This window comes from Phaenicophaeus curvirostris, chromosome 1, assembly GCF_032191515.1.
Source record: "Phaenicophaeus curvirostris isolate KB17595 chromosome 1, BPBGC_Pcur_1.0, whole genome shotgun sequence".
Taxonomy (NCBI): domain Eukaryota; kingdom Metazoa; phylum Chordata; class Aves; order Cuculiformes; family Cuculidae; genus Phaenicophaeus; species Phaenicophaeus curvirostris.
In genome coordinates, this window is record NC_091392.1 from 108,587,396 (window position 1) to 108,659,484 (window position 72,089).

Consider the following 72,089-nt stretch of genomic DNA (forward strand, 5'->3'; position numbering starts at 1 on the left):
AGGATCCTGACTATATTTGCCTGTCCCATATCCCTCAGGATCTTAAACTCCACCAGTGCATGATCACTGCAGCCGGAGCTGCCCGTGATGTTAATGTCGCTGATGAGAACACTTGCATCGGTGGCAATCAGGTCCAGTATTTCACCCCCTCAGGTAGGGATGTCTGTTACCCAGGTTAAGAAATTACCTTCAATGCACTCCAGGAGTCTCCTGGATTGCCTACAACTTGTTGTGCTACTTTTCCAGCAGTTGTCAGGGTGTTTGAGGTCCCCCAGTAGGACTAGAATTTCTGAGAGTGAAGCCTCCTATAGCAGGAGGAAGAAATCTTCATCAGTAGGCTCTCCTTGATCAGGTGGTCTATGGTATGCACCAACCACAAAGCTCCTTTGCTGCCTCGGTCTTTTATTCTCAGCCACAAGCTTTCAACACGTTTGTGGCTACTCTCCCAGGACAGCTCTTCACATCCTATCCATTTCCTGATACACAGGGCAACACCTCTACCCCGGGGTTCCCAGTCTGTTCCTTCTGAACAGCCTTTAACTATCAATAGCCACACTCCAGTCATGGGATTCATCTCACCAAGTTTCATTAATTACAACCAGATCATAGCTTTCTAGTAGCATGGTAGCTTCCAGCTCCTCCTGTTTGTTGCCCAGGCTGCATGCGTTTGTGTAGAGGTACTTCATCTGGGCTGCTGGCTGTAATGCCTCGTTTAAAATGTACATTTGAATGAAACTTGCACGATTCCTAAGTACCATATTCTGAATCTCTTGTACATCTTTGGCTGTCAGCTATAAGCAAATTAATCAAACAGTAAACTCTATGGCAGTTCTTAAACAGTACTCAGGCTAATAGCCATGCTTCTGAGGGAGGATCATAGTTAGCCACCAAGAAAAGAGAAAATGAATTTTGCTTTCCTTTGTAACCGGAAATATAAATATTGATCAAATTTGTGTTTGACCTGATTATTTACTAGTGCAAAACCTTTTTTTTCCAACTTTTTTAACAAAACATTTTATAAAGTCCAAAATCAAAACCAGTGAGCATAAACTGGTTTTATGACAGGAGAGGATGTCTCTTTCAACCATTTCCCATGAAGCAGGATGACAAATGTGTTGGAATAAAAACTCTCAAGGAAAGAATTTTAGTCCTATGCACAAAGCATTGCGATGTACTTGTAAAGAAAAACTGACATAAGCAAGTAGACATAGGAGTAAATTTCCAGTTTTATAATTCCTTGCTATATGCCATTGAGGAACTCTGCTTACTGTCTTCAAATGCATATCTGTGTCAGCGAGTTGGTGAAAATGGACCAAAGCTGTCAATACACTAATTCAAAAGCAAGTGAAGAAATCAGAATTTATTTCACCAGAAGAGAAAGATTCAAGTAGGATAGTCCAGAAGTTCGTGAACTGGATAGTAAAAGACCTGCTTTCAGGCAAAGGAAAAGTCGGCATAGAAGCTATGGACAGATGAACATCTGAAATCCGCTTTGGGGGCATACATAGAATTAATCTGTTGAGGACTTAGGAATGTATAACTGAAAAGCCCATGTCACAACCTGGGAACCTTTAAACTGATTTGAAAAAATATGATCGAGTGGAATATTAATCTATTCAAAGAGCTCAAAACAGGTTATGCTGTGGATCGGAAAGTGATATATAAGCATTCTTCTTGATGGAAGAATGAAGACACGGCCATGATATCTCCCTAGGCAGACAGCAGTCTTGATAGGGATACATTTTCTGCAACTAAATTTCAGTAAAGGCAATGGTAAAGGGATGAAATTCATGCCCTATTTTTTAAAAAGATGGTGATTAATCACTTAACACATAGCTTATTATCTAGCTGATTTTCTCCCTCTTCTTTTCATGAAGCAGTACAAAGACAGTGAGAAAACTCAAGTCCTTCTCAAAGACCATAATATATAAATTAATAACAAAAATTTAACTCAGGTACTTTCTCAAAAGAAAGAAATAAATTTAGGCAATAAATATTTAAGATCCATTACAATTATTTTTTTAAATATTTTTATAAGAGCTAAAATCAGGTTAGGCAATCATTTACTCATTTTAGCTACACACTGACAGAGTCTGGTAATCATGGCCTAACAAATGAATGCAATAAGACTACAATCTCTCATATAGTTCATTAGAATAGTCTCTTTCACTGAAAATTTCCTCTGTTCCACAAAATAGCAGCAGGAGGGTTTGTTGCTTAGTGGAAAGATACTGCATTTTATTAGAGAAATTCGTCCTTAAGGCTGTAACTATTTTAATGAGTCAGCTTATAAAATATTACATCATTTGAACAGAAATTCATTTTTTTCTAGTCTTCCTCAGTTTGAAGCACTTTAGTAGGCAGTTTATGTGTCCCAGTTCCTCCCTCTGAAAGAAGAAAAAGTCTGGATTTATTTTTCCATGTTTTTCGTTCTCTGTTTTGCTTTTGTTTAGTAGTAAATATTGCAAAGCAAACACTTTCAGTTTTTGTAGACTGCTGATTATGAGATTTTTAAATTGAATTGGAATAATTATTGTGTATTGAATTTTCTTACGTAAATTTCTATTTTCCTTTTCCATTACACATCATTGATGATGCAGTCCTTATATTTCTACTGTTGACCAAATATGCACAATTGAAGTAGATGAAAATGGTTCAGTTTCAGCTATACGTCTCAATAACTCCAAGACTAACTTTAAGAGTTGAGTCTGCATGCAGTGTTAGGGAGCAATAAGATCACATTTACACTAATAACAGAGGTAGTTTTAATATTTTTTTAACCAAGTTTTAATCCTATGGAATTTGAAGTTATGTGTGTGCATATTTTTACTGACAGACTAGGAAATGCAGTTTTCAGTTTTACCCCTTCTTTTTATTTTATTTGGATAAATATGAATTTAGCCTATATCACATTAATTCTCTAATTACTGGTATGCAAAATAGTATTTCATTAGATAGAAAGTAATGTCTAGTCAAGAGGATAAGTAAAATGTTTCCTGAGATTATTTCAAGTGTAATTAATAACCTAATTCTAAAAATAATAAACCCATGTGTTCACAAGGACTCATCAATCATCCAACATGTTTGTTAGAAAAAACGTTTTAGAAAGCTGTTGTTTCAAACAACTTGGGGATCTATCATCCAGAGTATCCATTAAAATGCCGAATTTTTGACAAATATTCAGAACCTGGCAGTCATCAGAATGATTGTCTCATAGAAGTAAATATAGCATTTGGGAACTCTTTAAATATCCTGATATTTTACACTTTTTTTAAAAAAGAATTATTTTCCTATAAAGCCCTATCCCACTCATTGTTTTCCCAGTACTGATAGTCACCAGATCTTTGAGTGCCAATAGTGCACAGCATGTGCTTGTGTTCTTTCATGTCTAATATTTCAATTTGAAAGTATGGATTCAGTTTGAATGTGCATTACATGAGGGATAATTCTCTGATATTCAACAAGAAGGAGGTGTCCACATTGTAAGAAGGCATTTATGGTATACAACTAGGCTGGGATCTTCTGCATTGCCATTTTCAGTGTGCTGTCCAATACATGCAAGAGAAGGCATCACAAAACTGTCTCTCAGCTTCCCTATAATTGAAGTTTTTTTTTCATATTTAACCATAAAAGATTGTATTTTACTTCCAATTGGAATAGACTAAACAGTCTATAGCAGAAAGAAACAGCTTCATTCTCTCCCTAGATATTTTCACTTGTTTTTTTTTCTTAGTCATTCTTTGAAAGTAAAAAACCATAACATTCCCCCTTCACCCAGAGAGAACCTGCTGAGAAGATCTGGACACCCTAATACACTTCCTCAAGTAGGGACTTGAACCTTTCTATGTGGACCAAACAGATTGCAAGTAAGCTTAATATAGTTGTTTTTTGTTTTTTTGGTTTTTTTTTTTAATCTGATGAATTCTACATTTCAGTTCAGTCATAGATTGAGAATTAAAAGACCAGACAGGCTTGGGTTAATTATAGACATATATAGTAACACATGAAAAAACTGTAAGGCAAAGAAAGCAATAAAATGGCACAATATACTGACTTCAATATTCTTAGATGAGACTGCAGAGATTATTGTTCTCCAAACATAGATTTCTGGAAATTTTGACTAGGATGCTGTATGTATATAAACTAGTTTGCACAGAAAGAATCTAAAGTAAAAAAAAGGGAAAAAAAAAGTGTTTCAGAAAAAACCCATGAGAATAACTTACTTTGCATTGAAAAGGATCTATACACTGAAAGAAAAAAAAATTCTGTATTTGGCTGCTATGCTGGAGATACATATTATTATTTGTAGCAATGATTGCATTTGTGTTCATCTTAAGACAGTAAACAGCCTCTCTTGTCCATACGGTCCCTATTTTTAATACAGTTCTTTGTAGTACGCTTGAAAAGTATCCAGCATCTGATTATATACACTGTAATTACAGCATTATCTTGAAGACTGCTTCTAACTTCTCTCAGAGCTCACTTTTCCACTGAAGCTAAATCCAACTCTGTGGGACTAATCAATACTGGGAAGATTTATGGTATTACAGTAGATAATAACTGAGAACAACTTAAAGCCCTTTGTTATCATTCAGAATAAAACTTTCAGCTAGGATAAAGAGAGCTAAAATTCTTCTCACTTCAATAAAAGACAAACAGATACTTTTTGAAAGATATCTCTTTCTAGAACATAGATATCCACATCAGTGTCATGAATAGATTAGTAAATTCATTTACTAGGGTATATTGATCTTTACTGCTGACAAATTAGTCTTTGAAAATACTAGAAAGTAAAAGAGAAACAAATGCTTCAACTAATCTATTTTCTTAGACCACACACAAAGCCTGTTGTGAGATTGTTGGCCTTTTTTCCTTTAATTAAATGATCTTAATTCTCATTTTATATTCGGCATGGGCAATTCTAATTTTATATTTATCATGGACACAAGTCAGAGCAAAGGAAAAACAATAAACTTGACATATCCTCGTTTACTTTCAGGTTCAATATTATACTAGATGCAAAATTGCTGAGAGAGAGACAACTGATGCTGTTAGATTTGATATGCATTCCAAATTAGAAAACAGAAAAAATGAAGGAGTAGCTATAAAATTTATTTTACAGTTAAGTGTATTCTTAATAATTTCATATAGACATGAAAGAATGTGTAGGAGGAGAAAGAGTCACAAAATCTTGTAGGAAGATTTGCAGATCTGTTTTGTTTTGGGGATTTGTTTGTTTGTTTGTTCTTCCCTCTACAAAAAAAGAACTCTGCAAAGACTTGACTGTGTAGCCCTGCCTCCTCATATCACAGATCATTACTTCATGCAATAACTTTTTTAAGTGGTTCACCTGTAAGCTAAGTATTTGTCCTAATCCTGTTCCCCTTGTCTCCACTTCTTCCAAACCCCTAGTGAAGTTATAATGCCCCAGTGTTTCAAGGCAAAGATGTATGGCAGGCATATCAACAGCCTGCATTTGCTGACACCATCAGTCATGAAATGACAGCATGAAGAGCTGAGCCTAAGCTTTCTTCAGAACTGGTAAATGAATCAAGCTCTTTATTAGGAGAGTACAAAAAGCAACCTGAGGGAAAAGGAAAGAACTTTCCATGGAAGGGTAAGAAAAGAACTGTGGAAATGCTAAGGCAGGCAGCATCAGGATGAGCAAAACAGAGAGCTTCTTCTACTGTTATATGAGAACAATGACTGATTTAAGGAGTATCTACGTAGATAGAGGTGATGCCTGAAGTCCTGAAGTATCTGAAGATGCCCTGGAGGGTTAAAGTTTCTTTTTTGGGGACAGAAATCAGAACGTATGTGTTTGAAGTGCTAATAAAAGGAAGATCATTGTCCTTTGAAACTCAGTGTTCAGAGTACTTTACCACATCAGCTAGTCAGATTATGTCAGAAATAAGTTGATCAAAGTATGGCTATGCATTTTTAACAAAGTTAATAAAGTCTTCCCAGGTTAATAAAGCTTAAATTATCTCTTATTCAAGTTGAAGGCAGTAAGACACTGGATAGCCCATAAGTACATAGTACCAATGAATTGTCAAGCCCACCAAGAATGTACGTGCTGAGGCATTAGGTAGGAGGGAGGAATTGGCTTATTATATGTGACTCTGTCCCTACACGGTTGTGAGAGAGACATAGGTCTCTAACTCTGAAGCTGTTGCAGAAATTCTGTCATGGATTTCAGCCCTGAATGTATCAATAACCAATGTTTACCCATTTGGTTTTGTGCCTTTTGCCTTTTATGAGATATGACCCATTTCTCTCTTTTATGTTAACCCCTCAGACTGACATGGGTTATATCATTTACATCTTCATATTATTTGGCTTAGCATGCAGAATTTCTCACAAAAGTCTTTACAGCAAAGTTCCCTAATGTATCCGCAAGCATTTTGAACCTGGGATGGGCTCCCAAGGTAAGTTTCTGAAACATTGTTGGGTCTGGACAGCCACAGTGTGGTGCATTGGGAATCCAAGGGGTGCCTTGGCTATGGCTGCAGCCAGCTCTACTTTTATGTTACATAGGCTTGATAAACGCCTGTCATAAGGTAATGCCTCTGCCTCTTTTTGTTCTTCCTAGTACGCCTTTTCTGTTACTTGCAAAAAGTAGAAAAATCTGTTAAAAGATTCATTGTATCTACTCTACAATACAAGTTTTGAACCAGACAGGTTTTAATAAATAGATCTTCAAGACAGGTTCAACATTTTGAATGGACATATTCAATGCCTCTTACGAATGCATAAGAAAATAAATTTGCTAGTAAAATTTACTAGCATACTCTGCATCACTTTGTGTTTTACTTAAACTTTGCTATAATTACAGATAACTTCTTTTCAGGACCAGTGGGCTTATTTGCATTTTTATAAACCCGTGGAAATGGATTCACGAACTTCCCCATTTGACATGCCACTGTCTGAAGCTGGCTTTTGATCCAGTCCATGGAAGACACTGCACATAGTATGGAACCTTCATTGTTTCTCTGTTTTCTCAAAGTTACACAGAAGCATACCAGTTTTTGACAAGTAACACATGTGAAATAATCCTCACTGTTTTCTGAAGCTGGCTTTTATTTCTGTGAAAGAGTCAGAGTGCTCATATACACATCTATAAAAATTTTATGTGCCTCCCAGATAATGTTTGCTGCAGAAGGTATTTGCCTCTCTATTTCAGAGCATGAAGATTCTTAAATTCCTTGTTTAGCAGGAACCTGGACAGGAACCAACACATTTCAAAAGTAGGAGGGGCAACTGATGAATGACAAGAAAAATTTTAGTAGAAAACAATGATGGGAAATCAAGTTGAATGCTTCAAAAATCAGAAATACAAAACCTGTTGCACAGAACCAGATTTACTATGAATCTAGAGGAAATAAAAAGTCTTCCTTCTGTATTTTTTGTCATGATCAGTTCTATAATAAGTACTGAATAGAAGCAGTACCTAGTTTTTGCAGTGTATAAAAACCTAATTAACTTGAGTGTCTCAAAAAAACCTGCAGATTTTTTAAATTATTAATTGCATAGATTAAAGCAGTGTTCTGACTAGCTCTGCTTTTATAAACATTTTAGATAGCATGATGAGATCAGATGTAGTAATTCTTGAATGATATCTGCTCTGCTTAGTTAGACAGAATATATTTTCTACTATTCTGTGCATCCCTGAAAACTAAAATACCATTTAAAAAATTAATAGAATACAAGTTACAGGAAGAATTATGTTGCTCTCAGTTTGGAAAGCTTTTTGCTCTGTTCCCGACCTTTCTAAAAGCATTCATCTAAAGACAGTGCAGCTTTTGTCTCTCCAAAGTGGTGCCTCTGAAGAGAGAAAGAGATCTGTCCAAATGCACATTTTAAAGCTATCCTAGGTGGTTGTGATATTAACCACATTCCATACAGCTGATTGTGATATATCAACATCTGGGCATATGACTATGCAAATTTTATTTGCCTCACTTTTACAACTACACTATATTTTTAAAGTATTTTTTCCAATTTTATCCTATTGAACATGAAATAGATTTTTAGGTGAGAGTGCTAGTGTTTTTTCAGATAAGTTTATTTTCCCATTGATATTAATTTCTAATGTTTGAAGGCCATGTCATTTGAAATTGTACAATCTTTGTAAAGAAATATGAACATGCAATCTCCTTTATATATATTTATTACATTACCTGGTATATGACAACATATACCTATGGATAGAAATGTTTTTTGAATAGACAATCTCTGTAAGTAATTGTATAAGGAAATGTGCATATGTAAATCTGGGTACCTGGAAATACGCTGTTGCACATTCATTGCCAAAACAGATTACTCATTATTCATCAAGACACTAATTCCACAGATATCTTATATTGTTTTCTTTTCTCGTAGTGACTATGCCTGCTGGATTGGATTTGCATGGCAAGGTTTGGTGGTAGGGGAAGCTACAGGAGTGACAACTGTAAGAAGCTGCTAGAAGCTTCCCCTGCATCCAATGAAGCCAAGGCTAGCCAGCTCCAAGACGGACTTCCCGCTGACCAAGGCAGAGCCAATCAATCAGAAATTATGGTAGTGCCTCTGTAATAATATGTTTAAGAAGGGGAAAAAGTCTGCAGCAGAACAACAGAAGCCAGAGACAGGAATGAGGACATATGACAGAAACAACTTTGCAGGCAAATAGGTCAGTGAAAAAGGAAGTAGAGGACATTCTCCAGATGCTGGAGCAGAGATTATCCTGAAGCCTGTGGTGAAGACTGTCACAGTCCACTTTAAAAAAGGGTGAGCTCTTTATCCCAGCACAGTGCCAGAGTAATCCAAATACATTCAGAGGAAGGGTGTAAATGTTACTGTTTACTAAACAAGTTTCATGTCCTTAAAACACTGGATTCAAACAAAGGCTTGTAGTGATAGGACTAGGGGCAATGGCTATAAACTGGAGAGGGGCAGATTTAGACTAGACATAAGGAGGAATTTCTTCATGGTGAGGGTGGTGAGGCAATGGAACATGTTGCCCAGGGAAGTTGTGGATGAGCCCTCGCTGAAATTGTCCAAGGCCGGGTTGGATATGGCCTTGGGCAGCCTGTTCTGGTGGGAGATGTCCCTGCCCGTGGCAGGGAGGCTGGAACTAGATTAACTTTATTGTCTCTTCCAACTCAAACCATTCTATGATTCAAACGATCAAACAACCTATATGTGAAAGAGCACCAACAGAACAAAATGCAGCAGCCAGTAACCAGAACAGCCCTCACTCAGCAACAATTGGCAACATCTTAACAATCTGCTTAACCAAACTCCAAAACAAGCATGGAAAGCCCTAATGCTGCAGGAGTCAAATTGAAATCAAAGCAAAACTGCCAACTATAGCCCACTGCAGCTGCATATGTTGCAAAGAGGATAGGAAGAGAAAGAGAGAAAAGGGAGAAAAGAAAAAGGGAGAGGAAAGGAGAAAAGAACAGCCCGTGGAAGTTAATGCTGGAGCAGATATCCACCTGAAGCCTTTGGAGGACCCCATGCTGGAGCAGGTGGATGCCAAAATGTTAGGGCCCAGCCTGCACCTACCTGCTCATCAGGAGAGGAATAGAGTTAATTTTCTTTTTCTATGCTTGCATGGTGATTTTGAGCAATGAGAAATCATTCCCAGGGTATGCTCACATCTAATGCTTACTCTGAACAGACCCAAAGTTGCAAAACAAATCTCAGTCTGCACTTTACCACAATAAGAACTCAGATATGATCAAATCCACCTGTGTGTGCCAAGTAAAAGAAAAAAAAGAAATGCAGTAGAATAAGAAGAGAATAAGGCAGAGAGAGATCGAAAGAAGAGAAGTAGCAAGGACCCACACCCATGAAGTCTGACAGCGGTTTCTCAGGAATTGTGGTCCATGCAGTAGAGGACATGTGCACGTGCAGTTCTTGGCAGGGATTATTTATAGAGAGGTCTGTTCCCTATTAACATGAGAGGAATGGTCTCCCTGCACCTGCACTTCTTCTCTTTGTGGAAAGTTCTTGAACTGGTATAGAAGTGCCTTTAGGAAAGTTCTTGAATGGGGCTGGGGCTCCAGGGGTCACTGGCAGCTCAACGGACCCTTCCCAGGAACAACCTCTGTGTGAAACTTTTGGGCACACATGTGAATTCAGGAGTGCTTCTGCCTCAGCACCAGGAGCCAGCTCCATAGGTGTGTGTGGCAGGGAGGTAAGACAGCACCTGCTCTCACACCTCCCCTTTTCTTCTCTGCAGCTGCCAAGCTGCACAAAGCCCTCAGGCACACACAACCTTGCACCCTAACAATGTTTAAGACATACAAAATACAAATGAAGAACTTGATATTCACACCAAAGTAGGCTATGACACAGTGGGAAGCCTGTGCTGGATCAGGTTTGCTGGCAGGACTCTTGACTCTGTGGGAGATCCAGGCTGGAGTAGTTTATGGAGAACTGCAGCCCATGGGAAGGACACAAACTGATGAAGTTCATGGAGGACAGTCTCCCATGGAAAGGACACAACACTGGAGCAGAGGAAGGATATGAGGAAGGTATGGAAGAGACAACATGCTATGAACTAACCACAACCTGCATTCCTTGTGCCCCTGTACTACCTAAGGGGAAGAGGTAAAGAAATTTTGAGCACAGTTGAGCCCAGGAACAAGGGAGAGGTAGAGGGAAGGGATTTGAAAATTTAGTTTTTATTTCTCAATACTCTACTTTGCTCTGATTGGTAATAAATTAAATTATTTTTTCTGGGCTGAGTCTGTTTTACCTTGATGGTAATAGGTGAGTGATACCTCTCTCTCCTTATCTTGCCCCACAAGACTTTTACTGTATTTTTCTCTGCCCAGTCCGGATGAGAATGGGAGTGATAGAGCAGTGATAGAGCAGCTTTGGTTGGCATCTTGTATCCATCCAAGTTCAACACCTGTAAATGTTTGCACATATGACATTATTACAGAAATAAAAGGTAAGATTTTTCTGGTGATACTACCCTTGCCTTATTCTAGGTACTGACTAGAATGAAGCAAGGGTAATCTCATGATAATTTCATTTTCCTCAGGAAACCTGCAACTCACAGGTGGGTCAGCTGTCACGGTTTAGCCCCCTTCTGGTTTGATTAACACGTAAATGCAAACACTGTGCTCTCAATTCCCACTCCCCTCCCCTGAGGAAAAAAGAGGAATAGAAAATGAGAGAAAGAGGTTTGTGGGTTGGAAACCATAACTAAAACAGCTTTAATGAAACAATCATAATAAAAAAGAACCAGGAACTTGGACACTGTGGAGCTCAGCCCTTGCTTACTGTCTGGAGCGGCTCTGAACAGCACCCAGACAGAGCGGGAAATGCAAGTGGGAGACTGCAGCACTCGGGCATTGCTACTAAGCATGAGAGCATGACTGTAAACTGCTGCTTTTTTCCTCTGCTTGCCAGTGGAGAGCCAAGTCTTTTGATGTCTCTACCTCCAGAGCTGGAATCTCGACACATTATAAGGCCTCAAATTTCACAGGCCTGCACTTGAAACACACAAGGCTAAACTGCAGTTAGTATGACCTATGCGTAATTCTACTTTCCAGTTACAAAGTCACTTGAACCTATCTATAGTTACTCCTTGCCAATCTTCATTTATATTACCATAGTAAGTTTTGAGTTACCTGCTTTGTCTGCTCTTCCCTGCAGCTGTGACCTTTTTTTCCCCTTCGACTTGCAGCATCTCACCTACTCAATGATGGCTTTGCCTCCATAGAAACAAATATGGATAATAGCCTTCCTGCATACCACTTCCCTGTTACTTTCGTAATAATCAGAAATTTTAAGCATTATCATTTCTAGAGACAGACACTTTCTGAAAAACATGCAGTTAACTTTCAGAAAATGAAGTTACTTAGATCAGGCTTAGCTAAAAAAGTTAGAAAATTAACCTTGCTTTAGCTCAAACTGGAAAACTATCCTTTCTGCCTCCAGTGAGGCACCATATTCATCACTATCCAATACTCTGGTGAGCAAAAAAACTCCGAAGCGTGGAGCAGCTGCAGCTTATTATTTTACCTAGTCCTTTAACACAGTACTTGCAAATATAACCAAAAAAACCACTACTTCACACCTGTGAATATTCATTTGATTTCTGTACATGCCCGAAGGTGTTAATTATGTTTCAGTTCTATTGAACTTAAAATAACACACAGTTCAAACACAGTTTTATTCTTACTTTGCAGAACAGCCCCAATCCCAGGGTCCCCACTGCCACAAACAGCCCAAGTTATCACTCCTATCTGCACCCCCCAAAGAAGGAATGTCTTAGATAGCTAAGCAGGGGAGATGGGGGGACTGTAAAAAGACTCAGAAATGCTCATTTCTGATCTGATCTTGGTAGTCGGTTTCTGCTCATCACTGTTTCTGCTCATCTTTGAACTGCTCAGTCTCAAACATGGAAATGATGGCAAAAAGAAAACTGAGAGGAGAAGACTCACACACACTTATCCTGCTTCTAGACCACTTGTTAATTAAAGAATAATGCAGTTTTCTGTACTTGCTGAGGCATTTATATGCCTCATTATTTGGCAGCTATACTCAAAACACTGATGGGTACCGCACTTTTTCTCCCAAGCACGTGAAGAATAGCTCTATTCTGTACAAATAACCACATTGATACACAAATGAAGTTATTTGCTGTTCATAAATACTTATTTTGAAATGTTTTATCAAATTGTCAAGTATAAACAGGACTACATGATTTTGACAAACCAAACACAAAAGAAATGAAGTAATAACTAATAAACAGACGGTCTGTGTTCAAAAGTAGTTTTATTAAAGGTGTTAGGGACAGTAGTTACATTCATAGGAATCAGTTTGATCAAAAAGAAAAAAATGGATAAGACTGGTTAAAAACTATTTCTTCATAATAGTTTAGCTAGCTCTAGCTTACAGGAAAGATTGAATTGATTTTTGTTAAAACTTTGATCCTATTAGCTGAAAAGGATTTCATGTAATTTACACTTGACTGCTTGACTCCTAAGGACAACAACCACCTCTGAGCTACCTTAAAATATTTTTTACTGATTTGGTTAACTATGATAAACTTTAAAAATCATCCCTTAAAATCATGTTTCTATCATAGAACTGTGAAAACATTTGTAATCTATACTCCTACTGAAGTTCTTATACTATTGTTTTCTTTGCTTTATGTAGCACAGTATGCACAAATTCTTCAGAACCATTTATTTGATTAAATTTTATCATCTGTCCAAACTATTAACTTTCTGAAATTTAGAAGACATGAATTATAAATAATTCTCTGAAATAGTATTTTTAACTTTCCATCATTTTACCTCTAGCGTAATTTTTCCTTCTTAATTCACTAGCAAGATACATTTTGAACACTCATAGTTTTTTCATGCAGATATAAACTTGTCTATCAATAAGTCAGTTTGTGAGCTCATCTATCTATTTAAGAACTATTCAGTTATTAAATTGTATTTTGTCTTGTTGCTGTATACAATTTATAACTATTTTCAGAAACTGATCATTAAGAGACTTTTTTTAAATACCCTAGCAGTTTTAATGCAATAGATGGGAACAACTTCCTTGGCTGCAGCAGGATTCTTTGTGCCCTGTGGCTTTTTCATGCCACACTCTAGCACAAATATTCTAATGTAAATTGGATGATAATCTTTCTTTCAGACTTAAATATTATATTCATAATAAAATGTGGAGTTACAAGGGTCACTGAAGATTTTAACACTGTTAAAGCTTTGAAGAATATGTTAGAAGGCCTTCTGCATGGATGCTGGGAAAGCAGTGTTTGTATAGTGGAGCAAAATGGAGGTTAATGACTGATGGCTACCTATAGACACCTAAAGTGGTCACAAAATTGATGGAGCCAAATGCTCTTCATGTGGTATTTGACATAACAAGGAGAAACAGACACAAATTGGAATGGGAGAGGTGAAGATGAGATTAGGCAAAGCCTCTGCTTCCGGAGGGTGGTGCTGCAATGGAACAGGTTGCATCAACAGACTGAGGAATCTTCATTTCTGCTGTTTTCCACACACAACTAGACAAAGTTGTAACTGACCCAATCTAGTGTTGGCAAGACTCTTTCTTTGGACAGGATGTCAAACTAAGCAGCCCTTTCAACCAAGACTTATATGACTGTGGCTTTCCAAGACCATTACAACCTACATTGGCTAAACATTGTAATGAAATATGTTTCACCGTAGCTTCTGTATTTCAAGGATGATTGAGGACGCAGACATGAGAAATAGTTGAGGAACTATTGAGGAAGACTTCCTTGCATCTGGTAATTTTGCAACAGAATAACATCAATGAGACTTTTCCTTAATGCACTGCAAGACCAGAACAGTCTCTAGGGTGTCATAGAATAAACTTCACATACAAATTAGATTAATATATTATAAATTCACTTATTTATGCAGAAAAATTATAATTTATACATCAGAACACTTAAATGGATAGAATCATAAAATCATACGATGACCTGCGTTGAAAGGGTCAGACAAGGATCATTGAGTCCAACTCCTATCCCTGCATAGGACAACCCTAAAGTTTATACTATGTGTCTAAGAGCATTTTCAAAATGCTTCAGGAATATTGTCAGACTTAGCACCATGACTGCTTCCCTGGAGAGCCTGTTGCAGTGATCCACCACCCTCTGAGTGAAGAATCTTTTCCTAATATCCAACCTAACCCTCCCCTGGCACATCTTCCTGCCATTGCCTTGAGTCCAATCATTTGTCACAGAGAGAGGAGATCAGTGCCTGTTCCTCCTCCTTCCCTTGTGAGGACACAGTAAACTGCGAGGAGGTCTCTCAGTTTCCTCTTCTCCAGCCTGGAGAGATCAAGTGATATTAGCTGTTCCTCACATGACTTCCCCTCTAAATCATCTTTGTGGCCCTCCTCTGGACACTCTCCAGTAGCCTGATATCTTTTTTACACTGTGGAGCCCCAAAACTGCACCCAGTACTCAAGGTAGGGCTGCACCAGTGCAGATTAGAGCGAGATATTAACCTCCCTCGACTGGCTAACAATGCTGTGCTTGATGCATCCCAGGAAATGGTTGGCCCCCTTGGATGCCAGGGCATTGCCATGACATCACCATGACATCAGACAGATCTTCAAGTACCCTTGGATGAATTTGAACAGGCCCCATGAATTTATAGGGATCCAGTTAGAGCACCAAATCCTGCACAAATTCAGGGTTGATTGGGATTTTAGCATTTGCAATTTTGGTCCTCTAGCCCATAGAGTTATGGAATTTCAGTAATATTTCAAAACACAGATTAAAACTTGAGTTTACATACTACTTAACTTGTCTCTCTGAAACCTTAACTATTTCATCTCAAACTAAATATAAATGAGGTCAGATATCTTAATGAAATGTCACCAAGTGAGTGTTAATTTGCGGTCAAGAACTGAAAAATTACTGTGTTATCTCATTCGATTTCTAATGTCTGGTGCTGCACTGCAGTGAAGCAGTTAATTTTCTCTGAGAACTTAGCCTAAGACTAAACTAAATCTTGACATACAGCATTTACTGTAACTGAAATTCACCATGTGTGTTTCTTTGTGTATGTCATTGGAAGTGCTTGTTAGCTTTTGAAATCTCAGTGTGATTGTTTGAAGGAAATGAGTGTAATTTCTCTTTAAAACAGATTGAAGCATATGGTATCTGATTCATCGGTCCTAAACTGCCAGGTGTTTTCTTTTTTTCTTTTCTTTCACAGAGAGAAGTCCCACCAGAATGTCCCAAATCAACGTAATATCAAAGTAACTTGGCACATGAATTTACAAATACACAGACATGTCCATGTTGAGACATATCCCTAATGGTTTCACATGCGAGGCATCTGCTAACTATGATGTTATTACGACTTAGAATTGGAATATTTTACCATCTACTGTATCCATCATTTAAATTAAGAATGTGAATGGGAAAATATAATTCAGGAAGAAAATGCACTCTGCTTTAAAATTATCTATCAAGCTTAATGTGAGAGATATGCAAAAAGGCATAAACCAATATCTAGTGAATGACATTTTTCAAAATTACAGAAATGTTCATAAGAAATATATACAAATCCCTCTAAATGAATGCTTGGGAGCTGTTAGTGTTTCATGTGATGGAATAATTGAGGATAGATAAAATATTTATCTTTTAATGGCTGCTGGACAGAGCTCTAAACATCTCTCAGAGAAAATGCATTCAAGTCAGAAAGAACACTTTAGATGTCTCTTCTGGTGCCTCATTCTGCTATATTTGAGGAAACAGTGTAGGGAGTAGTTCGGGGTATTCCTTACCTACATTGTTGTAAACTGTAGAAGCTAAAACAAAAATAATGAAAAAAATTCTTCATTGTCAGGTTCATGTGGAAGATGGGATTCTGAAGGCAAAAAAACTTTTTCTGAGTCTTGCTGCATAAGTTCCAAGCTTTTAAGTTCATAACGTAGACATTGTTACTCAAACTCACAGGGAGAATATTAGTACAAGTGAGAAAACAGAAAAACTGAGAAGGATCCATAAAAAGGAAGGAGAACACTCTGAACTAGAAGAGTCTTGAATTGGTTCTTGGAACAACTGTTGAGATTATCAGGAACAAGTCATACAAAAAAAAAGTAAAGAACTGAAACCCCCAAAGCAAGATACAGACAGCTGCAAGGCATAGAAGAGAAACTTTACAGATAAAATAGTTTGAAAAAAGTGTGTTGAGCTTACTTAAATAAAAATACCAGAATGACCATTTGATAAAATATTTAGATTCACATGCATATCAGAAAATAAAAAAAAAAAGAATGACGCTATTTTAAAATCTACGGAATGTTAGTAAATTCTTCCATGATCAGGCCAAAAATCAATCTATTATCAGTGTACCAAGCTCCTGCAGATTTTTATTTTTATTTCACTCCTATACTTGATGGAAAGTCTGACCTTTTGCTTTTTCTGTCATTATGTATACAAAGTGGTAATTCTAAAAGAATTCTAGTGTTACAGAAAGTTCACAATCTGATATTCTGACTCATGTATGTTTGGGATTGACAATTCGGTAGCCAATGTATATTGTAATCTGCTCACTGTACCTGTCCACTATGCCAAGACAGTTTTTCTTGGTCAATGTTTTAAGAAGATCCAAAAGCATTGTACAGTGATAAGAATAGCTAGCTGGGGAAAGAAAAAGTTACATATACTTTAAAATTAATATCATTTTTTATGTATATATAAATAAGTCAACGACAAAAAAAAATACCTGGAAAAATATAGCACTTAAAATTGTTTATAACATTGTCATTGTGATGGTATAAAAAATAATAGTCCTGGAGGGAAGATTCAATTTACCTGATTCCTATGATTATCAAAAGTATTGTTCAGACATAAGTGACAATATATCTGTTCCTATATGCAGCAGGGGTAACACTCATTACCTATTTTTTTAAGTTCTCAATGGAAAGTCAAAGAAATGTTACTCATATGAAGACATCTGAGCATCTGGTTTTATTGAAATAATTACACAAAAATTATACAGACAGAAAAGAAAGAAGGCTAGTGGTCAATATCTAAATGATTACTAATGCTCCCATGTTCAGATACCTTGAATTGTTGTGCCTGCAGATGAAGTTCTGAAAGAATTGTTTTGTCCCTTAAAACTGTAAACAGCAGAGCTTATAAAACGTGCATTAACCATCAATAAACTAATGTTTAAGTTAAATAAGTATTTGATTATTATTATTTATTAATTCATTAGATGGTGGGAAAGCCTGTATAATAAAGGGCAAAACACTGCCCAGGAGAGAGGGAAAAAGTGTGAGTATCATCTCCGTGAGCTCCGTGATCATCTCTGTGGGGGTGTTGATTGACAGATGTCTGAACATGAGCCAGCAGTGTGCCCAGGTGGCCAAGAAGGTCAATGGCATCTTGGCTTGTATCAAAAATGGTGTGGCCAGCAGGTCCAGGGAGATTATTCTCCCTCCGTACTTGGCACTGGTGAGATCTCTCCTTGAATACTGTGTTCAGTTCTGGGCCCCTCACCACAAGAAGGATGTTGAGGCTCTGGAGTGAGTCCAGAGAAGAGCAACAAAGCTGGTGAAGGGGCTGGAGAACAGGCCTTATGAGGAGCAGCAGAGGGAACAGGGGTTGTTTAGCCTGGAGAAGATAAGGCTGAGGACAGACCTTATTGCTTTCTACAACTACCTGAAAGGAGGTTGTAGAGAGGAGGATGCTGGCCTCTTCTCCCAAGTGACAGGGGACAGGACAAGAGGGAATGGTCTCAAGCTCTGCTAGGGGAGGTTCAGGCTGGACATCAGAAAAAAATGTTTCACAGAAAGGGTCATTGGACATTGAAACAGGCTGCCCAGGGAGGTGGTTGAGTCACCTTCCCTGGAGGTGTTTAAAAGATGGGTGTTTGAGGTGCTGAGGTGCATGGTTTAGTAATTGATAGGAATGGTTGGACTTGATGATCCTGTGGGTCTTTTCCAACCTGGTGATTCTTTGATTCTGTGATTCTATGAAGGCAATAGTAGGAGGAGGTGTTCCAAGCACCTAGGCAAAGATACCCCTGTAGGCCCTGGAAAGACCACACTAGAGACAGTATTTCCTTGCAGCCCATGGAACAGCCCAAGCTTCAGCCCCACATCAAAGCAGGCGACTATTCCTTGAAGGAAGCTGCAGCCCTTGGAGAGAAACCCATGCTGAAGGAGTTCTTGAGAAACTGCAGCCCCTGGGAAGTACCCAAAATAGAGTAAACATATCCTGACGTACTGAAGCCCGTGGAAGGAACACTGAAGGAACAGAGGAAAGGTATAAAGAAGTAGTGGCAACGAGGAAGTGACGTGGACTGACCACAATTCCCATTCCCCATCATCCTGCGCTACTCGGGGCAGAGTGAGGAGGTAGAGGATTCAGGAATGAATTTTACCCTGGGAAAAAAGGAGGAGAGTGGGTGGAAGGGCACAGGTGATTTCAGTTTTGTGTTTGTTTCTCACCACTCTAGTCTATTTTTAATTGGAAAAAAAAAAAAGTAATCTTCCCCAAGTTGAGTGTGTTTTGCCTGTTATGGTAATAAGTAAACATGACATTTTCCAGCTTATTTTCTCCTCCTGTGCTGTTGAGAGGTGGGAGTGAGAGAGCAGCTTGGTGGGCATCTGATTAAGATTAAATCCACTACACTTTTTAAAGAAGAGACTGGAGAAATATCGGAGAAGATGACTGAGATAATAACAGAAGATTTTTGACATTATAAGATGAGGTGTAAAACAATTTTATTTTCTCAAATTAAGCATTAAACAAAGTAAACTCAGCAGCTGTCTCTAGAGAGCAAAACTATATCAGGTATGCCTCATATCACAGTATACTTAGACTATTTAGATATTAAATGAAGACATTGCTGAAATTGCAGGCTTGTTAATGCATCTTATACCTTTAACAACACTTGTTTAAATGCACAAAGCTTGAACCTACAAACAACTTTAAACTGAATTAAAAGTATACCAAACAAATACATTATGCTGTCACCACTCTGCATTTTACAGGTGTATTACCCACCTCTGTGAGCCCTCAAAAGAAATCTGAAAATGCTCAGAAGTCCTTGTTAATACAAAACACATTCAATGTCCTCCATTCTGCAGAGCAACAGGTGTTCTGTTCTTCTAGAAATACACCCAGAAAGCAGCACTGTGGGTAACTATGCTTTTTGATAACATTCAATGGACATTGCCTACGTGCAGTGAAGGTAAGCAAAGGGCTTTTGCAATTTATTTGGCTGTTTTACTCTGTCGTGTTCCTGTTAGTACATGGACACATTGCTGGATAACAGGGTACAAGTCTGCCCCAACAGAAAATTTGTCTAGACCACGCTAAAGTTATTTTCAGGGTAAGATATTTTCACTCACACTATATAGGTATATACCCTTTTGTTAAACCAGCTCATTGAATGCTCATGTACTCCAGATTTGAAACCATCACCTAATAAGGTGTAGGAGCATCTCTTTCCATCTTCCTGCAAGGGCCTCAGATGTCTGGGTTGCTTGGAACAATGTCTCAGTTGGGGAGACACTTTAGTGATTCCCTTTTCCTCAGTAGTTCTTAGGGTGTTTCTGCAGCCCAGAGGGTGCCCTGGTGCTGCCACAAAATGCAATATCACTGTCACGATATCTTCTCCCTCTCAACTGAGTAAAACCTACAGTAAATTCAAATATATATTCAGTTCTCAACTGAAAGCTTCTTTTCTCTGCTTCATGCTTTGGCATTTGGCTTTTGTGTGTTGTTAACTTTGATAGCTGTACTACTTAAGAGTGCCAAAGTGTAAAGGTACATGTTTTGTGTGAAATGTAGTGCATAAAATTGCTATAGCTGTCTGTTTAACACGGAAAACCTACTTTATTTCTGTCTTATAGGTAAGAGACTTATTTGAATTAATTGATTACTAATTTAATATTTCACTGTCAAAACACATTTTACAGGTTTTCTTAAAATATGAAAGAAGCTTACACGTGCAATTTAAACACCTTGTCATAAGAAATGGGTCATCTGTTTTGAGTTTTGCCACAGATCAGATGCCTTAAGAGCATGAAAGTGTAACAAAATGTCTCTCATTTAGTCATTAACTGAAACTAAGAGCAAGAAATAGGATTCATGCACTGAACAGACCTAAGGTTCTATGCTGCCACAAAAAATCAAAACCCAGATAAGCAGCAACAGAATTTACAATTGATTGCAGTGAAAATTGACAAATCAAAAACGGAGAAAAAAAAGAAAACAGGTTGTAACATGCAAAACAGGTAAAATTAATTAATAGAAATATAAGTCAGTCAGTTGTCTATTTTTTTTTACAGGGAAAGAAGTCAAACCTTTAAAAATATTTTCATATTTTTCATTCAAGATTCTGAGAAAAGGACACACTTTAAAAAGCCAGAGAGTGTAAAGATTTTACAGCAGAACTAGTAACAATGTGTCAAAACTGACTTCTATATTAAAGTACCTTATTGAAATATTGTCTTTAATGGGCTGAGTGTTTCCTGCAAAACTGAAAGCCTTAGAAATCAAATTGATAGAACTACAAAAGAAAAGGAAAAAAAAGAATGGTGTTGATATACTGTTAGAGACACAAAAGAGTGACTACATAAAATCAGGAATCTCAATGATAAGAGAGCAGCAACACTAGATCAGTTTAAAAAATATATTCAGTTTTTCATAGTTCAATACTAACAACCTGATTAGACAGAAGAAAGCAAAACAAACCTGATGCAGACATATAATATATATAGAGACCTTAAATCATTACAAACTTGCTTTCAGAAATGACAAAATCCAAATATTTCACTCATTCCCCAAATCTGCTCCCTACTCTGGCATATTAGAAAATATGTTACAATGAAATAGAACTTCATTTATGATCAACAATATGAATGTCAGGGAATATTCCTTATACTGCTAGCTGTCCTTGGAAATAGATGAATGTGCTGTCTACCTTGCTTCCTTAATACTTGGTGAATTACAAGAATAATTATCTCTATTTTTATCCTTTTTCTGAGAAATTTGCACACCCTGAGAATCCAATCTGCATTCACATAGCACAGATTCCTTCTTTCAATATTTTCTGCTTGTTAACGTGACCTTTTCCTCTAGTAATAAAGGAAACAAAAAGCTCCAGATGTTTCTTTTTTTCCCATAACCATAGGAATATCTACAAGAATATACTTGGGTTTTTTTTTTTTACCTATTTTTTTCCATTTGCTTTCCTGCATTTGCCCCATTCCTCCCTCTTTCTCACATGTACATCCTAGACCCGGTAGCTGACCGGAGGCCATTGGGTAATGTAAAATGAGGAGTAACCAAGGTTACCTTATGACAACTGTTTGGGACATTTAACTTTCATGAAGGGGGCACCAAGAACAAAAAAATGAGGAAATTCTTAAAAGGCTTCTTAAATAGCTTAATTGTAAATATCTTTCTTCCCATCCCCTCCTCTTGTTTAAGTTGAGCATGTATTCTTAACTTCCATAAACTCCAGTGTTTTCCTAAGGACTAGCTATGAGTTATACTTTTTAACATTTCATCACTTTCTTGGATTACTTTGTTTGAGTTTACTACTGCTTTTCGGTACTGCATCATTCCATCTGCTCATTCTGTTCCAGAATTACACTGGAATATTTTTGAAGAAAAAAGGGACATTTTTCATGTGTTGTGAGTTAGCAGCAAATTTCAGGCTGGAGGGCTGAGGTTTTGGTGCATGTGTGTGCATCTCTAAACTCAGAGACTGGCCATTTGCTCTATACACAAGGAGGCAGGATGTAATCCTCTGGGTACAGAAGAGTTTACCTTTACTTGTGATTCCCATGTACATACCAACGTTGAAAAAATGGCAAGTAGGAAGAATAATAAGCTATATTTATTCTGCTGCTTTGCAAAGCATTAGCAGTACCATTAACTCACTTATTATTTTTACTGGTTATTAATAGCCATATTAAAAAAAAGCATGATGCTGCCTCTTTGTTGTATTGTGCCAGTTGAGCTGCACCAACGCTTCATATTGTGGATTTATCCCCAGAGGCTTGAGCTGCCTTAGCAGCATGCTACATCAGATTAGCATATTCTCATGGCTTCTCTCATGAGTAGGAAAATCTTCAAAGTGTAGCCATTTGTCCTTACACAGACCTTCTACATTTGTCATAGAAATTATTTGGAAGGTAAAAGCCTATGATACTTCATTCAGGGCTCTGCATGAGAACCAGGCATTTTCCTTTATTATTATTGCTATCTTCAAACCTTCAAGTTCATGCAAATGATCCAGAGACCAAATCTTCTAGCACTCAGTGAAACTACATTCCTTGTCTTACTCAGGAACAAGCAATCAGTTTTATAATGTGTTCTTACACCTGTGCGGTATGATAGCCTTGCTAGGCCCTGTGGATGGAAAAAAAGGCTTGGTTTTGCAAAACAGAGTGTTTGGCAAGAGGGAGTGATTGGCAACAGACACCTGCATCTGATAAAACAAATAGAGTTGGTGGTGGTCTCACACTCATATCGGCTAAGTGGCACCTGGGATGAGGTGGAGGCCTTACAGCCTGGTGTTACTTCAATTAAGAGCAGAAACGCCCACAAAAGCATGTACTGATCTCCCTCTCACCTTGAAAGCGTGGTGAACTGCTGAGTCCCTGCTTCTGACGACAAAAGTGGCCTTGTCAAGGGTCAGTCAACACATACTAATTGACTTAGTCCCACCTTGTTGAGAGGGGTCCAAAAGTTTTTCAAAAGATATAAAATTGACTCCTGAAAACCCTTTCTTCAGGGAATAAAAAAATGACCACTTTATCTGATGGATGAGTCAATGGGCTTCTCTACTTCAACCAAGAAAAAATATCTTGGTAAGAATTGTGCCGCTGACTGTCAGATGTTTCCCTGGGAAAATAAATACTAACCAGAGTATTTGTTGTTACTTGTCATATATGTATTGATATATGTGCTCATTGTTAACTAGTTATAAGTGTTTAAACACTAACACAGCAAATGAATTCATCAAGGCAATCCAAGTTTATTTTAATCTCTCACTCGAATTAAATTGCTGCCTCCAGCATTGCAGAATTGCCTCATTGATGGGTATTGCTGCAAGAGGCTTCCCAGTCTGGGCTGTGAACAGCACTTATTAGCCCTGTGACTACCAGTCTCTAAGGAGGCTCTTACAGGTAATCAGGTGAAAACATATGTAAGTACACACATAAAATGCTTTAGTCATAAACCATCAACCAAGTCTGGGACTAGAGATTTGATCCAGCCACGCCTAGCCATCCTCTCTGAAGGGTGCTTAGAAAGCAAGGGGTCTTTTCTTGAACCTTGTCACTCAACAGGAGGGTATCCTTAGCCACCTGTCAATATCTCTCCTGTTTAATGTGGCAGCCTGTTATCTCATTTCCAAATCTAGAAGAACATTGCTAGGAGTTCTGATTTTGCCTGCATGAGAATCTATTGTCATAAGACTTTTCTTCTTTGGAAAAACCTCGATTATGTTATGTTCATCAACCAAATAAAATTTCTTGTGTATTTTCCTGTTTGAATGGTCTGCTAGTTAGGCATCAAACTTTTTTTCATGGTAACATCATCTAACTCTTTTTTCCTGAAAGAAGTTATATCTACACTGCATTTCAAGCTCAGATGCAATTGAATACAATGATGGCAAATGCCCACATTTGAAGCCAGTTGGTAATAAGGTAGATATATTAGATAATGTCAAATCTGAGCTAATAAGCTGCAATAAGAAAGAATGTGCATTAGGTAAGGTTCATTGTCTGACACACAGATCTTCCAAACAGGTTAGCAAACTGGTAGGGCAAATTCACATCTGCTGCAAAACACTGCATAGATTTATCTTTTATAGATAATAGAAGTCTCATTATGAAAGACTAGATTAAACATTTCTCACTGTAGCTATCCCTTCACACAGTCTGATCCAGTGGGAATTCAGCCAGCACTGAATCCAGTAGGGTTCAGCTGATATTTTCTAGCTCATAAGCTTGTGTCATTATTTTTCCCTCCTACGATATCATCCTGCTTAACAAATTCATAGGGATACGCCATCCAGTACTGGAATTTTCATTCAAAACTAAAATATGAGGGACTTTTTATAAACTTCCATCTCTGGAAATGGGCTTCTCTAAAGAAGCATAATTTACTTGGCATTGGTTGTGAATATTAGAACAGCAGATGTGTTCATCAATCAGTAAATTGCAGATTACATAGCTGAGATTCCGTCTATTTTTAGCATTATGGAATCAGTGTTGCTGTTTCATAAAGCCCAGGTCAAGTTTGTACGTTTGTAATGACTCCAACTTGTTTGAGCAGGTGTGCTACAGTCTCTGTTGGGTAGTTTGGCAAGCTACCTTGAATTTGTAAATTTGCAACAGATGTCCTAACTTGGAAGCATATGTATTATATAGTCTATAACTGCATGAAATAAAATTATCAGGACATAATAAATTCATGAACTGACCTGCTGAAATTTCCACTATTGCAATATACATTATTGCTTCTCTGATGTTGGGTGTTCTGCTGCATTTGGATTATAAGAGACATATAAAACAATACCACTCTTGTGCTGTTGCTTTTTTTTTGCGTAGCTATAACTGGCCATTTGCTAGAAACAGCAACATACCAGCAGATATTAGAACCTAAATTTGTCTTCATGAAAGCTAATTTGATTGTTCAGGTAAAACAAAAGTATATTTTCAGACTTGTCTAGCTAAATTAGAAGATGATACATTATTTTTCCACTTTAATTTATGTTGTAAATGCTTTATTTCTTGGTTGTGCCATCATCCCTCTAAGAGTAGACAGAAGAGGCCAAAACACCACAGAGAGTTCTTACAGTATTTGTTGCCTAGATTTTTCACACCTAGTATGTTTGAAGTCAAGCTGGCTCCTGGAAGTTATTCAAACTTCCCAAAAAGGGATATTTAACAAAGGCTACATAACAAGGTTCTGGTATTTGCCTTCATTTTAAAAGACTGGTGAACTATATACAATTAACTGCATTAATTAACTCTAAGCCTGTATATGCAGGTTTTTAGCTTGAATTCGACACAGAATTTGAATCATATGTTGTTCTATATAATATATGCTTCCATTCATAATTGTAACTTTTGGATTTCTTTTACATTCAAAACTCTAATTGTAGTTCTCACATAACTTTAGAATGCAACCTTAGTACACTTTAATCCCCCCAAAAACCTAGCTGCCACCTTTTACAAACAATTAAATAAATATTTGTCGATAAATATCGAATGAAAATATTCTCTCTAACAGTTAATGCATTAAATACATTTCTTCCATCTCATTCAGTGAGCATATCAGATCTGACTAAACTCAATTTCAAAACATGTCAACTTTTCACTGTTAAAATTCAAGTTACTGGTAAAAGGACAAAACATTTAAAAAAAAGCTACTCCTATCTTTTTTTTTACAATAATGCTTCCAGCTTAATAATTGGATTTTATCATTGCTTATCACTGTGTGAGGGAGGAAAAACCACTATGAGAAAATAAGATAATAAAAGCTAGTATATACTCCAGGACAGAATGTTATCACACATATTTTAACTTCAAACTAAGTTATCTGAGCTACTGATTATTTAGCAAATGGTGAGGCACTTCCAAATGCATCAAATCTCTGAGAGCATTGACATGCTCTCTATACCTTACCATGGAGCTTGCAGCAAAACTATAGAAGTTGCTGCCAGAATTCCTCTGGTAAAGAAAGAGAGAAAGATATTGAAAGTGACTCGTCTTCCCCATTACAGCTTTTCCCTTGGCACCATGGAGGTTGTTTTTGGCTGCCTGGCTGCCTGACTATAACCATGGCCCAGGATTGTTCAAGCAGAGTACAGTATCTCTGCTGTTCCCACCCTGCATGCCAGTTTCATCCCGAGTCCAGTCAGCAAACCTCTTCCTACAGCCGATGTTGATTTTACTCAGCAGAACTGGGGCTGCACAACAATTTTCACCTCTCCAGCTTCTGAAAGATGACAGATGAAGCTGGCAATACTCATATTACACAGCATTTGGGTTACAAACTGTTGAATTTTGTATTTCTCATTCAGCATATAGGGGGTTTGTGATTATGAGAAGAGAGCTAAGAATCAGGACTAAATCTCATTTTGTTAGTTGATCATCACTCTGTCCACAAGCCGCATCTTCAGCATATTAATTATTAATTTTTCTGTAAACTGAGTATAGTTTGTGCTGAAGAGGTGATATGGAATACTATTTGTGAGTAACTTAAAGTTTAAAAGATTTTTACTTTTGTTAACAACAAAAAACATTATCACTTTTCACATACAGGAAAAGGGATTGTCAGAGATGAACTTCACTTGAGAAGTAAGGGATAATGCTTAGTATGTGTGATGCCAAAAAGATCAAACCAGGTCTATTGGAGACCATCAGTGACAGAGAAGCTAATTGTTCTTTTTTCCAAAATGCTTTGATAATGTCTGTCACGTCGCAGACACCATTTTTCCTGCAAATACTATTTAATTGAATGTATCTGCTTTACCTTGAATGATGGTTAGGTCTAAGAAACATTCCAGAATAAAATGCCTATATCAGAAATTCAATGAAATTATATGCTCCACTAAAATTTACATTTCCTCTAAAATGCCACCATTAAATACACAATTCAAAGACTAGAATAAAGTATTTAACAAATCTAAAGTATACTTCAAGCCTACAAACGTAATTCTTGTTTATAGTTTGTAAGGGTGGAGATATTTGATCTATTATAGTTACTATGGATTTATTTAAATAATTAAGTACATATGAATTTCAATTTACTGAGATGTCTTTGTGCACTAAGAAATTTGCATTCTCAAGTTTTTTGTATATACATATATTTAAAATAAAAGTGTTCAGATGTACATAGGAACTTTAAAATGTTTCTTTTGAAAGTCAGCAGGAATAAAAAAAATCCAGTTGAGCATAACAGACCTACCCAAGAGAGAAAAAATTCTTATTGACTTTAATAGGACATGAGATCACCTTAACAGATAACCTTGTACAATATATCTCAGGTCAGCAAAGGTACAGACCCTTGTGACACATTTCACAGTAGATAAATAGATTTTGTCTACTAGTAACACTGAGATCTCTGCAAAGCAATGATGCAGCGCTCTGTGATCTTCAGTATCACTGCTCTGTGATGGAAGAAAATAGTGACATATGCCAAACCATTTCACCTGCTGGGGAAGAAAGTGTGTATTACCTCTGTGTGCATGCACACTGAAAGTATATGGAGATTCCTGCTAAATGAGTGGCAAGACTCCTGCTGAATTCATCTTTGCAGGTTCAGATACATAAAGCAGAAATTAAGTAACTTCTCAACAGCTTGCATACAAGTCCTCAGTGAAATGTCTGAAACAGAAGTCAGCCTTCTTCTATCCTCAGACACCCTGGGTGCCATAAAAGTGTCTATCAAGTTCAGTGTGGAGTTCCTCATTTATCCATACCCGGCCTAAAAAGCTCTGGTTTGGGGGATTTTAGTACCTAAGCTACTGCTGTTGCATATGAGACAAATTATGTTCTTATATTTTGTCAACACTACTTAGGAATATTTCTTTAGAGCAATGATATTGCAGGGATTTGACTGAAATTCAATAAACCATTCTACCAATGCAAACAAAATAAAATATTGGTTAATTGTCATCATCATTTTTTACTGTTAAAGAAGAGGGCAAATCCCTGAGCACTCCTCGCACTGAATGGGACTGTACATGTTTTAAGTCCCTTTAAAAGGCCCTAATAGGTTGATAATTGCCATTTGATTCAAATTAAGGTGAAAACAACACCAGAAATCCTGTTCAGTAATTAATTTTATTTGACTTTTATATTGGTTTGGGCTATGGCTGTGGCTATTGGACAATAAGCATTGGTATGTAACAGAAAAGGGGCAAAAGAGAGAGAAAGAGAGAGAGAGAAAGAGAAAAGAGGAAGAGAGAGAGAGGTGTCACAGCCCTTTAGCACTGCAATGGTTCTCTGAGATGTCTCTCTACCTGTCATCAAGGTCTTCAGTGTGGTGGGTGCTTGTGGCATATCACCTGGGAATACTCCTTTCATGCAGCCCTGCTCCAAGCCCTTTCCTCTTCATTAGCATCAGAGGTGAGATGGGGTACCTCCTTATTAACACTGGGCTGAGAGGAGGCATGGTCTCTCTCTGTGTATGTCAGACAGGGGTCTCTGAATGTCCAGGAGGGATCTTGTTTTTATATTAGTTATCCCCAAAATGCCAGGCAAAATGTGCATGGACAATGTTTGTGAATACATGTGAATACTTTATTTTAGCTCTGAATACATTTTTATACTAATCTATTGCAATAACACATCTTCCAACACTGAAGACTGCAGTGATGCCTGAAAATCATGATACAGATGCTATCAAATTTTTAATCTGTATTTAATAACTGGTAGGGGTAGCATCTTACCTAAAATAGTTGCATGGCACATTATACTGCTACTTGAATATCTCACATTCAACGCGTTTGAATTTATGACACTTTTTGGCTCAATTTCTAATCAGAAGTGGGAAAAGGCTTCCAAGGTTGCTATAAGGAAGATAGATAAGCCCCCTTAATGAAAAAAATAAATAAAACAGCAACTAGGCAGTTATCAATTTTTTTTTTTTTTTGTAAGTTCTCTTCCAGGAGTTTCTGAGCATGGACTGAGGATATTGAAGACTGTCTCTTAAGCCAATGCCCCTTGTGACTAAATAAATAACAAAAGGGTTAACTCCAACAAGGATCATCCTGGTGTTTCAGGCAAAGAACTCATATATTCTCTTTCCCAACTCTGGTAAGGGATATACACAAAACATCACATTTTCTTAGCAATTCTAAGGAATTAAGAAATCAATGGTTGTATCAGAAAGTTTCCTGTCATAAAGCTAACCTTACATCTGCACCAAACTGTCTGAAGACATTAAAAGCAACCGCACGTAGAGGAGGCTTTGTTTAAATCCTCTCAGTTCTTAAAAATAGATCTGAGGTACTCTGCTTTCTGTGCCCTAGTATTTGGGCCAAGAAAAAAGCAGGCAGAGCCTTAGTAATATCAGACTACTGTATGTCTCTTTACTTCTCTATCTCTTCTATTTTACGTTTAACTCTTTGAGGAATAAAGAAAGAAAATCGTTAAGAGCAAGGAAAGTATTCCTATGCACCTTTTGAAAAACCCATCCTTTCCAGTCCAGTGATGAATATATGAGTTATACCTACAGTTATCAGGTAGACTCTTACTTTTATCATATTGTTTCACCCCTTTTATTTACATGAGACAGAAAGTGATTATAAAACTACAGTTATAAGACAAATTTTGAAGTATGTATGTCCATAAGATTAGTTCCTCTTTAAATTAGATGTGAAGCTTTCAGGGAATTGTTCTAGTCCTTCTGCAGCTTCAAACCAAACCAAACCAAACCAAACCAAATCAAAACTCCTCCTGTGATTGCCCTAACTCATGTTTGAGAAAGTTATTCTCTGCTTGTGAATCCCAGTGAATTCTCATCCCAGGAAATCCTTAGGTTTTGCTGCCAGGTCAAACACCATTGGTAATAGAAATTGTGCTTACCGCTAGTTAGTCTATACTCCACTGACTTTTACTATACTGCTGGAGATGGCTACGCACAGTACTTTACTGAGTAGGATAGGACTTTGGTAAGTCTTAAATAAAGTCTCATTGTTCCCCATTTTTTCAGAAAAAAGGTCAAGTTTCTGAGTCCTGAAGGACTGAGATCTCTGCATACCAAACAGGCTTTGCTCCCTTCTTCATAGTAGCTAAGTGTTAGCAAGCAACAGAACTTAAGGGATATTTCAGTCCTCAGCACACCTGGGCTACTTTAGATAGAACTTTCCTGCAATTATAGATATTTAACTGGAGAGGTTTATTTCAGGAGTGAAGATGAACGTGATGGACAGATAATCACAATACTTGACAGGGATACAAGTCAGAGAACACAGGAATAATTTTGTAAATCTTGTTTTCGGTGTCTAGTTGACATTGAATTTATCTTTCATACTGGTAGAATTACAGAAGAAAGTATTCACAACTCTATTCAACCTAAATTCAACTGAAACCAATGCTAATTACTAAATTAAACCAATGTTTCTTACTAAACTTCGGATGTTATAGTAAATAAATTCTACACAATCATTTTTTAAATATTTAATTAAGGAATTAATACGTTACCTTTATGCTTAACAGGCAACAGAATGACAAACAAGCTGCTGTAGGAGTATTGCAGCTCTGTGTTCTCTTAGCCACTGGAAGTCTTGGCTTTTATTAAAAACTTTGGTACGGACAATGCCAAAACTAGCCTGCAGCTATACTGTATATATAGAATCACATATATAACCTCACTATCAAGAAGCACTGTGCGTGTGTAACAGGACTAACAGCTCCTTTCCTGTATTGAAGAATGCTCATATTGATTCCTGATCCATCGTCTTTTACCACAAAAAGCAATTAATTCATTCATGCATTTATTTTAGGTCATTCATAAGTGTATCACTAGCAACTGATTAGTCAATACCAAAATCACTTCTGAAAAAGCCACAAAGGTCAAAAATAACACTCTTGCTATAACTTTGCCACATTCAGACAAGGCATGTTTACATTTAATTCAATCTACATTTAGCTCAAAAATAAGTGTAAGGAACTAGAAATAAAATTTTGAGATATGAAAGTATGGCTAATTTCTCATACAAAATTAAACACCCAGTGTGCAGAAAAGTTGTTAGTATTCAGAGTATTGAATGATTTTAAACCCAAATAGCAGAATTGCACTTCCCAGTCCTCCATGCATTTTTATGTGAGGAGTACAACAGGCTGCACAGTGACATAATCCTAATTTTTATATGGAATTTTATGTTCTTTCTATCAGTTGATTAATCGTAGAAATGAACATACTGTTTATTTGCCATGTACGCAGAGGCACCTAGAAATGCTTTCATTAATGGGATTACACTTTCAGAAGACCCTAAATTCAAATTCTGTGTGATATATTTATTTCTTTTCACATTATCAGAAACAGTTATTTCTGTACCTGGGTACTGAATACTTTATAAATTACAATTAATATACTTTTTTTCTTCTCATGTAATCATTTCCACTGTACCATAAAAACTATCACTGTTCAGTATAGAAGTAGTTCAATAAGGGGCTGATCACTTTGTGGCTGATTATTAGGTAATGAATTACAGGAAAATATAAAAAATAGGTTATGATAGTAAATATAATTCTTTTGTTAAGGTTCCAAACAAAATTTAATAATTTAGAAACTTTATGACAATCCAGGTCTGCTTTTTAAACTCTTATAACTCAGGCCATATTTGCAGCTAATACCAAACCCTTGTGTCTTTTTCACTAACTGTGATTTTGCTCTTGTCAGTACATTAACTACGGTACATTCAAGAATCCAATTTATTATCTCCACTGAAGCTTGAAATCAGCAAAGCTATTAAGAGCATACCTAGAGTTCAAAATACTTTATTTCTAACAAGACATTCTTGGCAGTTGATAAATAACACTGTTGAATAAAGTCTTTGGTTTGTTCTGTATAAGCACTAATACAGTGCTCCATCATTCCCATTTACAAGATTTTTATCTAAATATTAATTTGAAAAAATGTGAGCTTTTCCTTGCGTTACTTTGCACTGGATTGCTGCAAGAGATTATGATTGCAGTATAATGTCTTAAGTGAGAGAAAACAACAAATGCATGTTGGCTGTTTGGTTTTTTTAAAACTATGTCTCAGGCCTGGAAACCAATAAGTCTTCTTTAAGAACAGAATAGAAAGCTACAAAGATAGCTGCATTCAAAGGTAGATAAAAGCAATATTCTTTTTCTCTGTTTAAGAAAACAGGAGAAGTGAACTCCAGCTCCAGTAAAACCACTTTCCTCTGAATTTAAACACTTTCAATCTTCTACATGAAGACAGTTTCAAGTTGTCAAGTAAAAACTCCTTTTTTTTTTGGTTGATTATTAAAGAAGATTAAAATAAAAAGTCTTCTGCAGTTTGCCATGAAGTTTAGATGGAGGCTATTTTAAAAAAAATTCCTATGTTTTGTCCCTGAACGGAAAAGGACAGGAACAGATTTCAATGGAGTAAAATAAATTATGCACAACTGAGGATAAACATGGAAGTCTGTCACTTGTGTAGTGAAAGCTTTCTGACAGTTAAAATATTCACTGTGAGGTCAACTTCATGCAGAACAAATATCTACTCATTAATTCATGCTTTTCGTGGATGAAAGTACATAAAGAGCATGCTCTGGTATGATCAAGTCATCCCTGAGACTGAAATATTGTGCTTGTAGTCAAATGCATACATTCACCCGTACGGGAAAGACAATCAAAAATTATTTTTAGTGTCAGATAAAAAAAAGTAAGTGAAGCTTGTATGTGCTTTTTATTTTTCTAAGCTGTGGAAGAGATTTCAAAAATTCAAAATGGACAAAAGAAGTAAAAACTAGATCTGATAAGAAGTTACAATAAGACTATTCAAAGCTATGTTTTGGTGTAAACAGGAAATTAATTTTTGATATTAAAAGTTCTGCTATATTCTGAATGCCAGAAGAAAATAGGAGGTAATGTTATTTAATAAAGACATTCTTCACTTCATATAGATAAGTATGATCTAATCTGTAAATATATTAATGAATAATATTAAACTGAAGCTTAATAAAATAGAGTACAAAAAAGAAAGACTATTAATGTTGTAACAGTTTTGCTAAATGTGATCTTTTCTTTCCTTTGTCTTTATTTGCAGCTCAAATTGCAGCCTTTCTTCATATTGCATATATGATTGAAGTTAAGGGCAAAACCTGAAATTATGCTTTATTTCTACATCTAGACTAAAATTTTATAGTGTCTGGAATAATTTATATCATTGCAAACATAGCAAAGAAATAAAAATATCAATCAAAGTTGCTTTTTTTGTCTTGAAAAGCAAGAAAGTTTCTTGGATTAATTTGAAGTAAACAGGAATTTTCCAAATAGATTTACTGGATATTGTTCTTCTTGACAGTCTCTGAGCTGTGTGCCCCCTTTATCAACATTAGCAATAAAATGCTTTGATACTCCCTGAGTATTGACCTGAACTGCTGGCTCTGCACATTGCATATTGATCCTTGTGTACTTAAAGGGATATTCTTGTCAACAGAGAGCTCTTCCATTTATTGCTGTCTACTCACAGGGCTTTCAGATTCAGTAATGCTCAGCAAACACTTTGAATTTTTCTTCAGAGGTGAAGTTTGAACATGAATATATTAAAAACCATAAAATAACAGTACAGAACACAATTTCAGAAGGGTTATATGAGGGCTGTAATATGTTCAGAGAAATACTGAAGTATGAAACAGATTCCATACAAGAAAAATTTGATTATCCAAAGATCTTCAGCTTGGAAATAAAAAATTTGGATGGGTATAATCAAGTTCTACAAAATCAGAAAGAGCTAAAATAATCCATTGTCCATTCCTTCTTCAAATAGAAGAAAAAATGACTGTGAAAAAAAGCTAATATGAGCTTCTAAACAAGTTCCAGGAAGATTGGTTGGTTGGTTTTTTTTTTTCAGAGAACAGGTAGCAGCATCCTTGAGGCATTTGCCAAAGCATATCATAGATGCAACCCATAGATGCAGATACTTGATCTGCTTTCAGACTTTTCTAAGTGTCTGCTGGTGACCACAGCTGGAGGCAGAACATTGGGCTGGGTGGAGTCTCATTTTGAACCAGTGTGATGTTCTTGGGTTCAGTTTGAGGAAATATGACTGAAAGAAATAGTCAGTTTGAGGAAACAACAAACCATGTTTGTGCCTTGCCTGTACTGCAGTCCAGAAGGGTGTTTCTCAGAGGTTTAATATGAGAAGCATTTGGAAATCATTGTAACGACCTAGGTGATCCGGGGAACAAACTTTAATGAATATTTCCTTTAGGCAATACAGCACTAAACAGTCAACACAAGACTTCATTCATTCATTCAAGGCAAGGCTTAAATCAATAATTAATTTGATAGCTATCCTTGTTGTCAGAAATACAAATGGTAGGTTAATATTCCATCTAAAGATGCAATATTTCATTTATATGCATTTCGTTTTTAGACATGACAGTACTCTCTTCTTTCAGCTCTAACTATCATGATATAGTCACATTACCTTTCTTCTACTGTTTCTTAGAAAATATGTATTATCTCATCAGAAATGCACCTGATTGCAGTGTTGTTGATGTGGCCTGACACGAAGAAATTTGTTGAAATCTCAGACTAGTCCACAGACCATACTACCTTCCATTTTGCTAGATTGGGTAGTGGTACCCAATTTAACTTCTCTGAAGCATGTTTCCAACTCTGCATCCGTCTGATTAAAATCTGATTTTAAAGGCACTGAAGATGAGTTCTCTTATTGTACTTGCCTTTTAAAACTTACATACTCAAGCTTGTGTTCATTTTTCCTCCTTATTTTTTTAATCCTTATTCCCTCAGTATTCTACCCTCAATTTGACATTGTATATTTGAAAATACTCTGTCTTCTGCCCACCTTTACCTTTAGTTGTTCAGAAAATACACTTTTTTCAAGAATCCTCGTGCCCATTTTTAAAACATGAACTGTGATGTTATAGTATAAATACATATGAAAAAAACAAGGAGTAGTATGTCCAGAAAAGGGTGACCAATATAGTGAAAGGTCTTGAGGGAAGACTTACAAGGAGCTGCTGAGGTGACCTGTTTTTTTCAGCTTGGAGAACGATCGGGGGTGACCTCATCACAGCCTACACCTACTTCAAGGGGAGATGCTGAATAAATTAGGTACTCTTTTCTTTTTTAAAATTAATCTTTCAAAAATTAAAATTAAACCAGGGCACACATCAAATCGGATATTAATTTAAAGACCCAAAATATTCAGCTAAAATGTTATGATTGACTAGCCGCAGAACTGGAAAAAAAGAGTCATATATAGAAAAAAATGAATGTTCTTTGCTATTAGAAAAATGTGGCTTCTCCCTACATCAAGAATTGTATCTAGCTTTGAAGGTAATTTATGTTATGGATCCTTTTCCTTCCAAATAAATGAAGCCCATTAGATTAAGATTGTTGACTCACCATTCCTGGAGGTATTTAAAAGACTTATAAATGTGGCACTTAGGAGCATGGTGTGCTTGTGAACTTGGAAATGTTTGATTTATGGTTGGAATCAATGATCTTAGGAGGTTTTTTTCCAATCTAAATGCTTATATGAGTCTGTGCTTCTAAGAAATACTTCACATATGTATACAAAAAGACGAGTTGAAAACGTTTAGAACAAGACTGGAGTTGGGCAAAAATGAAAAAAAGTTTTTAACACTTTTTACTGTCAGTAATGTTGTGATCTTCTTATGTTGCTTCATAACTTATTCAATAAGCTGTTCCATTTGAAATTAAGATTCTCAGTAGCAGCTAATAATCAATGCGAATCAAGTATAAGAACATAGCCCTCATCAGAGAAAAAAGACATTGAAGAAATTCATCAAGCCAGACAGTGAAATGCATTTTCATTTTGTAATGTTATGATAGAATAAGGACATATGTAGTAATGACTAGTCAATGTCTTTTAGGAGAATTTATTGCCTAAGTAAGATAAAAAGAAATAAAAGTTGAAAAGAGTTTTCTTATTTAAAACAGAAGTTTTTACAGTTTATGTGGATATCCCTCTCTTTAGTATCTAGTTAGACAATACTAATTGTCAGAATTTGTATGGTATTGTTGTTTAAAAAGATAACTTTTTTAAAATTATGTAATTTAGGTCAAACAGCTGAAACTTGAAAAATCCAATACTTTATAAAAAGTAATTGAAAAATATGTGAAAGAATTTATTTCCAAATTATAAGTAATTTAAAATTGTTTCACATTTGTAAGTCCTAATGTTCTACTTTGCAATTTCTTTTAACATCAAAAGAAGCAACTAGATGTTGCTGAGATTAGATGTAAGTAAATTTCATACGTTACTACATTAAGGTGAAAAAATTTTCCTCCCCTACATAGCACTCAAATTTGTATATTGGTTAATTATTTTACAAAATGGGTAGCTCTTTAGGATATATTGTAAGGAGGAGCAAAAGAAATAAGTTCCAGTAATGGGAAATACTTATTTTTGCCTCCATGATTTATTTGATATCTCTAGATGTAGTGGATGGATTGAGCAAAGTTATATAAAAGAAACAGGGAAAACATACTCTGGATAATCCAGATTTCCAATTGTACTGTAAACAAGCAAAAATCAAATGAGATATTGCTAAGAACTTTATGAAATCAAATTAATTCTTCATGACCTCATATTTTCCAGTTAATAGGTAAGTTGTGTATATTAAACAATAACTGGAAACCAAAGCTTAATTTAAAGAAGAAAACAACTCCCTCTGCATGCATACTTTCCAAAGCTGACTTCTACATACATAAATACACATGTATAGAAAATCATAGAATCATAGAATAACCAGGTTGGAAAAGACCCACTGGATCATCGAGTCCAACCATTCCTATCAAACACTAAACCATGCCCCTTAGCAACTCTTCCACCCATCCCTTAAACACCTCCAGGGAAGGTGAGTCAACCACCTCCCTGGGCAGCCTCTGCCAGTGCCCAATGACCCTTTCTGTGAAGAATTTTTTCCTAATGTCCAGCCTAAACCTCCCCTGGCGCAGCTTGAGGCCATTCCCTCTTGTCCTGTCCCCTGTCACTAGGGAGAAGAGGCCAGCACCCTCCTCTCTACAACCTCCTTTCAGGTAGTTGTAGAGAGCAATGAGGTCTCCCCTCAGCCTCCTCTTCTCCAGGCTAAACAACCCCAGCTCTCTCAGCCGCTCCTCATAAGACCTGCTCTCCAGCCCCTTTCACCAGCTTTGTTGCTCTTCTCTGGACTCACTCCAGAGCCTCAACGTCCTTCTTGTGGTGAGGGGCCCAGAACTGAACACAGGATTCGAGGAGCGGTCTCACCAGTGGCGAGTCCAGAGGGAGAATAACCTACCTGGACCTGCTGGTCACACCATTTCTGATACAAGCCAAGATTCCATTGGCCTTCTTGGCCACCTGGGCACACTGCTGGCTCATGTTCAGTCAGCTGTCAACCAAAACCCCCAGGTCCCTCTCCTTCAGGCAGCTTTCTAGACAGACTTCTCCTAGTCTGTAGCACTGCTTAGGATTGTTGTGCCCCAAGTGCAGGACCCGGCACTTGGCCTTGTTAAACCTCATGCCATTGGACTCTGCCCAGCGGTCCAGCCTGTTCAGATCCCTTTGCAGAGCCTCCCGACCCTCCAGCAGATCAACACTTCCACCCAGCTTAGTGTCATCTGCAAACTTGCTAAAAGTGCACTCAATGCCTTCACCCAGGTCATTGATAAAGACATTGAACAGGGCTGGACCCAGCACTGAGCCCTGGGGAACCCCACTTGTCACTGGCCTCCAGCTGGATTTCACACCATTTCCCACCACTCTCTGGGCCCGGCCAGCCAACCAGTTTTCCACCCAGGAGAGTGTGTGCCTGTCCAGGCCAGAGGCTGACAGTTTCCGAAGCAGAATGCTGTGAGAAGCTGTGTCAAAGGCTTTACTGAAGTCCAGGAAGACCACATCCACAGCCTTTCCCTCATCCAGCAGCCGAGTCACTTTGTCATAGAAGGCGATCAGGTTAGTTTGGCAAGACCTGCCTTTTGTGAACCCATGTTGACTGGGCCTGATCCCCCGGTTCTCTTGCATGTGCTTCATGATAGCATTTAAGATCACCTGTTCCATGACTTTCCCTAGCACTGAGGTCAGACTGACAGGCCTGTAGTTTCCTGGGTCTTCCCTGTAATACATATGATACATAATGATACATATCCAATTACTGATCCATCACATTTCCCCATCCTGGTCCCCTGTCACTCCTGATTATACCCAACTTTGCATGTCATTAAGGAAAGATATTTATTTTCCTATAAGCCAAGTGCAAGTAACATCTAGGTTCTCTAAACTTCTAGGATTTATTTACTTTGAGTCACATGTACATTTTGACTCAAAGTTCTATAAGTAATAATATACCATGAAATTCTTCAGGAGGACATAAGCCTGATGACTCACAGCTGTGGGACATCCTGCTGAAGCTGCAGCCGTGTTTCCCCTCACCCCTTGCAGTAGCTGACAAACAGTGTGCTTTGTAGCCTGGCAGTAGCTCTCTAGACCTACATCTTTCAGCCATGTAATTCCAAGGCACTGAAAGGGAAAATTGTATTTGCTAGTATTTCTATGGAGCCAGGGAGACTTGTTTAAGCTGTATTTGCTCCTGATGATGACATAGAAACCTTGATTTTACCAATGCGAATCAAGCTCCATGTAACTTTTCAATGTTATTTGGTGCAGCATACATTAGGGAGAGATTTAAGATGTGTCTATGTTCCACAATGCCTTTGAACTATAAAGTCAGCTTCACTGGACTATTAAGTTTGAACCAAACTCTTGAAACCTCTTCTTTTTATAGAAGTTTTTTACAATATAAAATGCATTAAAAGAAATGTATCCCTACCCTCTGTATACTTATAAATAGATCTTTTCTTTCAAGCTTATTTTCAAATTATCAATTTGACTACTTTCCAGGTTGCTGAAAACTTTGCACAGTCCCTGCTTCTCCCTAGGAAATATTCTCTCTTATCTCTGTGCTGCGTATCTGTTCCCTGTGTTTCTCAGCCGTCTCTCTGTTCCTTTATGTGATGTGCCAGGTCAATAAAAGTAGCGTTTGGTTAGAAGTGAGGTACATCCAAAACTGGTGTAATAAAGAATAGAAGTATGATGATGCAAGTGAACAAGACATTCTAAACTATTTAGAGAGCTTAAATGTGATGTGGCTGATGTAGTAACTACATAAAACAACTCTTTGAGAACAATTTCTATCCAGGAGGTGTGAAGCTACCAAATACTCTTTTTTTAAGGGCTTTTGGGATCATTTTGGAAAATACAGACAGCTAGTCACCCCATATGTTCCTAGCAAGTTACTTTGCATATTTTCTTAACCAGACCAAAACAACGTAAAAAAGAATGAAAAAACTTTACTTGGAAAAGTAAGGTATGTAGAGCCCACTCAGTGCTCTTGCTGTAAGGGAAAACTGCATTGCTAATCTCTTACAACACTGAGAATGTATTGACCCATTTAGTACTAGTCAGAGTGGAAACCCTGTGTATACAGACTCACAGTCTTCTCTGCAAAGTCATATCATCTCATCCTCACACCTCAACAGGTGATATTGAAAGCAGTCACTTTTCAAAGTGTGCAAACTGCTATTTGTATTCAGTCAGGAATACCAGAATTATTGCTTTCTATTTATTCCATCAAAAGTCCAATGTTAAAATCCTGTCTGAATTACAGAGCAAGTTAAACAAGAATTCAAAACATAGCTGCTGATGCAGCACAAGTCTCTGCAGAGAGACTCACTTTCAAAATGAATGCACGGTGCACATATAGTGGTATAACCACAGCTGGCATGTCCCAAAAAGCCACTCACTCACTTCTTCTGCTGGTAGCATCAGAGAGAGAATCAGAAGGGTAAAAGTGAGAAAACTCATGGGTTAATACAAGAACAGTTTAGTAGGTAAATCAAAAGCTGAGTATGCAAGCAAAACAAAATAAGGGATTCATTTACTACTTTCCATTGACAGGTAGCTATTCAATCATCTCCTGGAATACATGGCTCCCCTACGTTGCGACAGTTACTTGAAAAAATGTTATGGTATCACTCCAAACATCTCCCCTTCCTTCTTTTCTAAGCTTTTTATGGCAGACATTATATGGTGTGAAATGTTCCTTTGGCCTGTTCAGGTCAGCTGTCCCAGTTGTGTCCCAGCTCAATGTCTTGGGCACCTGCAGCCTGCTCACTAGCAGAATAGTGTTAGAAGCAGAAAAGTCCTTGACTCTGTGTAAGCACTGCTCAGCAATAATAAAAGCATCCCGTATTAGGATATATACAGGATATCAACACCGTCTCCAGCATAAGTCCAAAACATAACACCATAATAGCTACTATGAAGAAAATTAACTCCCAGCCAAAACCAGCACAGCGCAGCAGACACAAAAGTATTTATCACTTCAATTTGTGCTTACTCTAAGTAAATTATAGCAAGAGGGAAAAAAAGCAAATCTCACTTAAATTGAAAAGAAGGGAACAAATTTGGCAGGTAAGAAAGGCAATTCTGCTCCATTTCAGTTACTTAAAGACTATTTGTGCTTGTATTTTTGTTTTATGTTATTATGTATATCTCCTTGTTTTTCTTTCTTACATTTGCATGCTATTCCTTTTTTCACCCTAGCAGAATGCAAGGGAATCTCTCAGGGGTTTAAAGGCCAATAAAACAACCAGTCGATGCTGTTCAGCTTTTAAAACTCTAGTACCTGTAAAAAATTTTCTTGAGAAAGATTTACAAGATGAAGTCAGCAGCAATTAGCTTCCAAAGTGTTCCTTTTCCAAGCAATCTGCATTGTGTTTGTCCTGTTGAAATTGATTAGGTGCATCTTACTGGAAAATCTTTGAGCCTCAACACTTCTGCGTTTAGCACATGAACTGTTCTGAGGCAAGCTGTTCCTTTTTTTGTAAGAGGAAAGGATCAGGAAGAAATTTCTTATTATGAAAGAAAGAAATATATTTTCTAGTAGGACATTTTCCCAAATTACAGCTGTTTGTTTCTGCTGAAAGGTTTTAAATGTCTCAGTACATCTTGATATGATTAGTGATCTTTAGGTCATGTTAACAAAATAGAATAACAAGCTGTTTTATAATCCTTATCTCCATTTTATGAAGTAGGTATTTGTAATACATGAATATGTCTATATGAAGAGTCGTGCAAGAATCTCAGACTTAAAAAACATGCACAGAAACAAGACAGAAAATAAAATATGTCCATTCAAATAGATATTTGGACACTCATAACAAGTTGTAAATAACATACATTTAATAATCCCTTGTTATACTCATATCAGAAAGAACACTTAGGAACTGAAGCTTAAAAAGTCTCAGTCACTGGGATTCTTATTGGTATAACACACATGCAATCAGAAAAATGCATAAGCATTTCTAGATAAATTATACAGGAATCTGAATAGGCAATTAAAAATTTCATTTGATTTACTCAATTTAGGGGTCAAAAATATTAGCTTACAACTTATGACACAGAATAATCCCTTCTGTGTTTCTGTGGAGAGAGAGAAGAGAAAGCCACAGAAGATGCAGAAGGGTGCAAACACTACATCAATTATATTGGTGAGGTACTTTTTCAAAGTTATTATCTAACACATTTTTTAGGGCTAAATACATGTAGCCAACCAATTAAACATTGATTTCTCTAAGGATTTTAAAAGAAGACTTTAAATAAGGATGTGCAAACTGGTTCTTCAAATGACTTCTATCATGCAAGTTCTTCAGCTGAGTCAAACATTTCAGGATAGAGAACTGATATATCTTCATTTCATCTTGACGTTCCTGCAATGTACATGAACCTTTAAATATCAAATTTCAAATTTCATTACTAGGTAAATTTACAACTTTCTCTGTTACAGAATAAAACCAGAAAAATGACCTTTTCTTTAAAAAGAACTACCAAACTCGACCAAACTGCAGGCCACTCATAAATGACAAATTTTTGCTCAGGTGTTAGCAGACAACTTCAACTAATCTTTACCTTTTTGGATGCTGCTGATACAGTGGAAAACTTGATTTTTTTTTCACTAACTACCAAGTAGCTCACAAAAGCATCCAAACTTCTCATACACTCTTACCAGTAATATGCAATTGCTAATGAGCACCCAAATAGGATTTAGGGCAGACAAATACTGTGTCACACTGCTGTTCAGAGCCTCACTGAGCTCTGGGACACAGTGCGTTAAAAGATTTTTTATATTATTACTTTCCCACACAACTCCATTAGCCTCATATTACTTTTCTATAGCAGTACAGAAGTAAAAAAAATGTTCACAAATTAATAGATTTACATAAATTTTCATCATACCATATTTTTAATGTCCCATTCAGTTCCCTTCATGTTGTAAAGTGTTGGTAGTCAACTTAGTTAGGTATGCCTTAGAGAAAAGATAAGGGAGATGACCCAATTATTATATTAATTTAAACTTAAATTCAAAGGTGACATCATAAAATATATTTTATCATTACAAGGAGCTTGTGTTCTCCATTTTGGATATTGCCATTTACAATGAGGCAAGAAGTAGGACAGTTATCTTTAAACCTTTCTCCTTAATGAAACTGTCTGCTTTTCCCTCTTTGTTAATGCAATATACACCCTTATTGCCTTTGATAATTTATTAAATAGGTAGAACATTAGAAATGCTTGGACTTATTTTAGGAGCTGAGAAATTAGTAAACTAGAGAATCTAAACTACAGAATCTTCAAAAATTAGAGGTTTTAAAGCTTCTTTAATGAGTGCATTTATCAATACACTTGATACTTAAGTTTCTCTTGGGAGCAACAAGGTAAACTGTCTTATATACCACCAGCAGTTTTCCCCATGAAAAAAAACCCAAACCTTTTGAAGGGTGACCTCATTACATTTTCTCCACAAAGACTGGATTTGGTTAATTCTGTCGCTTCTCAATTTTTTCCAAATAATATTCTGCAGAGAGAATGAGAGCTCTTTTCCAGTCATGATCACAGTTTATTTTTCTGTCTCCTAGATAAAGGATGTGATCTTGCACCATAAAAGTGCTTTCCTTGGGTGTTCACTCACTCTTGGAGTACAGCTTAAGAGTCCTTTTTTCTGCATTACTAATCACACAGATGCATCATGTATTTGTTCAGCAATTTGAAACCCCGACCTTAACGCTATTAAGATCATACTCTTACTACTAGAGATACACTGTTATTTGTACATTAAAACATGTCCTTTCACCTGCACATTACCCAGTGTCTAGAGTTCAACTACTTTGATGATTGTTGCATCATTCAAATCACAGTTTCCTGTATTTTTTATGTTTTCTGCTGGATGTTTGTTTGAGTTTAAAGATTTTTTCCCAAGCCTTACAGCATGTTATCCAATAGATCTGCCTTACATAAATGGGGAAAAAAAGGCTAGTATAATGCTGATCTTCATGTGAAATAAATTATTCAAATCTCTGGACAGTGTCCATAGCTGATGACACTTGAAAGAAATCAATTCTCAGGGTATTTTAATAAAGCTTAGAGAGAAAAAGAGAAGAAACTGCATTAAAAGGTCAGAATAGCACTATATTATGGTTTAGCTAGTATCTGAACTCTATAAGAACGGTAATTTCCTTATGTAAGAAATTATTATTTTAGTTTTTTCCAGTGGCTGTTCCTGATTCTGTCTCAGGGAGGGCAAAACATGGTTGCACCACTCTATCTCTTTCTCAGACTTCCTAGTGCCCTTTAATGATTGTACTTCCTCTCCTGTCTCTGCCACCAGGCGGAGTGGATCATCCACCTGATCACAGCTCACACAGCTGTTCTTACTACTGCCATCAGTTACTAGTGAAAGGCTTTGGCACTCCCAGCAGCTTGAGACCTGGGCAGATGCATCTTCTTGTAGGAGATTTGTTTGGGTTGCCATATCCATTCTGGCAAGCTCAGAGGACAGAGATTTCTGCCTGGTGGTACATAGCTAAGCTCTTTCTTGGGGGGTGGCGACAGCAAATTGAAATCACCTCTTGAGCTGGTAGAGTGACTAAGCCCCTCTTGCACACCCTTCTGTGCAAACTGCCATGCCACACCCTGGCTGATGGACCACACACTCTGTTTGCAATGCTTGTGGTTGCTCATGCTCCCTAGGCCCCTTTTTATAGTCTTGGGGTGGTTGCAGCTTCTCTGGCAATGTCCATGCCTCATCAGCACTTCCCACAAATGTTACCAACTCCTGGCTGCTCTCTAAACTTCCCTGCCTTCCCTGATGTTCCCTGCCTCAGGAAAAGCTCGCTCGGCTGCATATCAGCTGGCTCTGGAACAGCTCACCTTGCTGACTGCCTCTCATGTGTGCCTTATCACATTTAACATGACAGTTCCAGTTTCATATACTCTCTGAAGCCAGATTCATTGCTTTTCTTTACAAGTAATCCTGGGTACGTAGATAGCCTTTTAGAGACTATTCCAAGTACATACAAGTAGTCTCTTTAATGCACAAGTGCAGCAGTTGCTGAGTGTTTTGACGATACTGTGCAAAACATTACACAGCTAGGGCATTTCAAAGTTGTGTAGAAAAAGGCCTTGACCCTGCAACTTGCAAGTTCAGACTGTAAGAATCAAGATCAATGACAACTTGTTACAGTGCAACTTCAGCAGCCTCAGCACTGATATCAAACACTTGTTTCATTTCAGCTCATTTTTTAGACCTGGTTCTTCCACTCCCTTCTTGGTCACCTTTCTAAAGTGGGGGGAGGAACCAGCTGGGCTTTTGGTTTTAGGGTTGTTTTCTGCCTTGTCTGTTCTTTCTTTTTAGGTGGCAATGTTTCTTCAGTGTTTCATGCTGTATTTCAGCATGAGTTTTTGTTCATTCTTGAACATAATTTGTTCTCTAAAACACAGAATGAAACTTGTTCATCAGTAATTGAGATGGATTGAATGGCAAGTAAAACAAATTTCTTCATCCAGGAATCTGATTCATCACTTTACTAATGTAGAGATTACAATGTACACTCACTTATCCAGCCAGTCTATGAGAAAATTGTCATGGAAAAACATTGGTGTTGGAAAAACAGTAAGCAACCTTGTTGCTTATCCAATCTTTTGTCTATGTCTTTCCTTCAGTTTTTAATATGCAGCTAGCACTATGTTAAAAACAGGAGCTGTATATAAAATTCTCAGTAACATATAAAATTCTCAGTAACATAAATGGTAACATTTCAAATACAGAATGTTATCACATCTCAACATCTCATTATCAGTGTTTTTTTAGGGATATGAGGACCTCAGTCTTTCAAAAACTTTAGAATACACTCAGGCTTAGGTGTATGAGTAGGCAATTCTAACACTTAAATGGACATATAAAGTGAAGAAGCTGTGGGAACATTTCTAAGACTAGAGTTGTGATATAAGAAAAAGCCAGCCAGTACTGTGATAATAAGACTGAAGCAGTGTGAAGCTTTTAAAGCTAAAATGACACAATCTAGATCATGATGATAAATAATCAAAATCATGCTAGTTGTAAAATAAAATAATATTGGATGTCACCTGTCAATAGTTAAAATTTTTTAATGTTGTGTGTTTATGAATGCATAGATACCCAAAAAGGAAACTTTATTATAAGACTGAAGACACAAGCAGACTCTATCACAGTTCATTTGCAAACCAAGCAGTTTCACAAGCACCACAACTAATGAAGCCTGCTTTCCTATGGATTTGTTTCTCAGGGTTGATTTGTCAACCCTGACTGATCAGTTCCTTGCAGTAGGGATACATTAAAGAGCTCTGCTGGTGTGAATTCATTCTGGTCTCATAAAGAGTGAGTTCCTGCCATTAGCTTTGCCTTAGTTGGGCAAATATGTGACAAAACACAACATCATCTATCTTGGGCAACTTTTATACCCAAAACATGTTGAAACTTAGCAAGACATCTACACATTTCTGACTGCTTGATCAAAATAATTTGTTGAGTTTAAGACTTAAGTGGTGGAGAATAGAGGGACAGACAGCTGCTTTTCCACAACTGCATATTAATATATTGTCATCAAAACAAGCAAAAACCTCACCAACCCTGTCCGTTGTTTTCCTTTAAATATGTACTTATACCAGACAAATCCTTTAACCCTAGCAATGTGTGTTGTACTCCTAAGCCTAATATGCTGCTTTTTTTGATTTTGGCACAAACAATAAATAATTGGCTGTAGCTGCGCTGTAACTCCATGGGCCAATTTCATGTTTCTCTAAAAATTTAAAATATATTTTTACTCATATAACATGAAGACTGCAAACTATTTTATATATTCAAAATTACGCTGACACTTCCCAATTCCTCATCTGGAAAATCACCTCTCCTGTAGAGTGTGTCAACCTAGAGTGGGGAAAGAATGAAATGCAGAATTTTAGCATGTGGCAAACTTCTGTTCATTATTTATTACTCATATGTGTTGAAATACAAAGGAAAAATAATATTGTTTGATTTTTTTCTTTACTGCTCAGGAGGGAACAAAAGTGTTAGTGGAGAAATGGATTCATAAAACAAAACAAAAAATAAAAAAAGAATCAATGTCTTGAAATCTTTCCACTAAAAATCCCATTTTCTTTTTAATTTTAAATTCTACAAACACTGTCATGTCCTAAGATAATTCTAATGTGTCAGCACATCTACCCATTCACCACAGTCTACATGCTTTTGCAACTGATTTCTGTTTGATGCTTGTTCAGGCACTTATTCCTGAGCAGCACAGATTTTCAGACACATTTACAGCTAATAATACCTTAATGAAAAGCTGCCTAGCCACTTGAAGAATTAAAAAAAAAATAAATTAATTGAGTTTTTCAGATATGCAACAAAAAATAGACTGCATTCTATCCCTATTCTGATTCATTTGCAAAGATGATGGGGATTTTTCCATACTGTCTAAAATGCAACACTGTTAATTGGCTGCAGGGCAGACAGTTTGGAATTGCACAAAAACGAATTTATACTCAAAAAGAAAAAGTCTATAATTAGTAGTTATTTCTGATCTGTTACACCACTTCAGGAATGAGAAAACATCACCCCATAATCCAATTTGTAAATTACAGTATGTAACTCTGCGAATAAAAAAACCCAGAATGATACAAAATACTATTCACAGAAAAGCAACATACCTCTGATCCTCTGATCTCATGAGGAAAATGAGTGATTGTTAAAGGCCCTTCTTAACTCTGAATTCTGTTTTTCTAATCTAGTGAGCACGTCAAAAGGAAATAGATGTGTGCAGATAGGACAGTCGAATGAAAAGTTTCTCTTTTTTCCCCACTTAACAATAGTCAACTGTTGAATAACAATTTGTGACATATTTTCCTGTTTTTTTCTGGGTTTGATTAACTTATTTCATTCTAGTTGAGTGTTTTGAGGAACAATTACATGCAAGCCAGAGGATATGGCTTTAATCTTTATGTCCTGCGCTTGTAAAATGTTTTAATTTTGATTTATTCTAATTGAACCAGAAGCTGTGAATCTACTTTTCAAAGCAATCACATTCTTTGCAGATTGATAATTATAACTCATCTGTGACAGATTTATCTTAAGGTCTAAATGACACAATAAAAATGCAAACCAAATTATTTTTGTAAAAGCTTAGCCTTCATGTTCATAACTCTGAAATCCTCAAAACCTTCACTCCATCTGAATGAAGTAGTAGAGTCAGGAAAAAAAACAAACCAACAGGTTTTTAAACACTATAAACTTTATTTATTATCCAAGATGTAACTACTCCAGATACAAAAACCTAAGTGTCACACAGAACACAGTGAACTGTTAGATTTTAAATTAGCTTTAGCTTCAGATTTTATATAATATGTTTTGAAGTGGATTTTCTAGTGCCATTTTACCAGTACACAACCCAATCCTATCCTTTCAGCCGTAACAGTGGTCAATGTAACTTTTAGCATCTTTTTAAGAGAAATTCGGTTATTTCAGACTGATTGTTTTGCATAGCTTGATATTCAACACACTTTATCCTACTCAGGACTTCTATCCAAATAATTTTCAGAGGGCGTTTTCCTGCTGTTATATCAAAAAGAGGCATCAGAGGTGAGGAATACTAAACACTGAACTCAAAAAACCTGTGCAATATCTACTCTGCCCCCAGGAAATCTTAACTGAATCTGACTCAACAGTGTTAATTAGAGAAATTGGCAGATTGTTTAGTCTTTTACTTTAGGCTTTTAAAATTTAAATGTGTGAAGCTTCTGCTTGGGGTCTTTGTAGCCCCCAGAGAAACTGCTTATTGGAATAATCAGAATATGTTTGTAAAGAGATGATGGAGTTAATTGCAACTTTTCTTTTGTATTTTATGAATATAATTCCCATATCTACAAACAAAGGAAGAAAAAACAAATTCTATGGTTTGGATTTTTTTTTTAGTTATTCTTATTAAATCTAGGTATTATATTTTAAATTTAAAAATAGAGGAGCTATAACACTTTGAAAAACTAGGATAGTTTCAGGTTTTCTCAGACACTCAGGGTACCTAACCAAATGGACATGGACAGTATTACTGTGCCACACTGGTTTTTTTTCCCCTTTCTAGCTTTTTGTCACTGAGATTGCTCATGCAAATCTGCAGATAGAGGTGTTCAGAGGCAATTATAAAATGAATTCACATATTCTGCAGGCAAAATGCTTCCTTTTGCTAGAATTGCTTACTGCTTCTTTAGACTAAGAGATGGATTGGAGCGCAGAAATTCTTGGGTTGTTCCCCAGAAACTACCACATTGCTGGACTCAGGCTTCACACAGCCTGTAATGACATGGTCCTGCTTGGCAGGATTGCAGGGGAAGGCAATCTTTTCAGTCTTATCATGGCAGCGACAAATGTGACAACAATCACTTTAGAGATTTACTCAAAATTTTAATCTTTACTTTGAACTCAGTCAAAGTTATAGCAATTTAAAAGAAGAGTTTGGCAAAAGGTGGATTTTTTAACAAATAGCAGCAGATCAGAACTGTATACAGACTATGTAACTTTATACGAATAACAGCAGCCTAAATTATCTACGGTTAGTGTCGCCCAAAAGTGCCAAGAAAAACTGAGGCAGATTTGAAGAGACGATAAGGACAGAGAGAAAGAAGATCTTAGAATCATAGAATAGTTAGGATTGGAAGGGACCTTAAAGATCATCTAGTTCAAACCCCCCTGCCACGGGCAAGGACATCTCACTAGATCAGGCTACCCAAAGCCCCATCCAGCCTGGCCTTGAGCATCCTCAGGCATGAGGCATCCACAACTTCCCTTGGCAACCTGTTCCAGTGCCTCACCACCCTCATGGTGAAGAAATTCTTCCTAATGTCTACTCTAAATCTGCCCTTCTCCAACTTACATCTTTTTCTCCTTGTCCTATTACCACAAGCTTTTATGAATAGTCCCTCTCCAGCTTTCTTGCAGGCTCCTTTCAGGTACTGGAAGGTCCCCGAGTAGGATGAAAGCTTGCAATCGTGAAGCCTCCTGTAGCTGGAGGAAGAAGGCTTCGTCAATTGGTTCTCCTTGATCGGGTGGCCTGTAGTATAAACTAACCACAAGGTTCCCATTGGTGCCTCTGTCTTTAATTCTGACCCACAAGCTCTCAACCTGTTCGTGGCTACTCTTCAATGACAGGTCTTCACATTCTACCCCTTCCCTGAGATAGAGAACAACACCTCCACCCCTCCTTCCTGGTCTGTCCCTTCTGAAGATAGCAGGAAGAGGAGTATAAAACAAAAAGACAGTCACTACCCAAACAGATCCAATGAAGGTCTCAGCAGCAATTTTGGTTCATGGGGCCGTGGGCCTGCACATGTGCATTTTAGCATGGGTTATTTATAGATAAACTTCTCTCCCCTATTAGCATATAAGACACACAGAGAAGAGGTCTCGCCACACCTGCACAGTATAACTGCTGGAAGGTCCTGGAAGTAGTATATGCATAGAATCCCTTTCTAGAAGGCTCCTGAATTTGATCTGGGAGTTTTTAGGGGTCACCTGTAACTAAGAAGACCCTTGCCCAGAATGACTGTTGCTTTAACCCTCTGGATGCGCAGGCACAGTTAGGGATGTTTTTGCCTTTCCAACCCACACAGAATCATTCAGCATTTTTTTGGCTATTCACAATGTGCAAAATCCCCTCCCTTTTCTGAACACAACTTCTTGACACCAGGGCAACAGTATGCAAGCTACTGTAAGCCCCATACATGTAACAGTTTGAGACAATTGTTTAAGACATAAAACAAATCATTTGAGCTGACTCTTACTCAGTGACACTTACCACTCTACCCCTCACTAACCAGCTGCCAACTGAGAAGTCACTGCTTCAGGGCTGAATGAACCCCAGTTTGGATGGGGAGAGGAAGAGGCTGCACGTCATCATAACTTCTGCATTACATAATCAGGAACATGAGCTGACTTTGGAAATGCTAACACGTGAAAAAGTGTGATTCCACTAGTTCCCTGAGGACTAAAGGAAATGTATGTTTCATGCTCTGTCTTTAGACAGAAGACTGTCCTCATATATCATTTCCTTTTTCATTTTAACAGAACAGAAACCCTGACAATGCTGAGAAAAAGAACATCTATTAGTCTTGTCTACTTTGAATCAAGAAATATTGCTACTGAAAGGAAAGGGAAATAAAAAGTATGTGAGAAAAAGGCAAAACAAGACAGAGCAAAACAAGTATGACACTTAGGATCACAAATTGAACAGTAGGTGTGATCCTTACATGCTTTGTATCAGAGAAACAACATATACCTCTTGTTGAACAATAGTGATTGACTTATTCATTTTGAAAATTACCATGAAACACATTGCCAGTTCAGCAGAACCATGACCATGAGCAACTGTTATGGGAAAAGCTTTCATACGTTTTCCAGGGTTTCAGTATAATTAGGTGCATCATTGTAGTACCTGCATGCTCATGAATGCAACATAGGGAATACAAAGGAGAAATTAGAAGTCTGTATGGAGCTACAGGGCTATGATCCCACTGCTTTTATGGAGACATGGTGGGATAGTTCACACAGCTGGAGGGCTGCTGTGGATGGTTACAGGCTGTTTAAGAAAGACAGGCCAGGAAGATGGAGAGCTCTGTTTGCCCTTTATGTGAGAGCAGCAGGATTGCATAGAGTTCTGCCTTGAGGTGGGTGATGAAGTGTGAAAGCTACAGACTGCCTCTTCAGACAGCTAGAAGAAGCCACACATCTGCAGGCTTTTCACCTTACACATGACTTGAATTGCCCTGATACCTGCTGGAGGGGCAACATAGAACACAAGGAATCCACGAAGTTTTAGAAGCATACTGACGACAATCTCCTGATGCAATTTACAGAGGAGCTAACAAGGAAAAGTGCTCTGCTGGGCCTCATATTTACAAACAGGTAAGGGCTTGGTGGGTATGTGAAGGTCAAAGGCAACCTTGGCTGCAGTGGCCATGAGGCAGAGGACTTTTATATTCTGAGAGAAGGGGGCAGGGAAAAAGGCAAGATTACATCCCTGGACTTCAGGAGAAACACTTTAACCTCTTTCACAATCTGCTTGGAAAAGTCCCATCTAGTAAGGCCCTGGAGGGAAGAGGAGCCTCAGAAAGCTGCCTAATATTCAAGGATCACATCTTCCAAGATAAAGAATCATTCATGCCAGCAAGCAAGAAGTCAGGTAAAATTAGCAGGAGGCCTGTGTGGATAAATAAGGAGCTCCTGGCCAAACTCAGGCATAAAATCAAAGCATATGGTGAGTGGAAGCAGGGAAAGGTAACCTGTGAGGAATACAAAAAGTCAAAAGCAGAGGAAGGATTTCCATAAGTACATAAGAGGCAAAAGGAAGACTAGGGAAACTGTGAGGCCACTGCTGAACAAAGCAAGAGACCTGGTGACACCAGGCATGGAAAAGACTGAGATATTGAAAGCCTTCTTTACATCAGTCTTTACTAGCAAGATCATCCTTCAAAATTCCAGGCTCTGGAGATGAGGCAGAAAGTCTGGAGCAAGGAAGATGTATCATTTCTGAAAGCTAGTCATGTTGCAGAACACATATACACGCTGAATGTTCATAAGTACAAGGGACCTGACGGGACATGCCCACTAGTGCTGAGGGAGTTGGCTGATGTCATTGTGACAAAATTCTTCATAATCAATGAACATTCATTGTGACTGGGAGAGGTGCCTCTATGATTGAAAGGATTGATTTGGTAGAGGAGGGGAGAGAAGTGAGTATTGTTTTATCTTGATTTCAGTAAGACATTAACATTGTATCCCTCAAGATCCTCGTAGAGAAGCTGGTGAAGTATGACCTAGATGAGCAGAGTGTGGTGGTTTGAAAACTGGCTGAATTGGCAGGCCCAGAGCATGGGAATTGGTGGTATAAAATCTAGTTGGAAGCCAGAGACCAGTGGTGTAACACAGGGGTCCATGTTAGGTCTGACTATTTAACGTATTCATTAACTATCTGGATGGTGGGACAGAATTTACCCTTAGCAACTTTGCAGATGACACAAAACTGGGAGGAGTGGCTGATACATTAGAAGGTCATGCTGCTACTCAGAGGGACCTTGACAGGCTAGAGCAACAAAGCTGAAAGGAACCTCATGAAGTTCAATAAGGGGAAGCGCAAAGCGCTGCACCTGAGGAGCAACAATCACATGCAAGAAAATATCCTGGGGGCCCCCCATCTGGAAAAGAGTTCAGTAGAAAATGGCCTAGACTCCTGGTGGACACTAGCTTGAATACAAGCCACTACTGTGTCCTTGTGGCAAAGAAGGTTAATAGTATCCTGTGTTGTACTAAAAGGAGGGTTCCCAGCAGGTCAAGGATGGTGATCCCTCCCAAATCTATTCAACACTGGTGAGACCACATCTGAATTACTACTTTCAGTTCGGGGATCCCCACTACAAGAGGGACTTAGACTTACTGGAATGAGTAAAGTCAAGGCTTACTAAGATGGTTAGGGACCAAGTAACTAGAGTCTTGGAGGAGGGAAAGGCTGTGGATGTAGTCTTCCTGGACTTTAGTAAAGCCTTTGATACAGTTTCTCACAGCATTCTGCTTCGGAAACTGTCAGCCTCTGGATTGGACAAGCACACACTCTCCTGGGTGGAAAACTGGTTGGATGGCCGAGCCCAGAGAGTGGTGGGAAATGGTGTGAAATCCAGCTGGAGGCCAGTGACAAGTGGGGTTCCTCAGGGCTCAGTGCTGGGTTCAGCCCTGTTCAATGTCTTTATCAATGACCTGGATGAAGACATTGAGTGCACCCTTAGCAAGTTTGCAGATGACACTAAGCTGGGTGGAAGTGTTGATCTGCTGGCGGATAGGGAGGCTCTGCAAAGGGATCTGAACAGGCTGGACTGCTGGGCTGAGCCCAATGGCATGAGGTTTAACAAGGCCAACTGCCGGGTCCTGCGCTTGGGGCGCAACAACCCTATGCAGTGCTACAGACTAGGAGAAGTCTGTCTAGAAAGCCGCCTGGAGGAGAGGGACCTGGGGGTTTTGGTTGACAGCTGACTGAACATGAGCCAGCAGTGTGCCCAGGTGGCCAAGAAGGCCAATGGCATCTTGGCTTGTATCAGAAATGGTGTGACCAGCAGGTCCAGGTAGGTTATTCTCCCTCTGGACTCAGCACTGGTGAGACCAATCCTTGAATACTGTGTTCAGTTCTGGGCCCCTCACCACAAGAAGGATGTTGAAGCTCTGGAGTGAGTCCAGAGAAGAGCAACAAAGCTGGTGAAGGGGCTGGAGAACAGGTCTTACGAGGAGCGACTGAGAGAGCTGGGGTTGTTTAGCCTGGAGAAGAGGAGGCTGAGGGGAGACCTCATTGCGCTCTACAACTACCTGAAGGGAGATTGTAGAGAGGAGGGAGCTGGCCTCTTCTCCCAAGTGACAGGGGACAGGACAAGAGGGAATGGCCTCAAGCTGCGCCAGGGGAGGTTCAGGCTCGACATAAGGAAAAAATTCTTCACCAAAAGGGTCATTGGGCACTGGAACAGGCTACCCAGGGAGGTGGTTGACTCACCTTCCCTGTAGGTGTTTAAGGTGCAGGTGGATGAGGTACTGAGAGGTATGATTTAGAGATTGGTGGGCATGGTTGGACTTGACGATCCGGTGGGTCTCTTCCAACATGGTGATTCTATGATTCTATGATCTCTCCTGTAAAAAAAAAGACTGAGATTGCTGGGATAGCTCAACCTGAAAAGATTGTTTGAAGTAGTCAGAGTCTTTTCACTGGTGTCCAGTGACAGGAAAATAGGTAACGGGCACAAACTGAAACAAGAGAGATTCCACTTTAACATAAGGAAACATTGCTGTGAGGGTGATTGAATACTGGAGCAAATTTCTCAGAGAGCTTATGTAACATCTTTGGAGACATTTAAAAGCCATCTGGACACAATCCTGGGCAGCTTGCTGTAGGTGGCCCTTCTGGAGCAAGGGCAGTTAGATCAGAAGACCTCTCGAGTTTAAGCATCTGGAATTTAAAATGTAGGCCTTTATCTTTTAAACTTATTCAAAAGAGAAGCTTCTCTATATTGCTCAATGAAAGAAATGTGTCTACCTATTTAAAGCACTGTCACTACTGGCACATAGATGTCCCACCATGTCCTGTGCTTCCAGCTGCAGTTTAACTGCAGGAGAACACAAAGTTTTGTATTACTATTCAAAAATTTGGAGGGCTTCAGGTCACAATCATAGCAAAAAACCTACAATAATGGATGACACTGAGGTGTGTTTCCGCTGTCATGGTAAGCAAAATGAGTAGGTGAAAATAAACTAATAGAAAGTCATATGAAAATTAGCCTTTTTTCTGCATTGGTTATGAGATGCAGGTGTTGTAGAAGGCAGATGGGATATGGGGATAAGACGTGATTCCACTTCCCAGAATGCAGGGCAACGGCCAGTCAACAGGGTTCCTTGTACCTTTTCAGGTGCAGCCATAGATGAAATTTCAATCTATTAATTTATTTCCTGATTATTTGAGACAAGTAAAAGACATCTCTGAAGTTCCTTTTGACTGTTTTTTGAGTTTCAGCAGAGAACATTACAAGTATTTTTTTGTTTTCTTTTCATTCTGTTTAGTAATGTAAACATTTTGAAAAATAGTAGTTTTTTGAGGTTTAATATAAGCCTTATAATAATAAAAAAATGAGAAGAATGGTATTTGGCTGATGTATTTCTCAGAGCTACAGCCCTCCCTATTGCATATAATTTTACAAACATAATTTGAGATCACAAAATATTAAATAACCTTTTTAAAAGTATGGATAGCTTGGGGCTGGTGACTTTGAAGCTTCTTTTAAGAATCCATCTGGACCAACAGCTTTACTCTCTGCAATGTCTTTAAAACCATTAATTATTTCTACCACTGTTATTAACCTGTTATTTAAAGCATCCCATTGTTCTGAGCACAATTTAGCTAATTTTAGATTTAAACTGTTCCTATGCTCGACTCTTATGAAGATGCTGGTAGCTATATAATGATTTGACACAGGAAATTAATTCCTGTTAATCTGTTCTCTATTCTGCACAATAATTCCACTAAGATTTTTAACGGCAGAAAATTTTTTTCTTTCTAATCTCCACCATCCAGCTAAGCACTTTGGACTGAAAATCAAATAATTATCTTAGTAATAGATTGTAACTCAGATTCTACTGTTCCTTACATATCATGTATATTGATTTCTGCAATGTAATGAATTCTGCAATATTTTTTAAAATGCTTTTTGCTTATTTTTTTAATGGTGTTCCTATAAAACCTGGATTTTGTTTTGGGAAAGAGGTATTGATATGATATGATACGATACATTATGTTACGCTATGCTATGCCATGTGGGTAGAGAGGAAAATTTGCCCCTGGATACTCTTTATATCTGGGAATGATTGCAAATACTTCCTGTAAATAAACGTTTTCTATGAAAAGTTCACACATGGAAGTGCAACCAACTTTTTTAATGAACACATGACACAAGAACCTTGAAAACTGTCAGGGCAGCAGTAATACAAGAGAATCAATGTGATAACTAGAAAGTTGCTCGCATTGGGGCTTCTGCCCAATTTAGCATTAGAAACATCATCTGTGTTATTTTTTCATCTACCTGTTCACCAAGGATAATTACTCTGTTGAAGAAAGAGAATTAATTATTTTAGTGACTATTATTTCACTTTCAGTTTTCTTTCTTTTTTGTCAGAAATATTATACTTTTGCGGTCATAATGGTGACATTTGAATTGTCATTTATGAAAGAATTATAGAGAAAGGTTTTTGAACACTTCTGGCAGGCAACCGCCAAGAGAAACAATGTTGCACAGATAATTAAACTGTAATTACTGCTGCCCTTTATTTTGATAGTGATGGCTGCATACAGATGGTTATAATGGCAAGAAAAGTAACTGCTGCCTTCCACAACTACTCATCTGACTCTGATGACAATCAAATCTTATACAGAAGAACTAGAGAAGTACTAAAAAAACATTATCCAATGGTAGGTGTTAAGAGGCACAGGCTCAATTCACTGCCTTTTGCTAGCAGAAATCTCACTGCAATTCTTTGTAAGCTCAAATGCAGTATAAACCAAAACGTTCAAAGGCTGCAGGTGTCTTAGCATGTCATGTTCTTTGAGGACAACTGCTGTCATGACTAGGCTCATCTACCCTGTCTTTTCTCAGCTTTCTGGTACAAGGTTCCCAGAGGCAAGTAGAAGCATTATGGATGGTGACTTCTCTGTGACTGCAAATGCTACTGTTTTCTAACAGGGCATGAAATCTCACTTTGCTTGCAGGAATCAGAAATTATTGCCTATTCAGAGCTGAGCTTACTTCTTAAGCATTTTCCAACAAGGTTACTAATGACAAAGATAGAATCATCAAATGTCAGAGAAAGCTGGATATGTCTCTAAGATTGAACCAGTTATCCAATGAGGTGCAAAGCTCTGACACCTTTAGGTTATGAACTTTTAAGTATCTGGATAGAAAATGTAGCCTTAAACAATAAAATTAGCATAGACAACCCAAGGTAAACATTCTGCCTACAGATAATTTTTGTAGGAAATAAAATTTCTCTTCAGAAAACCTGGAGTTCAAAAATCTGCCAATTTAAAAAAAAAGACCTGCCAATCTGATACAGTTAACTGAAATAAAATTAAAAACTAAATGCCCAAACCCAATGAGACTTAGAGATACACATCTCTAATTTTATTTGTCCAAGAGAATGTAGAACAAAGTTATTAGGTTATATTTAGCTGTTTGTTATCCATTCAAATATTTCCCTCTTGACATATATCTCAGTTAAATGATACAAGAAGATGTTCAGATGATACAAGTAGTTTTCCTTCTAGACACAATAATTTGACAGATTTAGTGAAGTAGCTATATGGACAGCCAAAGAAGTTTCTTATGTTTAAACCAGATATAACTAATTGGACTTGAAGACACTTGATACTGCAGGTCTATGTAAGTGAGAGCTGAGAGTGTTGTTATATCGCATTCCCCACCACACACCACCCCCCATCATAAAGGGAAGGATGACGTGGCTCAATAAAATGGAGTTCTGGTGGGAAGTGAATTGAAGTGGAAGTGACACTATATGGTTAATTTGAACTGACTTCTTAATTCTAGGGCAGTTTGAAACTATGCAAATATTCAATTGTCTAATAGAGTAAAATAACTATTGATTCATGGTGAAGACAAAGATGTATACATATATAAATCGTATATCATGTCTCTGTGGAAATGGAAATATATATAGAGAGAGAGAACAGAGAAAAGGGAAGAGAGGCAGATTAAAAACAGGAAACAGAGAATTAGTGGAAAAAAATGTAGTTTAATCTTTCCAAGGGGTCCCATGATGAAATATGATGCCAAAAACCTTGAAAAGATGAGAACGTTCATTCCAAATAGGGAGACATCCCCATTTATGCAACTGGTGTTGGCTGACCACATCTATTTACATCCACTGGGCAGTTGTTTAGGAGGATCTTTGTGTTACATAAGCTGTCACATACCGATATCCTCATGGACATTCACAGTTCATCTCAGGAGCACTGCCACCCTTCAAGTCTCACACAAAATTGCAGTGACTAATGTGTGACCTCTCCTTATGCTCTTGTCCAAAGAATGAGTTAGCAGCTGTGAAAATCAATGACCTTGGTTTTGTCCTTTTTAACTAGTTTCAACCATTTCTTCTAAAAATAAGGCCCAAACTCAGCATTTAAGATGAAATAAAAGGAATAGTTTGGCTAGAGTTTGCAACACAGTCCTTGACAAGTGCTTAGCACTTAAATGATATTATTGGTTGAGTCAAAGGATAGTGTAATTTTATGAGATGAATTTATGAGGAAAAAATAGAAATGTTCAGCACAACTGAGTACATGATGGAGATAATTTTATACCAAGAACTTATGTTTTGAAAGCCAAACATGCTCCCTGGGAAGCAATGGAATGTCACAAGCTTATTTCTGAGTATGCTCAGCCCTGAGAGGATTGCTACATACACACCATATGCACTGGAGACGTGTTGGAGAATAAACTTATGGTCTGATGATAGCTTTTCCAGGATGCCACATGGTATCATCTAGACAACTGTTCTGTAACCTGGTGATATCATGATACCAAAGAGAGAATATACTTTTACAGGGAATGCCATATACGCCGCGGGTTGAGGTTTTTTTTCCTTAATCACGGAACCATATGAACACAAGAATCACATACCTAAAGCGTACAGACCTCTTTCCCTCATCTTTCTCCCATTCAGCCTCAGCTCTAGGCCTAGAGAATTAGCATGCTAATTAGTATCCTTTCAGTAGTTCTTGCTGTGACATGGCTTGCTGAGCTTTGGGTTATCAAGTGACCGAATTTACCTTGCAACTATGCAGTTTTGTGTGCTTCCCTTCAGAATATATCTTGAAGAAAAGTTAATGATAGTGGCAATTTGCTATCCTGGCATTTAATGGTTTAGCTGTGGAAGAAAAACTTGTGACTTAATGCACTTACAATCTGAACTTCATTTTAAGTGACAAGTTAAACACTAAGGCCAGATAATCGAATTCTTCTTGGTGAAGAGCTTGCAGTGTCTTCTAGAGCATGCTGAGACACTGAACCTCTAGAGTGCAGAGTACCTGGACTGGCAGAGAGAACTTGTCCAGTTCTCAGGAGCAATTTGAATGAAAAGTATCCAGGTAAGTAATATTGAGAGGAACCAGCACTGAAAGTAGTAAAAACTAGCATTTACTATCCTTGACAAACTGTGTACTGTCTCCTGTCTTGGTAACCTCAGAGAATAAGAACAGTAGAGGAACAGTCCATGCAATCCTTACTTGATATGAAACTCTGAGTCTGTTATGCACTTAAGCATTTTTTTCTTTTAAAGGCCATGTATAAAATCTCATTGAATTCAATAAGGCTTCCACAAATTCTGAAGTGTTTTTTTGTATTAGGGCTTTAGGTGAACTGTACGAAAAAACAAGATTAAAATGTTCACAGCCCACTGATATTGATGCTTCTACCCCAGATGGGGCTGCATTGTTAAAAAGAGAAGATCCATCTTAGGGGTTCAGAGTCATAAATGTTGTTTATGAAAACTGTACTTTCTATAAAACCAAGAAAATTGTTCCGAAGATCTTAGTTTGATTCTATCTTCTTATTTTCTTATAATAATCATCAAGGGGAACAGATGGAGGTTTATTTCTAGTTCTTTATACCAGAAAAAAAGCATAAAGATACTTAATTTGCAGACCAATCTTCTTCTTAACAGGTTTACTGATACAAATTTTTTAGCTTTACTTCTTTCTCCTTCTTCTTCATGCACATGAGGTTCTCTGAATGTGTCTGATATAAATGTAGATGTTCAAGGGATATTTTACTGTGGAAAAATAAGTTATTTCTGTAGCAGCTTTGGTATCTGGTAGACATATATACGCAATTAGTAAGAATATTAGCTATTGTCACATCATTTAAAAGAAACAATAAACGGAAAAACCTGTCCCAAAATTGCAAATATAATCTAAATCTCCAGGAACCATATTTTATTCATTGTAATACATTAGTATGTGGAATGAAAGCTTGTTTGAATGCTGAGAAAATTACTAACACTTTTGCCATTCAATTCCTTTGTGTTGTTATCTTCCGAACTCATAAGAAAGGATTGAGTATATGCAGCAATAAAGTAGAATACTTAATGCTGAATGAAAAATTAAATAACCGATGTTGCCTGGCAGGACTTAACCTGACATGAAAATGTACATAACAACTTAAAAGTCTTACCGACCAAAAAATAAATGAAATAAATATTAAAATGAATTAAAATCAAAGGAAGTATGACTTGTAGCAGTAAGAGTAACTAATAATTTTTACATGGATGAAAGGAAATATTACTGATCTGCTGAAGCTTAAAATGCAAGAGAATGCTCACTGAGATAATGAACACAAAGTCAGAGGTCAACCAAAAACCAAAAAAAAAAAAGAGAGCAAATGACCACATTCAAATAGGACTGTTTCACCTGAAGCTGAATGATCATTAAAATATGTTAGAACTTATCTTCAACTTGTAGAATCATAGAATCGTGAAATAGTTTGGGCTGGAAGGGTCACCTCGCACTAGGTCAGGCTGCCCAAGGCGCATCCAACTTGGCCTTGAACACCTCCAGGACTGGGACATCCACAGCTTCTCCGGGCAACCTGTTCCACTGCCTCATCACTCTCATGGCAAAGAATGTCCTCTTACGTCTAGTCTAAATCTTCCTCTCTCCAATTTATAACCATTCTTCCTACTCCTATCATTACATGCCTTTGTTAAAAGTCCCTCCCCAGCTTTCTTGTAGCCCTCTTCAGGTACAGGAAGGTCACTATAATGTCTCCTCTGAGCCTTCTCTTCTCCAGGCTGAACACCCCCAACCCCCTCATTCAAACCCTAAAATTTACTTTCTTTCTTTCCTTCTTTCCTTCTTTCCTTCTTTCCTTCTCTCTCCCTTTACCTTATCATTTTCCTGGTCTGGTATCAGGGTATGTCAGATTGGATCCAAGTGACCTTGGCTGCCTTCAGAGTTCAGATTATTATCTGAACAGGTTGGGATCTATTTCCTGTAACTTTGGGAAGTTGTTCCCCTATATCTCGGCTGTGCACCCAAATATATTTTTCCGTTTATTTTTGTCAGAGCCAAAACAAATACTGGTTTTGATTTGCACCACGAGAGTGATCTTGTCAGCCTCTGAATTGCCACACAGATAAATGAATCCATGATCGTGGAGCCAGGCTGTGACAGTGTGTTCCTTAATCAGCAAATTAGATTTCATGAAAATGACATAGTGGACCTAAAAATATCAACATTAATGTTGGTGGATCTTGATTTTTTCTCCTTTAAATGAGATTTTGAAAAAAAAAAGGTTTTGAAACTCAAGAAGTATTTGTCGGCTATTCTAAGTAGCAGATATAGGATCAGCTTGTTCCTCCACATCAACCCTGTATCTCAGTTCCATGGATTGTGTCAACAGCCAGACTAGAAGAGGCATAATAAATAGTTTCCAACACATTGTGTGCCAGAAAGCACAAAAAGTACACAGGACTGTAACCTGGTGGTTACAGTCCATAGCTTTTGTCTACTGGCTTATTAGTGTAAAGTACATAAAAAACCCATTAATTTGTTAAACACACTGTGCCTTAGTTTCCATCTGAAAATGAAGAATAGTGCTGTTTCTTTCTGTTTTAGAGTTGTTATGAAAATGCATGGTAAATACTTGTCTAAATTCATACAGTTTCTTCATATAAACCTATGACATTTACACTGAAGACTGTCAAGCAACATTTTCCGTACATTGAATAATCCACCTGCTTCATTGAGTACCTTAAGAAATAGATGCTATTCCTTTTTCATTACTCTCAAATGTTGTAGAAAGGGTGGGGTAAATAAATAAATATTAACAAGGAAGAACTGCATAGGTTTTACTATGAACTTCATCATTATAAATTCCTCAGAAAGATAAATATCTTTTCCCAGATTTATCTGCAAAGGCATATTCACAACATAATCCTAATTCTTCTGTAATAAAGCTGTTCACAAACCTTTCATAGTGATGGATATAAATAGTAACAGAAGCTCCTTTTCTCATATCCCCAAGAAACAGTATAAAATTTATCATACATATAGGCTTGGGGTTTTTTAATTGAGCTATGAAAAGGTTATAGTCGCTTGCTTTTTTTTTTTTTGCACATTTTCTGCGCACAAATGCATAGCTCAGTGACAAATAAAATGTAACAGCAGTTTTAAAACTGGCTCAACATATGGATATATAATTAGCAGGAGTTTTAGTAGAGTTGCTCACCAACTCAGTCAAGTTAAGCTGCTTAGCAGCATGAAAAACTCTGATGATATCACCCTGTCATGATCACAGAATCACAGAATCACTAGATTGGAAAAGACCTAGAGGATCATCGAGTCAAACCATTCCTATCAGCCACTAAACCATGCCCCTCAGCACCTCATACACCTACCTTTTAAAGACCTCCAGGAATGGTGACTTAACCACCTCCCTGGGCAGCTTGTTCCAATGCCCAAAGACACTTTCTGTGAAAAATATTTTTCTGATGTCCAGCCTGAACCTCCCCTGGTGCAGCTTGAGGCCATTCCCTTTTGTCCTGTCCCCTGTCACTTGGGAGAAGAGGCCAGCATCCTCCTCTCTACAACCTCCTTTCAGGTAGCTGTAGAGAGCAATAAGGTCTCCCCTCAGCCTCCTCTTCTCCAGGATAAACAACCCCAGTTTGTTCTCCTCCAACTTGTTCTCCAGCCCCTTCACCAGCTTTGTTGCTCTTCTCTGGACTCACTCCAGAGCCTCAACATCCTTCTTGTGGTGAGGGGCCCAGAACTGAACACAGTATTCAAGAGGCGATCTCACCAGTGCCAAGTCCAGAGGGAGAATAATCTCCCTGGACCTGCTGGTCACGCCATTTTTGATACAAGCCAAGATTCCATTGGCCTTCTTGGCCACCTGGGCACGCTGCTGGCTCATGGTCAGTCGCTGTCCGCAACACCCCCAGGTCCTTCTCCTCCGAGCAGCTTTCTAGCCAGACTTCTCCCAGTTTGTAGCTCTGCACAGGGTGTTGTGCCCCAAAGTGATGCAACAGTGGTGAGCAAAATTGAAGATATATTCTGATGAGACTAGAATTTCTGTTCCCCAGTGTAAAACTTCATCAGGTCTTGGTGTACCCTCTTTCACCATGCAGAACAGAACATACTACAGCTAACCATTTCAGATATGTTTGCAGACACCACAGCTGTTCCCACACCAGCTCATATCCTCTGTGTATCTCTGATGAAAGATTGTTTCTGTGTGCTATGATGCCCCTGAAATCACCTGAAAAACAGCTCACGTTGACTGTTGCTGTAAGAGCATTTCCTCCTTTCCTTTTAAGAGGCAAATCTCAAGTATTTAGGATACAAGAGGTGTGTACAGAGACACATATGCTATATGAAATTCACTAATTGTCTTTAATGTAAGCACATTTGTTAAAAGCAGAGAAAGTGTATTATTAAGGCAGATTACCATCTCACCACTGCATATGAATGTGGTTTGCACAATAAAGCTGCATAACCATCATCATCCTCAAACATGCCTTGAAGGACATAAATAGAGGTCAGCCTGTAATTTCTGGGTAAACATTTAAATGAGGTTGTGAAGCTGCAAGCCTATATGAATATGTAAAATATGTAAATTGCTCTTCCAACTTCCTCTCAACAGGCATGTAAAAATAGATATTCAATACTTGCCATTAATCAAAAACTTCATATATTTCCAAATGCTTGGACTAATTAAAACCATTTATAACAACCTAAACACGCACTATTGATAATGCAAATATTTTAACAACAGTAATTCCATAGATCAAAGATATCACTAAGTCTAATTAGGTTAAGTTCTATCAGCTCTGATAGTTGTGGCCCAGTAAATATGTTTATATTTGCCACTGTTGGGAGACAGGAGGCCGGGAGGACTTACTGGCTGTGAGAATTAAGCTAAATGTGGGAATAAGGATAAACGTGGGGAGAAATAGGAATGAATATCCTCTTCCCCCTTAGGTTCAGTATAAGGCAGTTTTTTGTTAAAAGCAAAGTCAGTGGAGATGCATCATGCATAAAGGCAGCACTCTTTTCATGAGAAAGGAATGCAGTGAAGACATTTGCTCTGGCAGAGACAGACAGGACATTTGGATACAGATGTAGCCAGTACCTGCTATCAGCAAGGAGCACAATCCTCCAACTCGAAAAGCATGGTACTACTGCCCTATTATTTTCTGAGAAGACAAAGTACAGCTGCTGCTCTGACAATCCTGCCCTCCAGTTGACCTGTATGCATTAAATCATTACAGTACTAAAACACCTCTGCACCAAAGGCTACCCACCTCCTCCCTGCCTCTAACGCAACTCCCATAAGCACTCTTACTGGCCATTCACAGTTAAGTTTCGGAGAGTGAAGTATGAATTTTTTCTCCACCAATCAGCAGGGTTTGATGTAATTACTTCAATCATTCAAGCCCCACCTAAAGTTCTGCCCAAAAGGTGCAAGTTATTATAAAAATGGAAACAAAGGAGAAAGTTGTGAGGGGAAAATGTCATTGAAACCTTTGGGATCAGCAGAAAGGTTGGACCCCATCTCCCCTCTCCCCAGCTGGATGTCATCTGAGGTAAGACCTTTGTGTTATGCACACTTAGTATATATAGTATCATAGAATCATTGAATCATAGAGGCGTAGAATGGCTTGGGTTGGAAGTGACCTTAAAGATCATATAGTTCCAATTCCCCTGCCCACTCAAGGTGGGGTGTCATGGAAGTGGAGTGGATAGGGAAAATCACCTCACTCAAACTACTAGACAGGCTTCTTTTTTTGCAGCCCAGGGTACGATTGTATTTCTGGGCTATGAGTGGATAATACTGGCTTGTGTTCAATTTCCTGTCCACCTGTATCCGCAAGTCCTCCTTCACAGAACTACTCTCACTTCATTCATTGCCCAGCCTGTATTGATGTGAGGGATTGCCTTGACCCAAGCGCAGGACGTTGCACTTGGACTTATTCAACTTCATCAGGATTGCACAGGCTCACACCTCAAGCCAAAGGTGAGGCTGAATGCTTAGTACTCCATATTTTAAGATTAATACCAATACGTGCAATCCTTTTAATTTGAACAGAAAAATCTTTATGAGAATGTCATGCAGAGATGATGTAAAAGATTCTCCCTCAGACATTTCAAGTCAAACGAGGATGAGACTCAGTTCCGAGGTAAACAACATCGCAGTAAGGAAAATAAAAACCAGCAGATACTTCACAAGCAACAACTGTTCTTTGCTTGTCTCTAATTTTCGCAGATGACACTAAGCTGGGACAACGTGTTGATCTGCTTGAGGAAGGCTCTCCAGAGGGATTTGAACAGGTTGGATTGATGGGCTGAGGCCAACAGGATGAGGTTTAACAACGCCAAGTGCAGCGTCCTGCACTTGGGACACAAAAACCCCATGCAGCACTGCAGGCCTGGGTAAGAGTGGCTGGAAAGCTATCTGGCAGAGAAGGTCCAGAGAAGGACCTGAGTGTGTTGGCTGACAGCCAACTGAACATGAGCCAATAGTATGCCCAGGTGGCCAAGAAAGCCAATAACATCTTGGCTTGTATAAAAACCAGCATGGCCAGCAGGACCAGGGAAGTCATTCTGCTTCTGTACTCAGCACTGGTGAGGCTGCACCTGGGATACTGCCTTCAGTTTTGGGCCCCTCACCACAAGGAAGACATTGACATCCTGGAGTATGTCCAGAGAAGAGCAACAAAGCTGGTGAAGGAGCTGGAGAGCAAGTCTTATGAGGGGCAGCTGAGGGAACTGGTGCTATTTACTCTGGAGAAATGAAGGCTGAGGAAAGACTTATAATTGTCTACAACTATCTGAAAGGAGGTTGTAGAGAGTTGAGTGTTTGTCTCTCTTGCTACATGATAGGTGATAACTGTGCCAGAGGAGACTAGAATTGGACATTTGGAAAAAACTGTTGACCAAAAGGGTTATCAAGTACTGGAACTGGCTGCCCAGGGAGTGATTGATTCACCATCCCGGGAGGTATTTAGAAGACTTTTAGATGATGTGCTTAGGGATATGATTCAGTAGTGGACAGCTATGGTTGGGCTTGATGATCTCAAACGTCTAGTGATTCTATGATTCTATTCTATGATACTATCCAGAGTGCCAAAAATATTTATTTCTGACACCGTGAAGTCCTCTTCTAAGACTGCTTTTTGCAGCTATGCCCATCAGTCATTACCACGTTTATCATGTCGTGGGAGGACTGCAACACCTGCCTTTCTTGTCCAAAACTCAGAATTATTCTGGTTGAAGAGGGCTAACAAATGCCTCTTCACTCCTAGTTGTACATCTTAGAATTTCATCTCATTGTTTATATTAATCCTGTTTCCACACTTTCCTATTGAACTAATGAAGTGAGAGACAGTGGTTTTCAATGAGAAAGTTACTCAGAATCCTCTAATGTCTGCTTTGTACGCTGTAATATAAGTCAAAAGGTGCCATATACAAGATATTTAAAATGTATCTTGAAGGAAAATACAACAGAAGCAATCACTAAGAGCTATATTAATTTTAAATGCCAAGCAGGTTATGAAATGTCAATAAAATAAGACAACTGATGTAGTCTTAAAAGATACTGCCCAGGTATTTTACTCCTAGGCCCTTTAGTAAGAGTTCTGGTTGTTCAATATCTCATATTCTCTGGCTCTGAAAGAATGGCAACAAGAAAATGAATTAGGCTTTTCTCTTTTGTTAGAGACAGGTAATAGATTAGTACAATTTGGCAAGATGATTCAGGACCAGACAGTCCACCTTAACCTAGACAATTTCAGAGAAGTAAAAAAATCATGAATTTGCTGTTTTAGCAGTCAATGAAACATCTTGAACTACTTCAGTAATCAATATCTAATCTGCACTTGCAGCATTTTTATTTTAGTTAAAAAGTAAAAGGCAAAAAGGTGAAGTATTTTGTAGCCAAAGAAGGAGCTTCAGCTTCATCACTTCACATCTGTTTTGCAAAAGAAAGTTACAATTTCATCTTTCAAATATTGACAAAATAAGGCAATTTGTCACTTCCACTGAATTATTTCTTGATTACTACACACCAGAGGCATTTTATCAGACTTTTGTTTTAAGTTTCAGCTGACCCTATTGACCATAACCTAGAGTATTATCCTTCTTTCTAAGATGATGGTGGCATTGTAGGATTTTTTCTCATATTCAGGAGCATTTACACCTCTCAACAACTCTTTACTCTCTGTATTGCAACAAAACCTCATAACATGACAAATGAAACTGGAAAACAATGGAAGATTTGTCCATATTGCTGCATTAAAGCCAAGCAAATTGCTGATAAACAACACTGTAGTTATAATTATAAAGCCCTTCATAAAGGTTATGGTTAGTCTATGGAGGTAGAATGCTTTTGACTGAGCACATTTCTGTTGTAATTTTTAGAGGCCCAAATTAGTTGAAAGAAGAAAGGCATTTTGTGATTAGCAAAATGATTGCAAAATGAACCTCATAATTACAAATTAGTATTCCAGGGTCTACTTATCTTCTGCTTGTGAACTTTATTGGTATTTAAGACAGTTTTGTAATTCAGAGTCTGAATAATGAAATTGGGACCATATGAAAACTCATCTCTAAAGGCCTGGAAACCATTATTTTTATTTATTTACACATTTATGTATTTTTGCCAGAATAAAATAAATATGCTCTGTTTTGCATGGCCAGGAAATTGCCATTAATGTATCATTCCAACAAAATAAATACGTATACCCAATAGAAATTTTGCTTAAAGACAAATATCCTAGGAAACGTGTTTCTCATATTAAGACTGCACAGCCTATTAAACACTAAGGAACTGAAGTTAATAGCTTCTTACATCTGTAAGTGCATATTGAAGAAGGTGAATAATGCACAATATGCATTACTCTAATCTAGTAACTAAGCTTTTGTCTGTTGACTTAGCTGACAGCTATTAGTGCAATTTACAGCTGTCATTCAAGGACTGCATACCTGGGGCTGATTTTGAGAAAAGTTTTCTAAAGGAAAGGTGCTAAAAAGAGAATTGAACTTTTATGTGAGATCCTGCAAAGGAAGGATTCATAATGTAATACAAAGAAGCATAATATTAATAGAGTGCATATATAATACTTACAATAGAATAGTGATGTGAACCCATAGCAACACCTGCATTTTTTAAGTTATATTTGTGCAACAGAAGAGGAAATTTTTTAGGGAATGCTTTAATCTAAAGGTTTCTATCTATCTGGCTTTTGTTATATTCCTACAATGTCTGTTCATGTATAAAGATTCTTGCTGACACAGTTCATTTATTTTTAATATCCTTTAGATGCTGGAGAAGTATCATTGCATCTGTATGATTTTTTAACAAAGCAGAACATGCTTCTTGTTGTTGTCATTTCTGATTTTAAGGACACAGACTTGACTTTGCCTTTATGTACAGATCTATCTAGATAATTTTACAACAACAGAGATTAACTCTGATAGCCATTTTTATTCTAGTGTTTGGTGAACACTTGATGTTTGGGTTATTTCTTTAAAAATTTATTTTTAAATTTTAAATATTTATATTAGTAATATTGAATTCCACATATAAAATAAATATTCAGTGAAATATTCAGGCATACATAAAAATTAAGATGTAAAGATTTATCAAAAGTGACAACAGATCTTGGAATATTTCCCCAGGTTTGTTTTTAATATTGTGTTTTGCCACTGTCATTTGGGGTTTTTTCCTTTCTATTTATGCAGGCTCTGATGTATAGTTTTCTGGAGCAGAGTTGACCGATTACATTTTTTTTTACAACATTCTTACTAGCTATGTATAAATAATAAAAAGATCACTGTAACATTAGAGTCACGGAGGAAACTTTGAAAAAACTATTAAACAAATGTTTTAATATTTTATATTTTAATATTTTATTGATATTAATATCAACATCAATAAACTATATAGCTTAGGATTAATTAATATCTGAACATTCTATACATTTGAAATAATCAAATTATGAAAATTAATTTCCAGAAGAAGAGCAACTCAATTTAATAGCCTTCATACAGTAGAAAATATATATATTTCAGATTTGCCTAAGCTGCCATCTTATTGTATAGTCACTGAACATGTAATTACACCATCTATTATTATAATTGCTTTGTCCTCTGAAAACATCTGAAAATAATTAATAAGACTAAGGAAAATTATACTTTAAAAACTCTTGTGTGATACATCAAGAGAAGGCAATTCTTCCTTTAAATTGTAATACAACAGAATTATCTTTATTATTTCACTAAAGGGAGCGTTAGAATCTTGTAAGCAGTGTACATTTTTATCTGTTCCTAAAGTAAATTATTTACCTGTTGCAAATGATACCAGTTTTGTTGGTTTTGATAAAGAACTGTCAACCTTATCAGTTTTGTTTCTGCAATTCACAATGAATTTGTAATTGAGTTGGTATTAAAAACTATTTGAGATGTATTTGCATGGCCCTTCATCCTGGCTGTGATACATTCTCTTTTATTTCTGAGTATCTGTTTCAGCCACTGAGGAATCCTGGAATATTCAATTTGGCTCAAAAGTAGAAAAATTCTACTTTTTTTCTAAACCTTTTGTTGTTCACTGCTTTTCTTTTATCCCTCTGAAGGTCTTCCCCATAACAACCGAAATCTTTCTGGCACTTTGTGAGGTCATTATTTTCCCACATCTACATGTCATTACCCTATAGTAAATCTCATTCTTACAGCCAGCTCCTCAAACACGCACATTTATTGAATATTAAACACATTTTAGATCTTTCCAGGAAAGAACATGAATAATTCAAAATCACATTTACCAACAAAAATCTTCATTTTTTACCTTTTCCTTTTTTTCCAGAGGACATTTATATTTCCATAGAAAGCCTTAAAAATTTTTGCTTCCAACAAGCTATCTTAAGAGGCAATGTTTCATAACAGTTTTAGTATTTTCAATTTTAATTACTATTGTTAACCATTAAGGGATATCAAATTCATATTCTTTGAACTCTAAATTACCTCTGTCACTGGATTCAGAGCATAGAATGCATCAGTCATTGTAATACTGAAAAGATACAGAGCATGTGAAATAATGTTAACGGAATCCTCCCAAATATTACTCTGGTAAGTGGCACTGAAAAGCCATAGACTCCTATTGACCCTTATCATCTCCTATTTATTGTGTTACATTGTGCAATAACAATACAATTAACCAAGATTTGAGATAGTTTGTGCACAATTTATGTTGCAATAGTTGTAATAAAATAGACACATATTTTTTATCCAATGTACCTACATCTCATACATATGCCAAATGATTATAATAATATGTATCAGTGATGGTTTTCATGTAAATATAAATTTGGCTGTAACTTTGCTATATCATTAGCCATAAAAACTTGTAGAGCACTGAAGTGGGCAAGCAATTCAGCAGTGTGCCTTCAGGGGGTAATTTCAGCAAAACATTATCAGATTTACTTTCATTAACCCAGTCAAGCAAAGATCAACAATCATCTTGTCCTTGTTTTATTGGGAAGTATTATAATCCATGAGAAAAGAACTTAGTTTATTCTTAAACTGTAGTTACAACATGTATGCTAGAATGATTGTGACTTTATGAACTTTCTTCCTAGTATAGTGATGTTACCATTTGCACCTGAGTTTTTATCTTAGAAATTCAAGATTAACCTCCTTAATAATGATCTACATGACCAGTAGGTTGCTTTGCTATTACAAGTGCATTTTGATATAATTGCCACTTTTATATACCCTTTTAAGAGTATGCAATAATAAAAAGTGTAAATTCATGTTTACAACCCATAAACCATTATCCATCAGATGGAGAAGAAAATGCACACTGTAAAAGACAATGAAGACTTTGCTCACACCAATATATTTTCCTGATACAGCATTCTAGTGGAATTTTTGAGGTATTCCCATTTGTGAGTGGGACTTTCCCAATAGTCAAAGGAACTTTACTATTTTATTTGTTCTGGCACATGTCAAAGCAGTTATATAATCACAGTATACCATAACAAGACCATTGTAACTTTATTTATTTTAAATTATTTCCTTAGAATTTAGGCCAACTATCTTGTATTCATGTCAAGTACAATCAGCTTTCAGACCAGACAATTTAAGCAATATTCTTTTGGTATTCTGTTGTGGTAGACCTTTCTGTAATTTTTTGAGTAGTAACTTTATTCTGCGTAGTCTGTTGCAGGAACATCAAATTGCTGATAGCTGTTGCCTGATTAGTGATTTATTCATCTGGAACTGGTTCAAGTGAGGGTGGAAAGAGAAAATCAAGATCCAATTTATCAGTCTGACAAAAAAAAATGAGTGGATGAAGCACAGCAAGGAGAAACAGCTAATAGACAAATCAAAGCAGAGAATATTGCATTTGAATTTAAGTATTCCTGCTCTGAACTTTGCAGACTGAAAATCTCTAATTTGCTCCTATTGTATGAACATTAAATTTTAGTCTGTGCTTGATGTAGGCCACTAGATGTCTGTATAGGTTTTTTTTTTCTTCTACATGATCATTAATTTCTTGTAAAGGCTAAAACTACAGAATCACCGAGTGGTAGGGGCTGGAAGGGACCTCTGGAGGTCATCTGGTCTGAAGCAGGTTCACCTACAGCAGGTTGCACAGAAATATGTCAAGGTAGGTTTTGAGTATCTTGGGAGAAGGAGACTCCACAGCCTCCCTGAGTAGCCTATTCCAGTGTTCTCTCACCCTCACAACAAAATTTTTCCTCATGTTCAGGTTTCCTCATACAGGTCATCGATGAATTTGTTGAACAAGATGGGACCCAGTACTGACCCCTGGAGAACAACACTGGCCACAAACTTCCAACTAG